This window comes from Bos javanicus, chromosome 13 (genome assembly GCF_032452875.1).
Source record: "Bos javanicus breed banteng chromosome 13, ARS-OSU_banteng_1.0, whole genome shotgun sequence".
NCBI lineage: Eukaryota > Metazoa > Chordata > Mammalia > Artiodactyla > Bovidae > Bos > Bos javanicus.
In genome coordinates this window covers 47,041,018-47,112,538 of record NC_083880.1, presented here as the reverse complement: position 1 = coordinate 47,112,538, position 71,521 = coordinate 47,041,018, and the positions used below count along the sequence as shown (strand labels likewise).

General features: G+C 42.2%; 1 protein-coding gene across 2 annotated transcripts; it reads right to left on the bottom strand.

The window, feature by feature from the left end:
* Window positions 1–16,816: 16,816 nt before the first annotated feature.
* On the bottom strand, window positions 16,817–37,262 carry PRNP (prion protein (Kanno blood group)). 2 transcript variants are annotated; one of them, XM_061436580.1, is made up of 3 exons: window positions 37,005–37,262; window positions 34,470–34,567; window positions 16,817–20,884 (listed from the first exon to the last, which is right to left on the bottom strand). In XM_061436580.1, exon 3 carries the CDS (start codon window positions 20,872–20,874, stop codon window positions 20,104–20,106), a length of 771 nt encoding a protein of 256 aa, XP_061292564.1. In that variant the 5' UTR covers window positions 20,875–20,884; window positions 34,470–34,567; window positions 37,005–37,262; the 3' UTR covers window positions 16,817–20,103. The 2 variants fall into 2 exon arrangements, with proteins under 2 accessions (XP_061292564.1, XP_061292565.1); XM_061436581.1 differs by lacking the exon at window positions 37,005–37,262 and adding an exon at window positions 36,890–36,977.
* Window positions 37,263–71,521: the final 34,259 nt, after the last annotated feature.

Here is a 71,521-nt window from a genome sequence, read left to right as displayed (position 1 = left end):
GTTAGAGCCCTGGCTTGCTGCAATTCATGGCGTCGCAAGGAGCCAGGCATAACTGAGTGACTGAACTGAACTGAACTGAACAAAGGCTGAAGAGGTTGGTTCCAGAGGCTGGGTCTGTGATGGCCTTCAGCCAGGAGAAAATTGAAGCACCATCAGGACAATTCATATTCGGTGGGAAAATTGGTGGTCAAGCTGCAGAGCCAAACAAATTAACCATGCAGGGAGAGGTCACTTGATGTCAGTGGCTTTATTGGGATGAGATTCACCAGTAGGTGGGAATGCTTTTCCAACATTGTAAACAAACGCTTTTATTGAAGCACAACATGCATATGGCAAAATGTACATTCCATAAGTGCAGGGTTCAATAAATCTTCACAAAGTAAAGAACCTTATGTAGCCTGCAGAATATTCTAAACCCTTACACCCACACCCACCCACCCATCCAACGGTATGCTGTCCTGACTTCTGATGCTCAAGCTAGTTTCACCTGCTTTTGTATTTTGCACAAATGGAATCATGCAATAAGTGCTCTTTTGTTGCTGGCTTTTTTGCTCATCATTATGTTTGTGAGATTCATCAGTGTTGTTGCCTAGAAGTGTTATTTTTCAGTTCTCATTCCTGCATGATATATGATTATATGAGTAAATCACAGTTTATCTCTTCACCTCTTGATGGATATTTGGGTTGATTCTCACTTGGACCTATTCTAAATGCAGGTGCTTTGAAAATTCTTATGTACATCTCTTGGTGAACATAGCTCTCATTCTTGTTGGGTAAAACCCTCAGGGGCAGAGAGGCTTGGTCATCAGATACGTGTCTTTCCAGCTTTAGTTTTTACTAAAACTGCAGCTAAGCAGTTTTCCAAAGTTGTTCAACAAATTTAGATACATCTGCATGAGAGGTCTCCAAGGTTCCTCATGCGTCTGCTGCATGCTGGCCCCACTGTACAGAAGACTTCTTTTAATTCTTCCCACCATTGTGGGAATGATGCTCAATGGAGAAGTTTTGCTGCATTGTTTAAATAAACAGTAACAACAGCTTGGTAAATTGTAGCAGAGTTAACAAAGTATAAAGGTTAGGGGAGATTAGGCCTAACTTTGTCCTGCTAGTTGCAGGGGTTCTTAAACTGGCAAGGGGCAGTCCATGGATAGAATTTGGAAGATACATGAACTTAGGAAAACCATCACATCTTTATTTCCACTAACTTCTACCTGAAGGTGAAGGCACCCCACTCCAGTACTCCTGCCTGGAAAATCCCATGGACGGAGGAGCCTGGTGGGCTGCAGTCCATGGGGTCACTGAGAGTCGGACACGACTGAGCAACTTCACTTTGACTTTTCACTTCCATGCATTGGAGAAGGAAAAGGCAACCCACTCCAGTGTTCTTGCCTGGAGAATCCCAGGGATGGGGGAGCCTGGTGGGCTGCCGTCTATGGGGTCACACAGAGTCGGACATGACTGAAGCGACTTAGCAGCAACAGCAGCAGCAGCTACCTGAAATGCAGATTTTCCTCCCTGAAAAATGCAGGTAGCAGACACAGTATCATTAGCTATACCTGTGACCATAACCGGCTAGAATCACAGATGTTTTCAGATCACATTACAGGAAGGGTGACCAACTGTCCTAGTTTGCTAGGGAGTGAGGAGGCTCCTGGGACATGGGATTTTTCAGTGCTGAAACGAGAAGTATGAGGCACACCAGAACAAGTTGATGACCCTGATTCCAGGTTTAGCAAATCTCAAAATATCGTCTCTACTTACACTTATCACTTGAGGTCATTAGGCCTGCTAGTAGATCTTATTTAGTGACTTTATAGATATTTACATTTAATCAGTGTAAAAATGTTTTGATAACTCTATTTCAGCATAATTGGTTTCCTGTGTAACCTCTATATTTTATGAATTTAAAAACATTATTCTGAGTAAGGTCCATAGGCTTCATCAGACTCACAAAGAGGTCTGGCAGGGAAAGACATTTCAGCTGGGTCTTGATGTATAAACAGGAGTTTGTCAGATGGAGAGGGGGCCAGGTGGAGGGAACAACATAAGAAAAGAAACAGAAGGCTTCCCTGGTGGCTCAGTGGTCAATCCCTGATCCGGAGGATCCTACATGCTGTGGAGCACTTAAGCCCATGTGCCACAACTACTGGGCCTGTGCTCTAAAGCCTCGGAGCTGCAACTACTGAGACCATGTGCCTCAACTACTGAAGCCTGCCAAGCCCTAGAACTTGTGCTCTGCAACAGGAGAAGCCACTGCAAGGAGAAGCCCATGCACTACAACTAGAGAGTCTCCTCCTGCTCTCCACAATTGTAGAGAAAAGCCTGTACAGTCAAACATAAATTACAATAAAAAATTTTAAAGGAAAAGGAAGGGAAGCATCTTAGGAGTGCCTCTAAGGTACAATAAGGTAAGAATTCATGATGTGTTTGAATACAGTTTTTAAAATTAGGCTTGGGGAAGTGACGGTAGTTGGTTGTGATTGGTAATATTTGTAATACACAAAACAGTCCCTTGGCTCAGTTTATATGATGCTAGGTACCAGGCAAGGGTTATGAGAGTGTAGAGGAAGTGGTGATCATTTTGGTGGAGGTCTGCAGAGATAACGGCTTAGAAGGAAAACAATGAGACTAGTTTTGGGAAGGAAGTGAGGATGGGCAACACAGTGTCTTATTTTAGGTGTGCTTATGACATCACCCTTATGGCAGAAAGTGAAGAGGAACTCAAAAGCCTCTTGATGAAAGTGAAAGAGGAGAGTGAAAAAGTTGGCTTAAAGCTCAACATCAGAAAACGAAGATCATGGCATCTGGTCCCATCACTTCATGGGAAATAGATGGGGAAACAGTGGAAACAGTGTCAGACTTTATTTTTCTGGGCTCCAAAATCACTGCAGATGGTGACTGCAGCCATGAAATTAAAAGACGCTTACTCCTTGGAAGGAAAGTTATGACCAAACTAGATAGCATATTGAAAAGCAGAGGCATTACTTTGCCAACCAAGGTCTGTCGAGTCAAGGCTACGGTTTTTCCAGTGGTCATGTATGGATGTGAGAGTTGGACTGTGAAGAATGCTGAGCGCCGAAGAATTGATGCTTTTGAACTGTGATGTTGGAGAAGACTCTTGAGAGTCCCTTGGACTGCATAGAGATCCAACCAGTCCGTTCTAAAGGAGAGCAGCCCTGGGTGTTCTTTGGAAGGAATGATGCTAAAGCTGAAACTCCAGTACTTTGGCCACCTCATGCGAAGAGTTGACTCATTGGAAAAGACTCATGCTGGGAGGGATTGGGGGCAGGAGGACAAGGGGATGACAGAGGATGAGATGGCTGGATGGCATCACCGACTCAGTGGACGTGAGTCTGAGTGAACTCCAGGAGTTGCTGATGGACAGGGAGGCCTGGCGTGCTGTGATTCATGGGGTCACAAAGAGTCGGGCACGACTGAGCGACTGAACTGAACTGAATGGCAGGCCAGATAGCCACTGAGAGGGCTGTAGGGAGGAAGGCACAGAGAGGGATAATTGACATCTTTAGTGTTCTGCTGGATTTCTTTCACAATTGTTTCTGTGCTACAAATTTTTCCATATGACTCAGTTTTGTGGTCTGTAGGAAAGGCTAACACTGAACAGTGCATTCTCCTTTCTAGCCCTGAATGGTGGTCATTGTAAGGGGAATGATTCATCCTGCAGATATGTCTCTACTAGCAGTTCACAGACCACAGCCACCTCTACCATAGATGTCCTTGATTTCAAGGGTTTTTCAAGGGTTGGAAAAGATCTTCTCAGTCATTCACTTTAGCTGCCATATGGAAACATTTAAAACTTTTCAACTACATGAACCAGTGCCCCTCTTCCATCTTTTCTGATCTCCTGACCTCAAGTGGTCAGGAGAATTGAAGAACCAAAGAACTGACGCTTTTGAACTGTGGTGTTGGAGAAGACTCTTGAGAGTCCCCTGAACTGCAAGGAGATCCAACCAGTCCATCCTAAAGGAAATCAGTCCTGAATATTCATTGGAAGGACTGATGCTGAAGCTGAAATTTCAATACCTTGGCCACCTGATGCAAAGAACTGACTCCTTGGAAAAGACCCTGGTGCTGGGAAAGATTGAAGGCAGAAGGAGAAGGGGACGACAGAGGATAAGATGGTTGGATGGCATCACCAACTCGATGGACATGAGTTTGAATAAGCTCCAGGAGTTGGTGATGGACAGGGAAGCCTGGCGAGCTGTAGTCCATGGGGTCGCAGAGAGTTGGACACGGTTGAGCGACTAACTGAACTGAACTGACCTCAAGTGGAAGTGACATGTAGATATGAAATGACACACAGGGAAGGAGAATCAGATATAAACTTGGGAGGAAAAACCAAATGAAATGAGCACCAATAGAGGAAAAGCCAAAATATCACATGCTTTACTCAGATGGGTTCTTAAATGGTATAGCAAGGCCCCTGAACAAGGAAAGCAGGTCAAAGTAAATAAAACATGGAGGTACAGAAGGGTGGGTCCTTAATCATCTGTGTAATTTCTCTACTAGGTGGAAAAGAAACAACAGGGCTACCTCTGCTGGGCAGATTGAGAAGTCCAGAGAAATGCCATCTTTGGGGAAAAGGGTAAAGTTTCCACCAGGTGGATGAAAGTTGTTGCAATAGTTTGCTGGAGGAGTGACTTGTAATCTAATAGAAAAGGCAGTCATCACAAAACTGGTGCATGAAACAACTTCCAGGTCCTCCAATCGTTTATCAAAGATCATAGTTTTTCTTGAGGAAATTTTAGTATTTAACATTGAGTAAAGGGGGTTGAGCTTTTGGCACATTATTTACCTGGTAACAGGTTTATTTTACCTGGTAACAATTCTGTCACTCTTGACACCAGCATGTCCTCTAATATAACATATTGCAGGAGAGGCAAGCAGGTTTTAAATTCAACCACTCTGTGGTTAAATATTGTGGTGCTCGCCTTTTTAGAGGGAGAGAATTTTGTATAACATTTTTCAACTTTCATTTAATAGGCTTTGATTCTATGGCTAGAAAAGGCTTTGGACTCAAGGCTTTTAGGAGAAAAACAAGTGGGCTGAAATATTCTTATAACAGATTAAATTTCAAACAAATGCTCAAATATCCCTCTACCCATTCATCACTTCTATTCTTAGGTAGGTAATTCTATGTTTAAATTTTTTTTCATTTAAATATAATTCAAATACCATGAAATTCCCCGTTTCACACTGTACAATTCAGTGATATGTAGTCTACTCACAAAGTTGTTCACTATCTCTTATTCCAGAATATTTGTGTCATACCAGAAGAAAAGCTCACATTCATTCAAAGTCACTTCTCATTACCCCTTCTTTCCAATTGCTGGCAATGAATAATCTACTTTCTGTCTCTATGGATTTGACTCCTCTGGATATTTCATATGAATGGAATCATGCAATATTTACCCTTTCGTGTCTGACTTTTTTTCACTTTAGCATCACGTTTTCAAAGTCCGTTTATATTATAGCACAGATCAGAACTTCATTCAGTTTTCTGTGGTTTACACTTGTCACTGTGGAGGGCATAAATGCTCCTCAATCCGATGTTATGGTTTGATAATTGCAAACTAGGAGACACTGAATAAGATAATGTCTCTGTTGTTCAAGTACCCTTCAGGTAATTTTGTCAAAAGCAAGGTTGTAGCTTTCACAGGGCATTTTCCATAACTTGGCAGGACAGAGCCAAACAACCCAACCTGGTTTATTTATTAAGCTCATCTTCTGGCAGGTTCTGAGGAATGTGGCTGCCCTAGCTGTGGGAGTCAGATGTGCAGCAGAGCCAGAGTGGGCCTCCTCCATTGGTGGCAGTGAAAAATCATTCTCCTAAAGTTCTCAAAGCTGAGAATTCTGGTACATTAACCCGGGAGGGATCTGGGCTTGTCTGAGTATATCCTCATTCATCAAAGGTCCAGAGATGTTTCTTGAGGAAACATTAGCCCTGCCTGATGGTTTTAATTGGAGGTGGGAAACCTTTCCTTTGGACTTTCCTGATGGCTCAGCAATAAAGAATCTGCCTGCCAATGCCGGAGACACAGTTTTGATCCATAGATCAGGAAGATCCCCTGGAGAAAGAAATGGCAGGCACTCCAGTATTCTTGCCTGGAAAATCCCATGGACAGAGTACCCTGGCACTATAGTCTATGGGGCTGCAAGGAGACACAGCTTAGCAACTAAATGATAACAGCAACAACCCTCTTAGGCTAGTCTGGTCCACAACATTAGCCTCAGTGTTTGCCTGATGCCATGGAAATAGCAAATGCACGATATTTTGTCACCTCCTGGAAGGCAGTATGGAGAAGGCAATGGCAACCCACTCCAGTACTCTTGCCTGGAAAATCCCATGGATGGAGGAGCCTGGTGGGCTGCAGTCCATGGGGTCACGAAGAGTCGGACACGACTGAGCGACTTCCCTTTCACTTTTCACTTTCATGCATTGGAGAAGGAAATGGCAACCCACTCCAGTGTTCTTGCCTGGAGAATCCCAGGGACAGGGGAGCCTGGTGGGCTGCCGTCTATGGGGTCGCACAGAGTCGGACATGACTGAAGCGACTTAGTGGCAGTAGCAGGAAGGCAGTATAGAGAAAAGATTCTTCAGATTGGTTGGAGAGAAAAGACATGGTTGGAGAGAAAAGGCCCCCTTGGAGGGTTGGAATAAAAGGATATTCAGAGACATGCAGGGGATGGGGGAAACATGGTTGGACAAAGAAGAGAGTGTCTCCTTTCTTACTGAGTTCCTAGTCTAGACAATGGGAAGACCACCTGGGTGAGCCTGGAATCTGTGGGGTTCTCCCTGCACATTGAATCTGGGGCCTTGGGAAGATGAGCTGGGCCTAAATAAAACCTGAGTGGGAGCATTCCATATGTGGGCAGATACCATAAGCATGGTGGCGGGCGAGCATAGCATTCAGAATTTGGCAGCATGAGGGAATAGAATCTTGCCAACTTTCTATAGTATCCCTTCAGTTCAGTTCAGTTCAGTTCAGTCGCTCAGTCGTGTCCGACTCTTTACGACCCCATGAATCACAGCAGCCAGGCCTCCCTGTCCATCACCAACTCCTGGAGTTCACTCAGACTCACGTCCATCGAGTCAGTGATGCCATCCAGCCATCTCATCCTCTCTCGTCCCCTTCTCCTCCTGCCCCCAATCCCTCCCAGCATCAGAGTCTTTTCCAATGAGTCGACTCTTCGCATGAGGTGGCCAAAGTACTGGAGTTTCAGCCTTAGCATCATTCCTTCCAAAGAAATCCCAGGGCTGATCTCCTTCAGAATGGACTGGTTGGATCTCCTTGCAGTCCAAGGGACTCTCAAGAGTCTTCTCCAACACCACAGTTCAAAGGCATCAATTCTTCGGTGCTCAGCTTTCTTTACAGTCCAACTCTCACATCCATACATGATCACTGGAAAAACCATAGCCTTGACTAGACGAACCTTGGTTGGCAAAGTAATGTCTCTGCTTTTCAATATGCTATCTAGGTTGGTCATAACTTTTCTTCCAAGGAGTAAGCATCTTTTAATTTCATGGCTGCAGTCACCATCTGCAGTGATTTTTGAGCCCAGAAAAATAAAGTCTGACACTTTCCACTGTTTCCCCATCTATTTCCCATGAAGTGATGGGACTGGATGCCATGATCTTCATTTTCTGAATGTTGAGCTTTAAGCCAACTTGTTCACTCTCCTCTTTCACTTTCATCAAGAGGCTTTTTAGTTCCTCTTCACTTTCTGCCATAAGAGTGGTGTCATCTGCATATCTGAGTCTATTGATGTTTCTCCCGGCAATCTTGATTCCAGCTTGTGCTTCTTCCAGCCCAGCGTTTCTCATGATGTACTCTGCATTGAAGTTAAATAAGCAGGGTGACAATATACAGCCTTGATGAACTCCTTTTCCTATTTGGAACCAGTCTGTTGTTCCATGTCCAGTTCTAACTGTTGCTTCCTGACCTGCATACAGATTTCTCAAGAGGCAGGTCAGGTGGTCTGGTATTCCCATCTCTTTCAGAATTTTCCACAGTTTATTGTGATCCACACAGTCAAAGGCTTTGGCATAGTCAATAAAGCAGAAATAGATGTTTTTCTGGAACTCTCTTGCTTTTTCCATGATCCAGCGGATGTTGGTAATTTGATCTCTGGTTCCTCTGCCTTTTCTAAAAACAGCGAGAACATCAGGAAGTTCACGGTTCAGGTATTGCTGAAGCCTGGCTTGGAGAATTTTGAGCATTACTTTACTAGCGCATGAGATGAGTGCAATTGTGTGGTAGTTTGAGCATTCTTTGGCATTGCCTTTCTTTGGGATTGGAATGAAAACTGACCTTTTCCAGTCCTGTGGCCACTGCTGAGTTTTCCAAATTTGCTGGCATATTGAGTGCAGCACTTTCACAGCATCATCTTTCAGGATTTGGAATAGTTCAACCGGAATTCCATCACCTCCACTAGCTTTGTTGGTAGTGATGCTTCCTAAGGCCCACTTGACTTCACATTCCAGGATGTCTGGCTCTAGGTCAGTGATCACATCATCGTGATTATCTGGGTCATGAAGATCTTTTTTGTACAGTTCTTCTGTGTATTCTTGCCACCTCTTCTTAATATCTCCTGCTTCTGTTAGGTCCATACCATTTCTGTCCTTTATCAAGCCCATCTTTGCGTGAAATGCAAAAAAGCAAAATGGCTGTCTGGGGAGGCCTTACAAATAGCTGTGAAAAGAAGAGAAGCGAAAAGCAAAGGAGAAAAGGAAAGATATAAGCATCTGAATGCAGAGTTCCAAAGAATAGCAAGAAGAGGTAAGAAAGCCTTTCCCAGTGACCAATGCAAAGAAATAGAGGAAAACAACAGAATGGGAAAGACGAGAGATCTCTTCAAGAAAATTAGAGATAGTACCCCTTAAATTATAGCTAACACTCAGTTTTATATCAATTAACTCATAATCAGTGTAACTCTAAGCCAGGTGTGTTTGCAGTGTATTTGTGTGTGGATACAAACCAAAGGGCAAATTTGTTTGGTTATGAAGCTCTTTGTGTGAGCCATGGGGGCATGGTGGCTGGGTTTCAGGGTCTGTATCCAGAATGGAAGCATTTCTGTTTGCTCTGCAATGGGCACTATGAGATAGGTACCCTTGGCAATTCTAAGTGGATTGGTGGGCAGTGGCTCAGTCTATTGAAGGAATAGTGTGATCCTGATAAGGGAATAGAATGTGACTGTGAGGCTGCCATTAAGGTTGTCTTAGTCCTGGGACTGCCTTTGAGCGCTCTTGAGACTGACACTAACATACTGCTATGACATTTCTTGATAGGTGTTGGAGTCATAGTCCTTAATACCTCAAAATGACTGTATTTGGAGTTAGGGCCTTTAAAGAGTTAAAGTTAGGTTAAAATGAAGCCATTAGGGTGAGCCCTAATTCAATTTGAGGAGTGGTGTCCTTACCTCAAATCCAATTTGAGGAGTGGTGACTTCACTTTCACTTTTCACTTTCATGCAGTGGAGAAGGAAATGGCAACCCACTCCAGTGTTCTTGCCTGGAGAATCCCAGGGACAGGGGAGCCTGATGGGCTGCCGTCTATGGGGTCGCACAGAGTTGGACACGACTAAAGCGACTTAGCAGCAGCAGTAGCAGTCCTCACCTCAAATACAATTTGAGGAGTGGGTTACCATTCCCTTCTCCAGGGGATCTTCCTGACCCAGGGATCAAACCCTGGTCTCCTGCATTGCACGTGTATTCTTTACCGGCCGAGCCACAAGGGAAGCCCAGTCCTTATACGAGGGCTTCCCCAGTGGCTCAGAGGTAAAGAATCCATCTGCAATGCAGGAGATACAGGACACGTGGGCTTGATCCCTGGGTCAGAAAGATTGCCTAGAGGAGGAAATAGCAACCCACAGTATTCTTGCCTAGAAAACCCCATGGACAGAGGAGCCTAGAGGGCTATAGTCCATAGGGTCTCATGATAGAGCATGAACTGGTCCTTATAAAAAGAGATTAGGACACAGAGACACAAAGAGGGACGACTGTGGGAAGACATAGGAAGGCCATCTACAAGTCAGAGAAGAAACCAACCCTGATGATACTTTAATCTCAGACTTCCAGTCTCCAGAAGAGTAAGAAAGTAAATATCTGTTGTTTAAGCCATTCAATCTGTGGCACTTTTTTTTTTTTTTTTAATGGCACCCCCAGAAAACTAATCAAGATGGTATATTCAACAAGAAAGGCAATGAAACAAGGGCCTGTAAGGTTTTCTTAAATGATTAGGTTGAGTAAGGGTGCTAAAGAATAGAGTTACTGAAAACTTTTATTTTTACTCGATATAAAGATTAAGATAATGATCTTGCTTTTGTTTGTTTACTGTTTGTTTTTAGAGAAGGAGGAAAGGGGCAGATTTGCCAGGACAGTTAGGGAGAAAGAAGCCCCCAGTCCCAATCACCCTGGTGGCCTCCAGCCTAGGGGCTCTGGCACGAGGTGACATGTATGTGTTCTAGGGCTTAGGGAACTATGGTTTGATTAGAGAGGGCTACTAATCTATGGGCCCTGGATACAGGTCACTTCTAAAATAATATGAGAGAAGTGTGTATAGGACAGTGAGTGATGGAGGAATCAAATAGGGTAGGAGGTATTTTAGGCTGAATTTGCTTTTAGGATTTCTGACCCTTCCTTCAGGTTCCCCTTGGATTCAACTGAGTCCCCTCAAGCTGGAGCCCTGCAGAAGACTAGGAGGCACCCTTGACAGAGGCCATGAGTTGTGCACAGTGCCTGAGGTGTCGGATCTTTGAGCCAAACCCTTATATATAAACACAAACCAAGGCAAAGAGTTTCCACAATGTGCTTCGGTGAACATACTATTTGTGTGGGCTTCCCTGGTGGCTCAGACAGTAAAGAATCTGCCTGCAACAGAGAGTGGGTTTGATCCCTGGGTCCAGAAGATCCCCTGGAGGAGGGTATGGCAACCCACTCCAGTATTCTTGCCTGGAGAATTCCATGGACAGAGGATCCTGGCAGCTATAGTCCATAAGTTTGCAAAGAGTCAGACATGACTGAGCAACTAACATTTTCACTCACTATTTGTATGACCTTGAAAAACTGACAGAGTGTCTCTGGATTTGATATTTCCCATGGGCAGCTAACTAATTCAGCTTGTTTCAGAGATAATACACAAGCTGACTTCACTGCTGCCGGCAGGAGGTTGATAGGTAAGAGGAATGTGCTCTCAAAGCACGAGAGGCAAAACTTAGGGCTAAATCAAGAGAAGGTAAAGACTCTCTATTGGTTACTCCCCACCTCCCCCCAGCTCCTGAGACTTCAATGCTTATTTAAAGTCTTGGCCATGGTTAGAAGAGATGACTTAGGCTTCTAGGTCCTTGTTTCTTGGTGTGATCCTGGGACCACTGGGACCACACATCACCTGGGAGCTTATAGAAATGACAAATCTCCAAGCTTACATCAAACATATGGCCTCAGAACTGCATTTTGACAGGGTTCTTGGGTGATTTGTGTGCACATATGAATTTGAGAAGTGCTGCATTTGTGGCCTGGCTACTATTCCAAGTTTAGCTGAATCTCTCACTAGTGGTGGGCCTCAGGACTCACCAGTGCTTCCAGTTTTTCAGGCAGCAGGTATTAACTACTTCCTTACATCTCCTTTGCTTTTCATCCCGAGAGCTCTCAGCTCTCTCCTCCTCAGGGAGCATTCCAATTAGATTTTTAGTCTCCTAACTGCTCTATTTTTCAGGGCCAGGTTGCCTTCTATTCCATGTACATCTTCCTGTAGGGCAGTGGAGCTCCATTTGCAATCTCCACATCAACAGCAGCATTGCCAGGGAGTGTGTTAGAAATGTAAATTCTCTGGTCCTACCCTGCACTCTGGAATCAGAAACTCTGGGGTGGGATGCAGCAACTTGTGTTGAACTTCAGGTGGTGCTGGTAGAGGCTCCAGTGTGAAATCCTGAGGGAGTTGTTCCAGTGAAGTTTCACAGAACCAGCATGGCATCATCTGGGAACCTGTGAGAAATGCAGAATCTTGGGCCCCTGTCAGGTGCACATTCAAGTTTGAGGCACACTACTCCAAGGAAAGAACAGAACACCAGCTCTCTAGGAAAGGAAAATTGTAGCAAGGCAGAGTTGAAGCTCATAGGCTGAATGTGTGTAGCAGAAGGTGTGGCTTCTTGGAGAACAGGGGTAGGCCTCACAGGAGTGGGGCAAAGGATGGGTTTAGTTCCTCCAATTAATGCAGGAGAAGCTAAATCCTCCAAGAGTTTCAAAGAGCCAGAGAGGAACTGACCATTCTCAAGTGGAAATGAACTATGTAGGTCAGTTGCTTAGACCAATGGAAGGTCAGGGCCTGAGCCTGGGGAAGCTCAGGTTCTGGCCATATTAAGGTTCCCACTAGAGTGAGAAGCAATACAGACCCAAAATTTCTTCCAAGGCAGAGGACACTTCTTTGGCTTTAATTCCAGAGAGAGAGGAAGGGAAAGAAAGTTTGACACCTGACACTTCTCCAGAAAAACCTTCTGTAAGAGTTAGACTCAGTTATTTAAAATTGATATTTTAATTTTTTAGTAAAAATCCTTTAACACAAGGATCCAGATTGGAAAAGAAGTAGTAAAACTCTGTTTGCAGATCATGTGATCCTCTATATAGGAAACTCTAAAGAGGCCACACAAAAATTACTAGAGCTAATCAATGAATACAATAAAGTCACAGGATATAAAATTAATACACAGAAATCCCTTGCATTCCTATAAACTAACAATGAAAAATCAGAAAGAGAAATTATGGAAACAATCCCATTCACCATTGCAACAACAACAACAAAAATACCTAGGAATAAATTTACCAAAAGAGACAAAACAAAAACAAAAACAAAAACAAAAAACCCGCATGCAGAAAACTATAAGACACTTGAGAAAGAAATCAAAGACAACACAAACAGATGCAGAGATATACCATGTTCTTGGATCGGAAGAATCAATATAGTGAAAATGAGTATATTATCCAAAGCAATCTATAGATTCAATGCAATTCCTATCAAACTAATAATGGTATTTGTCACAGAACTAGAACAAATACTTTCACAATTTGTATGGAAACACAAAAGACCCCAAATAGCCAAAGCAATCTTGAGAAAGAATGACACTGGAGGAATCAACCTTCCTGACTTCAGACTATACTACAAAGCTACAGTCATCAAGACAGTATGGTACTGTCACAGAAATGGAAATATAGACCAATGGAACAATATAGAAAGCCTGGAGATAAATCCATGCACCAAAGCCTCTTGATGAAAGTGAAAGTGGAGAGTGAAAAAGTTGGCTTAAAGCTCAACATTTAGAAAACAAAGATCATGGCATCCGGTCCCATTACTTTATGGGAAATAGATGGGGAAACAGTGGAAAGTGTCAGACTTTATTTTTCTGGGCTCCAAAATCACTGCAGATGGTGACTGCAGCCATGAAATTAAAAGATGCTTACTCCTTGGAAGGAAAGTTATGACCAACCTAGATAGCATATTCAAAAGCAGACATTACTTTGCCAACCAAGGTCCATCTAGTCAAGGCTATGGTTTTTCCTGGGGTCATGTATGGATGTGAGAGTTGGACTGTGAAGAAGGCTGAGCACTGAAGAATTGATGCTTTTGAACTGTGGTGTTGGAGAAGACTCTTGAGAGTCCGACTGCAAGGAGATCCAACCAGTCCATTCTGAAGGACATCAGCCCTGGGATTTCTTTGGAAGGAATGATGCTAAAGCTGAAACTCCAATATTTTGGCCACCTCATGCGAAGAGTTGACTCATTGGAAAAGACTCTGATGCTGGGAGGGATTGGGGGCAGGAGGAGAAGGGGACGACAGAGGATGAGATGGCTGGATGGCATCAGTGACTCGATGGACGTGAGTCCGAGTGAACTCCGGGAGTTGGTGTTGGACAGGGAGGCCTGGCATGCTGCGATTCATGGGGTCGCAAAGAGTCAGACATGACTGAGCGACTGATCTGATATGATCTGATCTGATGGGGACCTTATCTTTGACAAAAGAGGCAAAAATATACAATGGAGAAAAGACAGCCTCTTCAATAACTGGTACTGGGAAAACTGGTCAGCTACATGTAAAAGAATGAAATTAGAACACTTCCTAACACCATACACAAAGATAAACTCAAAATGGATCAAAGACCTAAATGTAAGATCAGAAACTATAAGACTCTTAGAGGAAAACATAGGCAGAATAGTAAGATCCTCTTTGACCCCCTTCCTAGAATAATGGAAATACAAACAAAAATAAATAAGTGGGACCTAATTAAACTTAAAAGTTTTTTCACAATGAAGGAAACCATAAGCAAGGTGAAAAGACAACTCACAGAATGGGAGAAATTAATAGCAAATGAAACAACTGAAAGGAATTAATCTCCAAAATACATAAGCAGTTCAGTAACAAAAAACAACCAAATTTAAAAAATGGGCAGAAGACTCAAACAGACATTTCTCCAAAGATGACAGATGACTAATAATTACGTGAAAAGATACTCAACATCACTCATTTTAGAGAAATGCAAACAAAACTACAATGAGATGTCATCTCATATTGGTCAGAATGGCCATCATCAGAAAGTTTACAAAAAATAAATGCTGGAGAGGATGTGGAGAAAAGGGAACTCTCTGACACTGTTGGTCATAATGCAAACTGATACAGCCACCATGGAGAACCGTATGGAGTTTCCTTAAAAGACTAGAAATAAAGTTACCATAGGTGAGTGAAAGTTGCTCAGTCGTGTGCAACTCTTTGCAACTCCATGGACTATACAGTCCATGGAATTCTCCAGGCCAGAATACTGGGGTGGGTAGCCATTCCCTTCTCCAGGGGGTCTTCCCAGCCCAGGACCAAACCCAGGTCTCCCACATTGCAGGTGGATTCTTTACCAGCAAAGCCACAAGGGAAGCCCAAAGTTACCATATGACCCAGCAATCTCACTACTGGGCATATACCCTGAGGAAACCAGAACTGAAAAAGATGTATACACCTCAATGTTTATTGCAGCACAATTTACAATACCTAGGACATGGAAACAACCTAGATGTCCAACCATAGACAGATGAATGGAAAATGAAGTTGTGGTACATATACACAATGGAATATTACTCAGCCATAAAAAGGAACATATTTGAGTCTGTTCTAATGAGGTGGATGAACCTAGAGCCTATTATACAGAGTGAAATGTTAGAAAGAGAAAGACAAATATCATACATTAACACATATATATGGAATCTAGAAAGATAGTCCTACTTGCAGGGCAGCAAAGGAAACACAGACATTTTGGACACAGTAAGGGAAGGAGAGTGTGAGATGATATGAGAGAATAGCACTGAAACATATACCATATGTAAAACAGCCAGCCAGTGAGAGTTCAATGTATGATGCAGGGAAACCAAAGCTAGTACTCTGCGACAACCTAGAGGGATGGGTGGGGAGGGAGGTGGTAGAGGGGGTTCAAGAGGGAAGGGGCCATATGTATGCATGCATGCTAAGTCACATCAGTTGTGTCCGACTCTTTGCAACCTTATGGACTGTGGCCCACTGGGCTGCTCTGCCCATGGAGATTCTCGAGGCAAGAATACTGGAGTGGGTTGCCATGCCCTCTTCCAGGGGATCTTCCTGACTCAGGGATTGAACCCACATCTCTTATGTCTCCTGCACTGGCAGGTGAGTTCTTTACCGCTAGTGCCACTTGGGAAGCCCTATGCTGACTCATGCTGATGTATGGCAGAAACCATCACAATATTGTAAAGTAATTATCCTCTATTTAAAAATACATATAAAATATAAAAAAATTTCTTTAGCACAACTCAAAGGAATTGGAAGTAACAGGAAGAAAACATGGTAGCCTGAGAAAAATACAGATGTGTATCATTCACTTCGGCCCTGTAAATACCTTGCTTTGTATAACTGACATCTTTTCAGTGGGGTATTCTTGGGAGATTATGATTGGCAGATAATGAATAGTCTATTTTTAAATAATCTTACATATGGCCAAAAGGACAGCATGAAAATAGTCCTAGCACTTCTTATGTTAAAGATTAACTTTGAGTAATGCTTTTGAGGATTTTATGTCATTTTTAAATTATTTTGTGAATTATGGGATATCAAGATGTTGATTTTTAATCTTTTCATTTTTAATGCAAAGTTGATCCTCTGTTCAGATACTGAAGGACACTGGCATTTATTAAAGTATTAATAAATGTTATGATTTCAACCACTATCATTTATTATTTCTTCCGGCTGTTAGTGAACTACAGTTGCAGAAGAAAACCTTTGTGAAGGAAAACTGGGAGCTGGCACCTCATACTTGGGAAGGAGGAAACATATGAAGAACCATTTGAAAGCCTGTAACAAAGCAAAGTAGCCATATTGACCGTACAGTGTTGAATTTCAATTCAATGGGTGTTGTCACCAGGCCTCACAATGACCTGAAATGGTGTCAAGGTGGGTACAGGCATAAGGTAGATACTTTGTTAAGTCTCATCTTAATCACGAAAATCCTCTATTTCAAAATCCTGGTCAGAAAAAATCTTCCAGAATGCAAGGACTGTTTTCCTCCGCTATAGTAGTAACTTTGACGGGTATTCATGGAAAAATATGAAAAGGTAGCAGAGAACAGCTGGCATGTGACTGGGAGTAAGGCTGAGGCAGGATCAGGAGAAGCCCTCCTGCCGCAACTGGCAGTGTGAGGACTGAATGTGCCACTTTTCTCATATTAACCCCCCAAATGAAGCTGCCAACATGGTGTGCACACTGGTGAAAACAGCCAGACACTCCGTGGAAGATACTCCTTTTAGCTCCTGTTTAATTTTAGTCAGATATTAAATATTTATAAACTTTTAACACAAAACAAGTACATGCAAAGTTACAAATATAGAAAATATAAGCACATGCGTATTTCAAATATCACTCTGGATTCTTATACAAAACTATTCAGTGCACGCTGTAAGGCTAAGGACAACACGGAAGAGTTTCCTTTAAGTATTCAGTATTGGGTTGGCCAAAACGTGCCTTTAGTGTTTAAATAAAAATAAAAGACACATTTGCACCAAGAACTTTACTGAACAACATAGTCACTACCTTCTGCCGTTTTTCAGGCAACTTCATAATTCTGTGTTCACAAAACTTTTTATCTTTTTGAGCAAAGAAGTTTTCCAGATGCACTTTACAATCTTCCAGGGAATGGAAATTTTTTTCATGATGATAATTCTGTAGACTGAAATAAATGGAAATCCAAAGATGCAATGTCTGAATACAGCAGGTGAATCAGAACCTCTCAGCCATGCTGGGTCATCAAAGAAATGTAGTCTTGTGTTATCCTGATGGAAGATTATATGCTTTCTATTGACTAATTCTGGATGCTTTTCATTGAATGCTGCTTTCAGTTGGTCTAATTAGGAGCAGTACTTGTTGGAATTGATTTTTTGGTTTTCCAGAAGAATCCCATAATAGAGGATTACTTTCCAATCCCACCATACACACATCTTCTTTGGATGAAGCCTGGCCTTTGGTGGTGCTGGTTCATTTTGCTCACCCCACAGTCTTTTCCATTCTACGTTATTGTATAGTATCCACTGTTCATCAAAATCTGTTTTTAAAAACAAAAGTGTTTTCATTCATTTCAGTAGAGAACTGCATATGCAAATATGGTCAAGGTTGTGTGTTTTTGTTTTTGTTTTTTTTTTTGCTTAATTTATGTGGAACTCAAACATCAAAGTTATTAACATAACTGAGATGGTGCAAATGGTTTTCAAGGTTCTATTTGGATATTTTGAGTATGTCAGCTATCTCCCACGTGGTATAACATTGATTGTTCTCAATATCTCAATTTGATCACTATCAACTTCAACTGGTATACCCGACTGTGGAGCATTGTCCAGTAAGAAATCTCCAGCACAAAACTTCACAAACTACTTTGACAAGCTTGATCAGTTGCAGCACCTTCTCCATACACTGCACAAATACATTTTCGCATTTTGGTTGTGTTATCTTTCTTGAAATAATACAGCATGATATGCTGAAAATTTTGCTTCTTTTCTTCCATCTTCAATAGTAAAATGGCTATACAAAAATTCACCAATTTTGGTAAGTTGTTTTCTTTTTCAAATGCATGCTGATACAAGAGCTGTCACATACAATCTAACAAAATTGTTTCGAATGAAGTTAAAGACAGCCATCTTACACAAAAAAAACCTAATGAACCTTTTAGCCAACCCAGCATTTATTGTTGTTATTGTTTAGTAGCTCAAGTCTTGTCTGACTCTTTGCAACCCTATGCATGGACTGCACCCTGCCAGGCTCCTCTGCCCATGGGATTCTCCTGGCAAGAATACTGGAGTGGGTTGCTATTTCCTCCTCCAGGGGATTTACATGACCTAGGGATTAAACCCACGTCTCCTTAGTACCTTACAAAAAGTACCTTACAAAAACAGGTAATGCATTAGATAGTTCAGATGTTAATTGCTCTAACAGAAATTCTTAAGTCTGTCATATGCAATATATGTATTTTTACATAGGATACCACAAAGTGCAAGCCAGTAATAACAGTGCAGAACAATAGTGTCTATCTGCTAGGTGACAATATTTAACAACCCAGGAAATAATTTTACCTTCTTAAATAATCGTAATAGAATTTCTTTTTCCACTCTGAATGTATCAGATTTCTACTGTCTCTAATTTAAGATATTTCTTTAAATGCCTCCCTGTTGATTCAAAAGTTAATTTTACAGAAACCAAGGACCTAATTTTGTTTTTTGACAATTATGATAGCAATAAAGAAATGCACATATTTCTTTTCTTTGTACACTATTCTCTTCATCACATAACCTATATTTGTTGTTATAATCTTACCAGTCCAACACTAGCACTGGTTAAGGAAAAGATTCAATCAAATGAATATGGAGTTTTTATATCTGCATTCTCTATGTTAAAATCTGGGTTCACCTCAGTTCAGTCACTCAGTCGTGTCCAACTCTGCGACACCATGGACTGCAGGATGCCAGGACTCCGTCGATTGCCAACTCCTGGAGTTTACTCAAGCTCATGTCCATTGAATCCATGATGCCATCCAGCCATCTCATCCTCTGTCATCCCCTTCTCCTCCTGCCTTCAGTTCTTCCCATCAGGTGGCCAAAGTATTGGAGTTTCAGCTTCAGCATCAGTCCTTCCAATGAATATTCAGGACTGATCTCCTTTAGGATGGACTAATTTGATCTCCTTGCAGTCCAAGGGACTCTCAAGTTTTCTCCAACACTAGAGTTCAAAAGCATCAATTCTTCAGCACTCAGCTTTCTTTACAGTTCAACTCTCACATCTCTAAACAATGTCAAAATCATCCTGGGTTCCAGATAAACAACAGATTTGCTCTCAGTGTCTAGAAGGTAGTTTAATTAAATTAAGGTAACTTAATTATCTATACTTTGTTACTAAAGAAAGGAATACCACTTGAAGGTGCTTTAAACATACAAAATGGAAGGCTGCCACCAAGGGCACCTCTCCCATATGTTGGAATTTTTTAGTCTCAGAAGCCTTTTGTATTATGTTCATTCCTTGTGAAAATGTCCTCTACCCATAAGTCAAAGGTTGCATGAATATCCATTCTTGATGCAATAGCTGGCTGTGTTACCTGCAAATGTAACCTGCAAAATGCAGAATATCCTTTATAGTTCTCTGCAGACACAGGACACAAGCTCTCAACCAGGTGGACCCTGGGTCTATGAACTAAGGATTTCCGGTTTGTTTTTTTGAATGAATATTATGTGGCTTCCTTCCAGACTTGGCAGAAATGCTATTCCAAAAGGGAAATGTAGTCACGTGTTCTTGAAACAAATGAGAAAATTGCTACAAAATCACTGCTAAGATGGGGTATTAGCATACTGAGCTAACGGGACTTGAATAAACAGCATCTCATGTCTGCTCTTCATTTCCCAGTGCTATAAGCGCCAAGGGTATTAGCATACAGGTAAAAAAGAGAGAAGCAAGAAATGAGACACCACCACTACGGGGCTGCAGGTAGATACTCCCTCCCCCAACCTGGTAAAGATTAAGAAGATAATGAAAACAGGAAGGTTGCCCCTATCCTACTATGAGAAAAATGAGGAAAGAGATGAGGAGGATCACAGGAGGGGAAGAGAAGAGGATCACACTTGCCCCTCGTTGGTAATAAGCCTGGGATTCTCTCTGGTACTGGGTAATGCACATTTGCTCCACCACTCGCTCCATCATCTTGATGTCAGTTTCGGTGAAGTTCTCCCCCTTGGTGGTGGTGGTGACTGTGTGTTCCTTGACTGTGATGTTGACACAGTCATGCACAAAACTGTTCTGGTTACTATACTGATCCACTGGCCTGTAGTACACTTGGTTGGGGTAACGGTGCATGTTTTCACGATAGTAACGGTCCTCATAGTCACTGCCAAAATGTATAAGAGGCCTGCTCATGGCACTTCCCAGCATGTAGCCACCAAGGCCCCCTACCACTGCTCCAGCTGCAGCAGCTCCTGCCACATGCTTCATGTTGGTTTTTGGCTTACTGGGTTTGTTCCATTGACCGTGGGTACCACCTTGACCCCAGCCTCCACCACCATGTGGCTGTCCCCAGCCACCTCCATGGGGCTGGCCCCAGCCACCTCCATGAGGCTGGCCCCAGCCACCTCCATGGGGCTGACCCCAGCCACCCCCTCCCTGAGGTGGATAACGGTTGCCTCCAGGACTGCCCTGTCCTGGGTATCGGCTCCCCCCCGTGTTCCATCCTCCTCCAGGTTTTGGTCGCTTCTTGCAGAGGCCCACGTCACTCCACATGGCCACAAAGAGAACCAGGATCCAACTGCCTATGTGGCTTTTCACCATGATGACTTATCTGCAAAATAAAGAGGGTGTCAGCATCATATGCCCATGTAAAAATCACTTAAAGTCTGTAGCATAATGACTGCATAGCAGTGGCATCAGCTATAAACATTCTAGGTCATAAATATTCTTCACATTCCATACATCTCACGAAAGTAATTATAGGTAAAGTGTTAACACAACTCTTCCTTCTCTAAGGACAAAGTTGACCTTAAAATAATTCCTGGCTCTGTTTCCTAGTAACTTGATAAATGTAGAATGCCAGCAACATTGCTTATGATAAAAATAACCTCTGATTGGTACACTGTATCATAAATTGGAAGAAACTATAAACATCTGGTAGGTTTACCATAGCTTTGAACTTCTTTAAAGTAGTGATTCTTGCAACTGGGCTTGTTCTTGTGGGGACCCTAGAAGCTCTGCCTATTGGGTTGTTATAAGGGATATTAGTTCCTGGAACCTTCTGAACCCTGGCATGGGCCCTATGGAAGTGATTCTAATGTCCAGTTGGGAAGACCCCAAGGTAGGTGCTGAGATCATTAAATACTTTTCTGAATAGCTGGTTCATGTCCTCTTTCCTCATGTGGGAATGTAAGCAGGGAATGAGCCTCTTTTGTTTGCTGCTATCTTCTTAGCGGGCCAGGGCAGAGCCTGGCACAGAGAAGGTACACAATAGATATCTGTTAAATGAGGGAATTATCATCTTCTGAACATATAAATCCCAACAAGAATTTTCTCAAAGGAATTCTCAATACAATAACTTTTGGAAACAGGAAACGGGCAAGATTTTGCAAACACACCTATAAAGTAATTTTTCTTTCTATAGACAGACAATGGGGCTATTCAAAAAGGGGTAAGAAAGGCTGTGTTCATAGTATTTGCAGTTACTCACTCACTGAATGAGTCTTAGTTCAGCATTTAATGGTTCATAAGTGACTTATTTTCTCTTAATTTTTGGTACAAAAGACACATATCTTACATGTAAGGGCAAGCACAGTTTGGGAACAAAGTATCCTGCATGATAACCTATGAACCTTTGTGAATGTACATTCATCAAATTATAGATGAATGAATTGAAGATTCAGATCTTTCAGAATGAATATCTCACTTACCCTGGGTGGTTCCAAGGACAGAAATTAAAGATGCACAGTAGAATGATCATTAAACACTTTCTACTGTACCCCACATCAAACTACATGTTCCAAAATACCATTTGCCATAAAACCAAAAATGGCATATGTTGTAATGCTGACATTAGTCATCCCCAGCACTGGGACATCTTCAAATAAAAGTGGCACCAAATATTATAAAATTATTTTTCATGACCTTCAGAACTAAAGACTAACTTGGATAATATTCAGAGGAAGGATGACTAAACAATGAATTAACATCCCATTTATGTTTCTACTATCATTATTGAAATGCCTGGGTATAAATAAAAATATATTTGAAAGTTATAAGGCCAGTTAAACTGCTCAGACTATGTCTACTAGAATTTTTGGAGTCTGTTTTGGGTAAAGGCCAGAGGAACAGGGTCCTGGGATATGCCAAATGGCCTCATTCTTGCACCTGGTCTTTTGCAGGCCTGCTTCCCTGATCTCTCCATTTGCTCATGGGGCTCAGATCTTGGCTTCCATGCTGCTCACAATTCTGCTCAAACACCTCAGGGAATTGAACATGAGAACTTTCTGGAAGGCTTGGTGTTTGACATGGAAGATGAAAGACTAGAAGAATTGAGGTGGCACCCAGATTTCTGGATTGGACAATTCTGTGGACAGAAGACGGAAGGTGGAGCAAGACCATAGGAAGACAAATGAGGAGTGTCTCTTTGACAATGCCATTATCAAGCTACACGTGGGACAAGAGATACCAGTCAGTCTGGTAAGCTTGGTGAGTCTGGAGGTGAGGAATGACCATGGACTGGAGATACAGGCAATAGGACATAAGGCCACGGGCATATGTTGCTGATCATTACTTTAAAATTGAATATTAGAATAAAGTTGGATAATTGTAAACTATATTAAGACAAAATCATTTTAAAATCAGTTGAGAACACAAAAGCAACACTTAATTATGAAAATCATAAAAAATTTTTTTGAAGTAGAGAATCATTTCTAAAAATAAGAAGAACTCAAAACTTAATGAGACCTTGGAGAATTTTCTTTCTGTTTGTGATAAAATAAAGAAGATCTTGTATTATTTAATCCAAAATCTCTCACTGTACAAATTATGCTACAAAGATTAGCAAATTCAAGAAACATATCTGTGATTACAGTAAAAGTACTAGGAATGCACATTAGGTTTCTGAATGCCTGGCTGTGTTATAACACTTCATATAAGATGTTCTCAGAGAATAGTCAGGTTGCTGCCTAATCCTTTAGCACATCAAGATACTAAGTATTTGATAATAGTCAATACCTATCTTTATTTTTGGGGCTCCAATATCACTGCAGATGGTGATTGCAGCCATGAAATTAAAAGACGCTTACTCCTTGGAAGGAAAGTTATGACCAACCTAGATTTTGAACTGTTATGTTGGAGAAGACTCTTGAGAGTCCCTTGGACTGCAGGGAGATCCAACCAGTCCATCCTAAAGGAGATCAGTCCTGAATATTCATTGGAAGGACTGATGCTGAAGCTGAAACTCCAACACTTTGGCCACCTGATGTGAAGAACTCACTGGAAAAGACCCTGATGCTGGGAAAGATTGAGGGCAGGAGAAGGGGATGACAGAGGATGAGATGACTGGATGGCATCACTGACTCAATGGACATGAGTTTGAGTAAGCTCTGGGAGTTGGTGATGGACAGGGAAGCCTGGCATGCTGCAGTCCATGGAGGCCACAAAGAGTGGGACACAACAGACTGAACTGAACTGAATACCTATCACTAAGAAAAATACTCTTAGCAGACTAGGAATAGGAGGAAACCTGCTTAACTTAATAAAGATTATATAACAGAAATGGTAAACATAATTAATAGATAATTTTTGAATGCAGTCCCTTTATGATCAGAAACAAAACAAGGACGTCCCCTGTCACAGGACTGGAGATCCTTCCAGTGCCATTATTGTTATTTTAGTTGCTAGGTTGTGTCCGACTCTTTTGTGACCCCATGGACTGTAGTTCTCCAGGCTCCTCTGTCCATTAGATTCCCCAGGCAAGAACAATGGAGTGGGTGGCCATTTCCTTCTCAAAGGGATCTTCCTGACCCAGGAATCAAACCTGGATCTCCTCATTGATAGGTGGATTCTTTAGCATTGAGCCACTTGGGAAGCCCTCTTCCAATGCCATATGCAAGGACAAAGACTGGTGCAATAACTGTAAGAAAAGAGCTCCAGCTGTCATTATTTGGAATTAATGTGATCATATACATAGAAAATTCCACACACTTGGCAGAGGTAACAGGAAACTCAACTAGAGTTCAGCAAGGCTATGGATTGGTTTTAAAAAATCAACAGCATTTCTCTATATCAGCAATAATTGACTAGAAAAAAATTAATAAATAAGATAGTAATAATTTCAACTCATACTGTAAAGTGGGCTTCCCTGATAGCTCAGTTGGTAAAGAAACCACCTACAATGCAGGAGACCCCAGTTTGATTCCTGGGTCAGGAAGATCCACTGGAGAAGGGATAAGCTACCCACTCCAGTATTCTTGGGCTTCCCTTGTGGCTCACCTCGTAAAGAATCTGCCTGCAATGTGGGAGACCTGGGTTTGATCCCTGGGTTGGGAAGATGCCCTGGAGCAAGGAAAGGCTACCCACTCCAGTATTCTGGCCTAGAGAATTCCATGGACTGTATAGTCCATGGGGTCACAAAGAGTCAGATACAACTTTCACTTTCACTTTCATACTGTAAAGTATCTTGGATTGACTTAATTCAAGAGAAAGTAAGACTAGGGGAAAAAGAAATTGAACACTACTAAAGAACAAAGAAGATGATCTGTAAAAATGGAAAAGTCTCAGTGGAACCACCTAGTATTATACAGATGTCAATTTCCTACAAATGAACTTATAATATGAATAATAATGACAATCAAAATTGTAGCTGGATTTTTTGAGGAATTCAATAAAGGATGAAGAAATGTCCACAAATAACAAACTCAAGCTTAGAAAGGAAATGAGGTGAGAACCTACTGTTATCAAACATTAAATCCTAGTATAAAGTCATAGTAATAAATATGGTAACAACCTAGAAATGAACATATAGATCAAAGGAAGCAGAATAACAAGTTCAGAGATAAAGCCACATACACTGACTTTAGTCCAAACTGGATAAATGATAAATTGACAAAACAAATCAATGAGAAAGGAAAGTTTATTTAGCAGAGACTTCTGGGAAATTGAAGGAAAATAAAAATTGGAGCTTAATGCTACATGCAAAAGCACGCTCTAAATGGATTAGAGACCTAACTGTGAAAGTTAAAAGTTTTATGAATTAAAAAACTGTGTGGGGATTCCTAGAGATGTTTTGCAAGACTGATGGCCCAAGACTCATTGCCTCTCCCTCTCTATTCTGCCTTTTTCCTTTATTTCCTCACTTCCCCTCATTTCTGTTCTATAAAGAACCTGGCATCCAGAACCCAAGAAGATGGTTATTTTGAGATGTTAGTCTGCCATCTTCTTGGTCAGCCAGCTTACTGAATAAAATCACATTCTTTCCCTCAACATCTCATCTCTGATTCACTGGCCTGTTGTTCACTCAGTAGAGCAAGCCTGGATTCGGTAACAAATTTGACTTGCTGCTTGTGTTTAGCCAGCTCCGTTAGGGAATATTAGGGCAAGGCTCCAGCAGCTGCTGGGACCATTTGTGCTAAGGATCTCTCCTTCAAGATTCCCTGAAGTGGTATCAGTGGCCCTAGGGCCTGGCAGTTGAAGCAAAGAATCAACAAACTTCTACAAGTTGACAGACCCAATTTCATAGCATTAGTTTTCTTCATTCGATAGCTGGCTCATTTGTTTGCGGTTTTGTGTGCCCTTTTCTATTACGAGTTGACAAACTTGATTTTGTAGGGTAAGTTGCTCTGGTGTGCACACTGAGAACATATTCCCCTCTAAATTTGGGCTTTTCCTTTACAGGACTAGTCAATTTGGTTGGGGTACCCTGTTGGAGGTGGGAATTGTTGTTGGATTCTACCTGAGTTGGAACCAGTTTATTGGGGAACTAGTTCTTGTGTGCTTGTTTTGTGCTATGTCATTTCAGTCGTGTCCTACTCTTCGTGACCTCGTGAACTGTAGCCTGTCAGTCTCCTCTGACCATGGGATTCTCCAGGCAAGAATAATGAGTATACTGGAGTAAAAGAATACTGGAGTCTATCCAAGGGCATGGCAGTATTCTTGCCTGGAGAATGCCATGGACAGAGGAGCATGGTGGGACACAGTCCAAACAGCTGCAAAGAGTCAGACACAACTGAAGCGGCTTAGCAAGCATGCGTCCAGAGGGAGGGCACAGAACAAGCACACAGTTGGGATTAGTTCATTTGTTTTGTAGGGTAAATTTATTTACCTGAGCTGGAAACTGGTTCATCTATGTATTGGTACTGGAATTTGTGTCATTTATGTTGGAATTTGCCTATTTTTGTGTGTGTTTTGGTGCTATGAAACTTATAAAAATGGGAAATATTTCATCTATCCTGAAGAAAAGCTTTGGGGGACATATATTAGATATGTTAAGATCAGAAGAGCAATGGGCCTAAATGGCTCACAATTACACACTCTTGCAATTAGAAGTGTTTTGCAAAGGAGAGGAACACTCTGATATAAGTGAAGAGGCCTGGGGACTCCCTTGGACTTGAGGCATCTGATTCTAATTTCCCTACGGGAGCCCTGGGTAACTCTGACAGTGGAGAGCTTCAGCTTCAGCTTGGGAAGCACCCCTGTGAAGGAAAACTCCATTTATAAAGCATTTTGGACAAAGGTCACAGGTCTAATGAAACTGGGAAGTCATGTTAATGTGACTCTCTAGCTGGCTAGATTTTGGTTTATTCCGGATACTTTGGTAACATATAGACATCTGATACTAATTGCTTGAGCTAAAAGGAGAAGTACTTCCTTTAAGGTCTCCACTCTCCTCACACTCCCTCATCCCTTTCTCCTTAAACCCTCTGCAAACAGACTAATAGCTATGGAACTCTAGCTAGGGTTATTCTCTGGGGTGTTCTAAAGGCCTAATAGCCCACTGTGCCCCGGTAGCTGCCTCCCAACAGGTCAGGGCTCTCCTTACCTCCTTCTCCCTTAGGCTGAGTACCAGGCCAATTAATATTTTGAGGGCATGGGTCAGGCACTTAAAAGCCATTAAGGTGCCTGTCGCTTGAAGTCTCTTGTGAAAGGCTAAGTGGGTAACAGAATGGACCAGGCTATTAGAGCATCTGACTCTGAAGGAAGAAACAGACAGAACAGGCTCCATCTTGAAAGCAGGACTCCATGTTGGGCTGGACTGTGGACTTTGAGCTATATGCCCAGTATCTATGGAAATGACATACTAACTGGAAAACCAGACCCCCCCCCCCCAAGAGCCCCAGGGCTCATACCTAGACTCTCAGTAGCCTAAAAGAATACCCTAATTATCTGTGTAACTGAATAGAATCATAAATTCTATTATGCTTATTGGGGTATGACCACAGGCCTATTGATAACTGTCCACTGTTAACTACCTAGGCTTAAGGCATATGAATCACAGGTTAACTTTGATTGTATCTTTCTTTTCCTTTGTTCAGACTAGTTTCAGGGAATTCGGGGAGGTGGGTTTGGGCACATACACTTAGGATATATAAGGTTTTCACAAAAACTGGTCGGGGTCCTTGGCTAAGAGGAGACTCTGCCTTGGGCCCGCAGGTGTAATAAACTGCACTCCACTATCTGCATTGTCCTTCTGAGTGAGTTTGTTTGCCGGAACTTGTGGCTACAACAACTCCAGCAAGACAGCTTCTGTGCACTGTGAAGCACACATTGGTTCAAGCAAAACACTGACCCATTCGCCCTGGCCACTATCTTCCTGGTAGGACTATGAGGCGGATTCCTCAGCCTGTCTTTCTTATCTTCACCTCGTTCCCCCCTCAGTCCAGACTGATTTACAGGAGCCTAAATTGTTGCCTCTGTGTCTTCCCAAGAGCTAAGCTAAATGAGGAAAGATAAAACTTTCCAACATAGGTAAATGGGTATGTCAATCCTTCAGTATCACTCAAAAAAGAAAAACAAAACTGTGTTTTACAAATGTAGTCTTTACAGCACCACAAGTGTGGTTCCAAAAATAATCCAAATCCCATAAATCCTTTTACTACTCCCCAGACCTTCCCTGGTTATCTTAAGAGGCCTGTAAGTATTAAAGGAGAAACAAAGTCATTTTTGGAAAAACTTGCCTGTATCTCTGAGATGCAAATGTCTTTGAGATGCAAATGTCCTCTCAGGAACCCTCATTATGCTGTCTTTTTAAAATGCAAATTTTAGAGAAGGTAAAGTAATTTAGAAGTTGGGTTGGCCAAGATAATTAGAATTCCTAAGTGCTTTTTCTGCAAATATTTAGCTATCTAGCCAAGTGAGCTTGACTTATTCCATCTATGAGAAATCCAATTTTAATTCAACCTCGTATGTAAACTGATGGGTTTTACATTGCCTGACTCAGGACTGAAATCTTGAAATAAGAACTGAGGCCTCTCTGTGTGTTTGTATGTATCTTTGTCTTTGGATAATATTGCTGCAGTTGATTTGTAAAAGAGCTCTATTTAATTGGTTTAAATAAAAGTAAGTGCTTACAAACCAAACAATTCTAAATACAATTAAGCTAAATGAGCTCCAGGTTCACGTGAACTGGGAAATATTTAATATTAAATTATATTTGGTATTTATGGTTGTTCGTTGATACAATTTGTCAGCAAGGAAAGGGACTTGATGTGAATAAACTGTTAAGCAAAGAAAATGCAAATGAAGATAAGAGCTTAGAGTGAACTTTTAGAAATAATTATATTTTAGGATATCTCCAGATATTCAACAACTTGAAAGTTAAAATTGTGCTAAAATAAATTAAGTGATGGAAAATTCGTGAAACATGGACCCTGAAAAAGTGTTTTGTACATGATCAGGACTAAGTTTAAAAAATTTTAATTGACTAAATGAATCTTGAAAGTAACCTGGTACAAAACAAATTTGGCTTTCCTCTCCTTTGATAACAGATTATTTCTACCTTTTAAATAATCTGTTCTATATTTGCTTTTGAAATCTTTTATTGTCATTTTGGCTAAGTAAATAACTATTGTTTCACAGTGACCTATGATCCTGTTGTGTTTTAAAACATTTTTTCTTAATGCTCTTTTGACAAGACTTCCCAAATCAAGTTACAATAAAGTTCCTTTGATCTTTAGCTAACTTTGGGGTGCTTCAAAGGGCCCCTGAGACACACCAAAGGGAGATATTAAACTAATTAGATTCACTTGGTATGTTAAACTACATGGCAAGTGTTGTCCAATGAATAATATATCTTAAATTATATGATAAATGATACTGATATACTAGAGATTATATGGAGTTCCTAAAAATGTGATATGTCCTGGTAGAATATTATCAGTCATGATTCTACTTCTACTACCTGAAACTGTTGTATGTCACAGCAGTAACCAGGTTACTTTATCAATTGCATCATAATCAGATTTAAAGTGCCTTAAGTCTTTGGTCATTATGGACAGTTATGGTTTCACTCTGTTGCCTCTGTAAAAATGTCTCCTCTTTAAGAAGATTTATAAAAAGGACTTTCAGATAAATCCAAGTTTCTGACTTTTAGACCATAATGCTGAACTAGTAACACATTGAAGAATTCTAATGGGAAACCTGATGGCTTCATAAAGCTGTTAACAAAAAGGATTAGTTACATAGGACTGAGTGAACTGAACTTGTTATAATTTTTATGGTTTCTATCTAAAAATAACTGGTTTAAATCTGTTTTTCAGGTGTAAGGAAAACTTCCTTAACCTCTGACTTACAGTAACTTGGTAAATTATATCCTTTGTAAGCAAAAGTAAAACTTAAATCTTCTATCTGGTTGATCCTGCCAGTAGCATATGCTTGTCTCAAAGATTAAGCTATGGCATGGCTGGTACAATGAAACTGAAGATAGATCATTAAATCAGTTATGGCTCCTTTGGTCACTAGATTATTGCAACTGGACTACAACTAGTTATACTAATCATTGCTTTACTTTATTCTTTGTTTTTAGATTGTGCTTTGTACACCCCTGTTGCACTATGTCATTATCAGTGTTACTAGCTGCATTACTTATATCCTGACTAATTTATAAGATAGTTGTCTCTTGCAGTAACCAATGTGTAATCAGGCCTCCAACAAAACTTCTATGGATAAACATCTTGAGAAAATAGATCACATTTATAACATAAAATAATTATAATAGTGTGATTCTACGTATGGGAAGAAGCAACAATGGAAAATGTCTCCTGGATGACAATTAGAATCCAGAGAATCTTTAATTATTCATGGGGGTCTAATCCAAAATTTAGCACCTAGATGGTACATCAAGAAGTTTTGCCTGATCTGGGATGAACCTCACAGCACCGTGAAGCAAAGTTTGACCATGAAGTGTCTCCCAAATATTGGTCAAATTCCTGACCAAGGGAAGACCTGAGAAATGGAATTAACAATTGACGCCCTCTAATGTGAGCTGGTGAACCCCAAGTCAACTCAGGAAGGAGAAAACTCAGGAAGGAGAATACCTGCCATCCAGCAGTCATCAGATTGCACCCACTCCCTATGGTGAACCTTGAGGAAAGTCTTGAGAATACAGGATCACAGGCCCCAGACAGCTGAATTACACATCAAGGAAATAATTTTAATGAACCCTGACGCTTGCATCTTCCCATACACAGAAAAGTGCAAAATTTCTTAACTTGAGAAACCCTCCTGGGTTTGAAGTCCAATATTTCTAAGTTGACAAGTATAAAGTAGACACTTTCCAAGGAGGAACAAAAAGAAAACAAATCTCAATATTTGGAACACTGGCATCAAAGGCAGACACTCCCAGAAAGATTCATCTGACAAACAGAAAGATCACTGTCCCCTTTTCCTACAAGATTGTCAAATGGACCTTGACAGTGGGGAACTATTGCTGAGAACAACCAATTCTGACTCCATATTGGAACTGTTTCTTTGACTTGCTTTTTGTTGCTGTTGTTGTTACAATCATATATAATAGCCTGCCTCAGAAAACCCAGTCCCTCTCTCTAACTGTTGGACTGAAGTGCCTTTGTTCAGCTCACAGGGAGATAATTTGACACTTCCCACCTGTGAATGGTTGCAGGCAAGAAGAGATTAACACATCCCTTCCACAGGCTGGCCTTTCTGGAGATGTCTTGCAGGACGTGGCCTTTTTTACTTTACTTCCACCCCACTTCTCCCTCTCTATTCTGCCTTTATTTCCTCATCTTCCTGCCATCTCTGTTCTATAAAAGAACCTGGCATCTAGACACTGATATTTGTTTTAAGACATTAGTCTGCCATTTTCTCTGGCAGCCAGCTTTCTAAGTAGTCATATTCCTTGCCTCATAAAAAAAAAAAAAAAAAGAAAGAAAGAAAAATCTGTGTGGGAGGGATTACTTTTCTATTCAATTATAAAAACTGATATTGAATTCATTCAATTAAATAAATATTTAAATTAAATAAATATTTATGGAACAGCTAGTATGTACCAGTTTTTAAATAGAAAACTTGACCATATATCATAAAAGAAATGGAGAACAAAGTTACTGTACAATAACTATTGATTACTTAACAAATATTTATTACATGTCCTCTAATATTACTGTTCTGTGGCTGAGGACACAGTGGTAAGATATTTAGTTTGTGGGTTTGAGGACTACAGGGAGATACGTGTCTGGAGCCTGAAACAGTGCAAAGCCATTAAAGTGGCTTAGGAGAATCACATCACAGATTTTTTTTTTTAAAGTTCACCCTTACTGCTGTGTTAAAGAGAAAAATTTGAGGGATAAGAAAGGAAATGGTGAGACCACTTAGAAAATGATTAAAGGAAGATGGTGGTGTAACCTGGAACTGTGACAAAGCAGCACGGAGCTGTGAAAAATGGGAAGTATTTTGTAGAAAAAAACGATTACGCTGATAGAGTGGATGGGAGAGTGAGAGTTGAGCAGGTTTGTGGCTTTTGGAACTAGGTAGATGGTGGTGATGCCACCTAATGAAAACAAGAAAACTGATGGAGGGCCAGGCTTGTGAGAAAAAATAAAGCTATAGTTTGGATATATTAACTTTGCTGTATCTATGAGCCATTCAAGTGAGAGTATCAATTTAGGCAATTGTTATAAGAATCTCGAACTCTTACTCAGTAGAGATAAACATTTGGGCAGTTCACCTGAGATGTAGTATTAAGAGCCACAGGGAGTGAAGGGCTCACACTCTTAGCTACCCAACCTTTAGCAATATGGGTGCCAAAATCCAAAAGAAAATACCACCAAGTTGATTTTGATATTTTAGTGAAAGAATACACTGTGACAATAAGGATTATTTTAGGAATACAAGAATGGCTCAAAATCATGAAATCAATTAACCTATTAGTAGGCTAAGGAGAAAAAAAAAAGATTCTCTGACGTTGCAAAGTTTTCAATTAAAATCAAAGTTCTCACTTAAACTCAGGAATCAGTGCTTTCCTGACTTTTTAAGTTTAAGATGTTGAAAAAATTTCTATAGAACTAGAAGTAATACACATTCCACACCCTATCTTAACAGAAAGAGGAAAAGCATTCTCATGAATGAGATTAACAAGACAAGAATGTAAGTGATTGCTGCATTTTAGACCGCTATGGAGAAAGCCAGGTATGATTTTTCTATCTGGAAAATCCAGGACAATCATTCAAAAATGCCCTCAAATAAATCAATGAGCTTATTTATTAGGGTGGCAGTTTTTGAACTCAACATATAGAAAAGAGTGAATACTCCAATTAGTTGTAATTATTAGAAGATTTAGTGTGAAAAAAAAATTCCACTCATTAATGGCAACAAAAAATTCAAACTAAGATTTAACCTAATAATAAATAGTAGAACTTAGATGAAAAAAGCTGGAAGACTGGAAAGAAAAGAAAGACAGGCAAGGTTTATGGTTGGGAAAATCAAGATCGAAGATTTTGAAAGATACCAATTCAACTCCAATTAATCATTAAGTCAATACAATTTCAGTCCTAATTCAAAGAGGATTTTAAAGAATATAATGATACTCAAAATTAAGAAGACTGAAGAAATTACTGAACAGGAAGAACATCTAAGGTACACTGGGCCTGCCAAGTATCAGAATGGATTGGAAAACTATAATGAATACGATCTCGTGGCATTAGTGCATAAGCACAAAGGCAGAGCGGTGGAACGAGACAGAAGGAACAACAACAACAAAATCCATATATTGTCCCATTCATCTTATTCCCTTTTATACATGGGGATTGAGAATCAGAGCTGGTAGGAACTTATGTCCAGTGGTCATGTGCCAGGGGCCACACTTTTGATACTCAAAATATGTTATACCCTTGAGACTTATTTAAATTGGAAACTGGCACCAAACAGTCCCTCTACCCATCCTTGCCCTGGGGAAATTTCCAATTTTTCATAAGCTAAGTGGAACTCATTTGTCATATTTTCATCTTTTGAGGTCACTGTCCCTTAACAAGAGTCTAATGCAAACTATACAAAAATTTACAAACCATTTTGAGGTGGAGGTTTTTCTACTGACACTGAGGCCTAGCCCTGGACTGAAATGGGCAAACGGTCCCCAGTCTAGTCCATCCTCAGAGTGATGTGAAGAGCTTTAAGAAAAGCAACATAGCTAGAGTCTGCATCAGGCCAACAGCCTGGGAGTATCTAGTGATGAGATTTAGGAACCTATAATAAGGCTTCCCACGGAACTGCACTCCTAGACAATCTTCGGAGCTTGGTCTCGGGAAGAAAACATTTAACATAATGTTTTGCATAAAAGGGAACACCTCCCTTGACATGATCACACAATATTAGAACAGCAATAAGCAGAACACGGTTAGGAGAAAAAGGATGAACAAACGGAGAAAAAATTCTCCCAACTGTAAGAACTGCTAAACATACTATTCACTCAAAGATGATTGTGCTGTAGCCATCACAGCTTTAGACACAGTCAGGTGTTGAATGCTTCATATGCAGCAGTTCACAGTTGATAAACTGGCTGCCTTGGAAAAGGAAATAAGATCTAAAAAGGGAGAATGGAATAGGTAAATTAAAACTAAAGCTTAGAAAAACTGTTACCTCATAAACCTTTTGTCTGTTGATAGTCACCTTCAGTGTTGATTTGGTGCAGAAATGTTAGGTAATTGCTTTTATTATACTATTTTTTAAATGGCTGCTTCTTACATAACTCAGAATGATTCCAGAGAAAGCTATGTCCCTTTCCCTGCAAAATCAAGATGCTTTTGCAAGAAAGAGTGATATAATAGGTGTGGGTTACATATATAGATTCCAGTGGCCTCCAGAGCAAGGATTTGTGATCCCAGCCTTTCAGTCCCTTATCTTCTGTGAAACAGTTGGGCACTTTCAACCATCACAAGACCAAAGAGATTCTGCAGGGTACCTACATCTGCTGTGATTCAGCTCAAGTTGGATTTGTGTCTCTGGGAAGACAGATGCTTCGGCTTGGTTGAAACTGTTCAGTTTTCAAATATATTCAGAAGTCCTTAAAAAAAAAAGAAAAAACTATAATTGATAAATCTAAGAACGGATTATTTAACAGAATAACAGTATATAAATTATTAAACCATTAATGAATCTACTCAAGGAAAAAATATGATAGTATTTTTAAAAAAGAGATGATGCTAACTTAAAAAAAGCAGCAAACGTGACACTGAACTCTCCTCCCATACACAGAAAACTGTGGATTCATTTTTCATTCAGATTTTCCACAAACGCATCCATGTCTGAGTAATCTTACTTTGACCTGTCAGTTTTTTCCTGTATATCACAGAGAGGCTCTAAAATTATGACTCGTGATGGTTACACAATGTTCCTTTCAGTTAAAGTGCTATGATTTTCTTAGCTGCTGCCCTGCTATTTTATTAATACATTTAGGTTGTCTCTGGACTGGATCTAATTTTAGATCATTCTGAGTTCTGTGGGTGAATGCAGCTTTTCTTCTTCTTTCCTGGTTTCTTCCATTACAGGTAAGTTCCCAGGAGTGGGGTTTTAGGGTCATGGCTTAAAGGATCACCTGACTGTTTTTCACAAATTTCATACAGATTCACAATGTCCCCCAGTGCAGTGTGACTAGGAAAAGAATAAAAGTATACACACTAAAGGTCAGTTTTACACAGTTAATCTTGGCAAACTCCTGAAGTAGGTATAATTTCCTCTACTTTATGAATGTCCAAAAGGGGGATGAGGAAATTAGGTCCCAAATTGTAAAATTAGTTGCAGAGCCATATTTCTAACTCCAAAGCCTTGCCACCTCACATACTGAATATGCAAATTTCTAGGTAACTTTCCAGAAGTGGTTGCTGTTACTGTTGTTTTTACTAGTAGTTGTAAATCCAGACTTGCTTTGATTTGTATTTTATTTCATAAATGATTGTTCATTTCACCATTTATCTTTTTATAATCTTGATATTTTTCTTTCACAAGTATGAAAAATTTGCATCAGATACAAATCATATACAAATCACATCCTAACTCTGTTTTTTTCCTTTTCTGATTCTTTTTCATTGTTAGAGCACCTCAATGTTTCCGTAGGAAAACTGTTCCTTTTCATAGGTTAATTTTCAAATCTGAGAGAGCTGTTCATTTTCCAGAGGTCTGACATTTTTATACAATTTTCTGTTCCTATTTTTCTCTGACAACTTGTGAAAATTTTTAATCCTATTCTATGTGGTATCTTTTGTAAGGAAAGGTAACACTTCAAAGGTTCAGCATTCGGGGAACTGCTTAATAAAACGTGATTGCTCTTAAGTACAAGAAAATAACCCGGCCATGAGATAAGGATAACCATGATCAGGGAGGTGAAACTGCTTTGTTGTTAAGAATCTGGAGACGAGGAAACTGAAAAAAAGATGGTGAGGGTGGTGGGCTTATGATTTTAAAAAATCTATCTGCTACATATGGTACCAAAAGAAAAGGGGAAAAAAAAAAAAAAACAACGAAAAAGGACAGCAAGTTTAATAATCAAACGTGTGAGGGGGGAAAAAAAAAAAAAATCAAGCGTGAAGGTGCCACCCTTACTGGCAGATGAGGGTGGTTCTCTGAGAGGCGCCTGATCCCCTCCCCTCAGTCTCCTGACGGCCGAGTTCCCTCCTTCTGGAGGATCAGTCGAGACAGGGAAAATTTCGCTTTGCTTTTGGGTCCACCTCATCAGAGCTCCCAGGAAACATTGCTCCCGGTACCTGGATTTCTCTGGCCCGGAGAGAGCGCCAGGTCGCCCATGACTCCCCGCGCCGAGGCTGAAGGCCAGGCCACGCACGCCCGCCAGAGCCGATCCCCGGGGGGCTGCCAGAGACCCACCCGCTGCGGCTACCCAGGTACCTCCCAGCCGCGTGATGGCAGGCAGGGCCGCCTCTCGGGAGGAGTTCGGCAGCAGCGGCTGGGGGCCCACGGACGCTCCGGCACTCCTCACCGCCGAGGTCGGGCCCCGTTGGGCGCCCGTTTCTTCCCCACCACCCCCACCCCCAATTCCGCGACTCCTCTGGGCTTCGGGAGGGCCCAAATCCCGGGGCCTCGCCCTTGTTCATCTGAGCTCCCCAGCGGTTCCTCGGACCTGCGGCCCCTCTACCGGTGCGATTCGCCCATCCCACTCCCGCAGTGGACGAGCGTGGGAGGGGGCTAGATTCCTACACACCACCCACATACCTCGGGAGGGGGACCAGCCAGCCGCGGCCCCCGCCCACATTCCGAGTAAATGGAGCTCTCCTAACCAGAGGGTAAAACCGAGCGGCGGCTGGCAAAAACCAACGAGCACGCTCAACAGGCCCGACGTTCCCCGCGCCCGCCGCAAGCCCCCAGCCCTACTCACGGTCAAGGTCTGCCTCCCACCAATCCGATTCGGCTGGGTGCCCTGGGGCCTCGTCCGCAAGACCCAGGGTTGGGCGTCCTCCGCTGGGAGTTTAAAGGACTACGCGGCTATTTACCTGCTTCTGCGAGAGAGAAGACGCTCTCAGCTCTGCGGCTGTCAGCGACTGGCAACTAGGGCGGGTGAGTCGCCGGGCGGAGGAGGAGGGGCAGGGGCGGGGAGGCGACGGCGCGCGCGCGCACGCTCAGGCGCACCAGCTGCCGGCGCCCGGGGTTTACTGGCAGACCCAGGAATCTAAGTCCCTGGGAAAAACGAGTTGAGACTAGCTTAAACGCTAGCATCAGCTAATACCGCTTCCCCGGCTCATCACTCCCTGAAATTGCTTGTTGACGATAAAAATCATCTTTAAAGGGAAAATCGGCCAAAGCCCCAGCTTCTCGTTACGTAATGGAGAAAATGAAAGATTAGGGAATGAGAAAGCAATTTCTGGAACTTTGGTAACCAGAAATTTCTAAAAGGGACAAAAATTCTATTGCCCTGGATTGAGCCCAATGTTTGTGAATTTTCAGATTAAAATTTGAGGCCTAGAAAGTATATTAGCCATCACCTGCCGTCATTTACTCAGTTCCTGCTCATTATCTACAAAATAAATGATTTAGATTATGATATTCATAAGTGAGGGAAATGCACTCCATTTAACAAGTCCATTCTGCACATTACCTGAGGTTTCTTGTATAAAACATGGTGTGTACTTGATCATTATTACTGCCAAAATTTTATGTAGGTGTTTGTCTCATGTGAAGGATGGCAAGTGATAGAAGACATGTGTTAGGGTTAGAGGGATCATATATATCATTACCCAAATTTGGGCACTTTTGAGAGTACCAATATTAATTATGCCAGGGCAATGGGTATAAACCTGGGAAAAATGAAATATCTAGTCCCCTTGTTATGGGCAAGAGGCTCCACTAAGCTTGCAAGGAAAGAGGTTTAAAAATATTGAGACACCCATTAGGGTAAATATCTCAGGGTGGATCTCTCAAATAGGATGGGGACAAGTGAGGGAGGGGAGAGGCCAGGAGAATTGTGTAGAATGAGGTGATGAATACATGAATGTGGATGGGGGCCTGAAAGTTCTGCTGGGAAGGAGAAATGAGAGGTCTATAAAACATGACGATGGGATGATGATTCAGTAGCAGAAATGGATTGTGGCCAGCTAGAAATGAGTATTAGGCAGCAATGCCAGGGCTGTTTTCTATCCAGTCAGTCTTACATAATGATTAAGTTGACACTACTTTTAGAGCCTTACCTTCTTTCCTCAGAGATTGTTTATTGTGAGGCACATTGGGGGCAGTGAAGCATCTCTTTGAGTCTTGAGCTGGGTGGAGCTGGGAGTGAGTGACCAGATCAGGCTGGGCAAGGGACTGCCTTTCCCCGGCTAGGAGGGGCAATGTACAGCTCATTTAGAAGATGCCAAAACTCAGCCTTTTTTCCTCAAAAGAATCCAATGTCAACTGGCTGAATGATTTCCTTCCCTCCCCCAACCAAGAAAATGCTCAAAAGGCAATATAGTTCGTGAGGGTTTGAGGGAACCAAATGACATTACCTTTTGTCCTATTCTGGCTATTGTTGCCATGTAGCAACTACTCCAAAACTTAATGGTTTAAAGAAACCACCATTTTATTATGCCCATGAATTGTGTAGGCCAAAGAGCTGGACAGGCACAATGGGGACTTGACTCTGTCCCATGACGTCTGAGGCTGCTGTTGGGAAGACATCTGAGGTTGACGTGATAGCTAGGAGTTGGAATTAGTTCAGTCACTTACATGGCTGGCACCTGGGCTGGGAGGACTTGAAAATGAGGTGTACTGATTGAAGTGCCTTCACATGACTTCCCCACGTGGCCTGGCTTCCTCCCACAATAGAAGTCTCAAGTTTGATGAGCTTCTTACCTGGCTTAAGAAGTCCCAAGAGGACCCAAGTGTGAGACTGTCAGTAAACAACATGGAAGCTGCGTTGCCACTTCTCACATAGTCTCAAAAGTCACATAATATCACATAACATCACTTTCACTATATGCTATTGACCAAAGTAGCCATATGCCCATGCAGATTCAAGGGCAGGAATCATGGACCCCATCTCTCAATGGGAAGAGTATCAAAGAATTTCTGGCCATTTTTGAAAACTGCCATTATGGGGTTGTAGATTCTTAGGGGCTTTCACTGGCCTCATGAACAATATCACGTTGGTCAGCCCACAGGAGAAACCTTTTGCAAATGGCCCTACATCATTCCTCATCTTAGTCTCTACCATCACCACAACTACTATATCCCATTATATATAAGAAGGCTACTTTCTGAACTGAATGACAAGCATGTTTGAGGGTTTGTCCTCTGGGGCCTGGCTGTGCTGAGGTTATGGCACCATGAAGACATTCTTTGAAAGTCTCCCTTCGCATCTCCCGTGTCCTGGCTCAATTGAAGTTACCTGTCAACATCACATAGATCCTCCTCAGCAAATGTGGAGAAGCTAAAGAAGTAAACTCTATGTTTCTCTTATTTTCAAAAGAAGAAATATTTTGTTCAGCAAATAATTTATAGAGAACCTAGTGTGAATTAGATAGTTATAGTTTCTGACATTAGACAACAAAGGGAATACAGGAAGCCACATAGAAAGTGACCAGGTCATGTAGGGCCTAACAGCCAATGACCAGGTCTTTAGATTTTAATTAAATGTGATAGGAAGCCCTTGAAGATTTAAGCAGGGTGGTGACCTGACCTGATTTCAAAGACCATTCTGATTGTTGTGTGGGGCCTGAGGGGCAATGATGGGGCTTGGTGGTAGAGGATGTATTCGGAAATGGTGAGAAATGGAGGAAGACCAAGTTTTAGACGCAACCATTTTTAGAGAAGTTTCTTCCATTTGGGGTATGTTGAATTTTAATGTAATCTCCAGATTGGGAGGGTTGGTGCTGAAGATGTGCATTTAGAAATTGTCAGTAAGAATCTGCCTGCATTACAGTAGACCCGGGTTTGATCCCTTGGTCGGGAAGATCCCCTGGAAAAGGAAATGGCAACCAGTATTCTTGCCTGGGAAATCCCATGGACAGAGGGGTCTGGGGTTGCAAAGAGTTGGACTGAGGTGACTAAACCACCGCCAGTATTTAGATGATTTTCAAAGTTGTGGGCTTGGATGATAACATCAAGAAAGAAAGTGTAGCCAGAGGAAAGAAGAGGAATCAGGACTGAATGGTAAGAAACAGACAGTTTTAGATCATGGTGCTTAGCTTTCAGTGTGCATCACCTGGGGTCTGGATAAAACACAGATTCCTGGGCTCACCCTCAGGTCAATTCAGTTCAGTCGCTCAGTCGTGTCCGACTCTGCGACCCCATGGACTGCAGCACCCCAGGCCTCCCTGTCCATCACCAACTCCTGGAGTTTACCCATTGAGTCGGTGATGCCATCCAACCATCTTATCCTCAGTCGTCCCCTTCTCCTCCTGCCCTCAATCTTTCCCAGCATCAGGGTCTTTTCCAATGAGTCAGCTCTTCACGTCAGGTGGCCAAAGTATTGGAGTTTCAGCTTCAACATCAGTCCTTCCAATGAACACCCAGGACTGATCTCCTTTAGGATGGACTGGTTGGGCCCACCTTAGAGATTCTGATTTAGTAATTCTGAGATGAAGTCCAAGAATCTGCATTTCTCCTGAGTTCCTAGATGTTGCTGATCTGCTGAGTCACACTTTGAATTAGAGAAAGAGAAGATAGCAAGACAGACTGAAAAGTGACAGCCAGTGAAGTAGGAGGATATCAAGAGTGTGAGAGAGGAGGTGCCTTTCAAGAAGGCAGGAGTCAGCTATCGAGAGACCAAATAGAATGGAGGTGGGAAAGAACTCACTGGATTTGGTGACGTGGAGGTCGTTACTGGGGCCTTGATGGGATTAGTTTCAAGAGAGTGATAAGAACAGACAGAGTAAATTGATGAAGAAATGGAAGGTGAGGGAGTAGAGACAATTCTTCTGAGAAGTTTTGTCCTGGGAGGAACAAAGAAATAGGTATTAGCTGGAGGAGAGCATGGGTGTAATGGAGAGTATTTTAAACTTTCTCTAATAATGAGGGTCCTCTTTAGGATGGGCCCATTCATTGAGGGTATTCATGTCCTCAAAGACCTCATTCCTCCCCCTTTCTCCCCTCTGACTTTCTCAGTTCAGCAATTTAAGGTATTGCATCAGAAATTACATTTTTTCTAAGGATGAATGATTGTGAATTTAAAGAGAAACCATCATGGTGCAGATGTATTACAGGCGGCTATATCTCTCCATTCTTTAAACGCATAAAATGATTCCTTAGTGGCTAGACTCCAGAGTCTGGGGTTCAGATTGTGTGAAAAAGCCCAGACCATGTTTCTGACAACCTCTCTCCCTGAATCCCCACTGGGCTTCAGTCCTGCGAGGCCAGTTGCTCCTTCTTTAATTGCCTTGGCTGAAGCTCTGCTCAAGCAGTTTCCTCACCCCGAATTCCTTCACACCCCTCTCTTCTGTGAAGCTGTCCATATTTCCCCAACAAAACTCAACTGTCTTCCTCCTGCTCCAGCAGCAACTGGCTGGTATCATCCAGCACCATTTTAAGCTGTTCTGTCCGTATTTAACTAGGTTATAAATTGCTTGGGAGGAGAGCCTCAGGACCTTGCAAATGAGAGTCTACCAGAAGAATCAGTTAAACAATGTCCTGAGTGTGGTTACCTATCCCATGTCCTCATCTTGCTCTGCCTATTTCCCCCTTGGTTCCCACAGAATTTGTCCTTTTCTCTTTCTGTCTAGCCATGTGTGAAGTTCCCAGCTATGCAAAACAAAGTTTAGTGTCACCCTGAACCTTTGCCACACTTGGGCTCTTCACTTAATTTCTTCCTGGTCCCAGATTTTCGAAACAAACTGTCTGATTTTTGTCATCATTTCTTTGTTTCTCAACCCAGGTTTGGCTTCTGATTTGCTCTGTTTTGGACTCAGGAGACTTTGTGTTTCCACTGGCAGTTCCTGCACCATTGGTAATCTTTCTTATCACTGGTTAAAATGATTCTAACACTCAAACCCAATGTGTGTGTGTGTGTGTGTGTGTGTCTAGGAGTGGTGGTGGTTTCCCTGCCACGAGCAATTTTCCAACATTATTGCAAGTCCTACAATTCAACTCAATTCTGACACTATCTACCCAGAGATAGTATCAGATCCTACAGGTTAAGGATTTAGTCTCATAAGATAGCCCCTCTTCCTGACTCAGATGCCAGTTGTAAGTTCAGGCTGTCATCTGTGCTTCTGACTGATCTGCTATAGACTGGAGGTTCCAATGACTCCTTCCTTTCCTGTGATTAACTTGCTAGAGTGGCTCATCAGTTCAGTTCAGTTCAGTTCAGTCACTCAGTCATGTCTGACTCTTTGCAACCCCATGAACTGCAGCATGCCAGGCCTCCCTGTCCATCACCAACTCCTGGAGTCCACCCAAACCTATGTCCATTGAGTCGGTGATACCATCCAACTATCTCATCCTCTGTCGTCCCCTTTTCCTCTTGCCCACAGTCTTTCCCAGCATCAGGGTCTTTTCCAGTGAGTCAGCTCTCCGCATCAGGTGGCCAAAGTATTGGAGTTTCAGCTTTAACATCAGTCCTTCCAACGAACACCCAGGACTGATCTCACTGGAAAAACCATAGCCTTGACTAGACGGACCTTTGTTGACAAAGTGATGTCTCTGCTTTTTAATATGCTGCCTATAGAACTCATAAAAACACATTTTTGTGAGTTCTATAGCTCACTAGATCACTGTTTCGTTATAAAAAGTTGTAATTCAGAAACAGTCAGATGAAGAGATGCATGGAGCAAGGGATGAGGGACCGTGTGGAGTGTCCATGTGACTGAGTCTCTATGCTCACAACTGGGATGCTCCAAAGCCATCCTTTGGGGGTTTTATGGAGGATTCATTACATAAAGTTGATTGATTAAATTATTGGTGGTTGGTAATTGATTCAACTTCTAGTATCTCACCCCTCCCCAAAAGTCATGGGCTGGAACTTAAGTTCCATCTGTCAATTCTGCCAGGTTGTCCCCCCTGGCAACTGGCAATTAGCCACCCATCCTTAGGTGCTTTCCAGAAGTCATTGTGGTGATTGTGGTTCAGTCGCTAAATAGTGTCCACCTCTTTGTGACCCCTATGGACTGTAGCCTGCCAGGCTTCTCTGTCTATGGGATTTCCCAGGCAAGAATACTGGAGTGGGTTTCCATTTCCTTCTCCAGGGGATATGACCTGGGGAACAAACCCAGGACTCCTGCATTACAGGTGGTCTCCTGCATTGCAAGCAGATTGTTTGCCAACTGAGTCACCAGGGAAGCTGAAAAGTGATTACACTAACATAAATTCAGTAGTTGTGGAAAGGGACTTACATTAATAACAAGACACCTTTGTGGCTCTGAAGTGATTTTAGGAACTGAGGGAAGAGACCCAGTATTATAACAAAAGATACTCACATTGTTCTTGCTCTTATTGCTCAGGAAATCCCGCAGATTTTGGGAGCTGTGAATCAAGAGCAGTGGATGACTAAATATATATGAGAAATGTATTGTGATCTTCTGGATGACTGTTGTAAAGCACAGTGTCACATTGGTGAACAGTAAGCTGCTACCCTACTTGGTGGATATACCTGCTTTCTTTTTACATAGCTCCACAATTAATCAGAGTAATTCAAGTTGTTACAACTGGAGGAAGGGGTGCTACATGGGAAGAGGTTTGTTTCCTCATGCTCTAGGAAACCCACATAAATACTAATACATGAAGTGGGTAAAAGCTTTATCATATGCCTCAGTACTTGATGGGACTAATATCAACCACTATCCTCTCTTTGCTTTAGAATCTCTCTAATATTCTTAGTTTTTCTGTCCAGGTTAATTATATAATTCTGTTGAATTCCAAGAAACCTGTAGTTGGAGTTTTTATTGGAATGGCATTGTATTTAGAAATAAATATGTGCAAGATTGACATCTTTATGTACTGTGGACTGAATGTTTGTGTCCCTCCCAAATTTACTCATTGAACCCTTATCCCCAGTATGAAGATGGGACCTTTGGGAATGATTAAATCGTGAGGGTAGAACCCTCATGGATGGGCTTAGTGTTGATTTCAGATGCTAGCATCAGTAAGCAACCCCTTGCAGCAAGCAGCAGAGAGCAGTAGCAGGGAGCAAGATCTTAGTTCCCAGATCAGGAGTCCTAACCATTAGACCACAAAGGCCAGTTGGCTAGAGCCTGGGTCGATAGTCCATGCCTGTCTCGTCAAGAAAGAATTCAGGTGAGGAGGCAGAAGGTAATGAGAAAAGTAAAAATTTTATTGGAAAAATACATGTGAAAAGATGCACAGGGAAGCTCAGAGAAGAGTCATGCCTTTGGGAAGTTTAAATCCTTTATAAGGGGGGAGTTTTCCAGGTCTTTTTCTTCCTTCAGGCTAATCATCTTGTTTTGTCCCCCCAGCTAATTTGTCTCAGGACCCTCCCCTTACGTGTGCATGCACCCCTCAGCCAAAATGAACTGACTTGAAAGCATTTGGGAGGGGAAACTCATTATGGCCTGGCATTTCCTCTGACTTTTGTCTCCCAAGTAGCCTTTCTGGGCATGTGTAGTGTCTCCCTTGTCCCAAGAAGGAGGGGAGCAGAGAGCCTTTAATCCTTTACTCAAATAGGATTTTACCCCTCTTTGTTCTTGCCACGACTGTTGTTTTAAGATATTGACAAGAGACAAAATCTGGCTATTTACTCTGTTTCTATTGTTACTTCCATTTTGGAGAGCAAACAGAAGGCTGGTTGTAAGTGCCTTACCCAGAGCCCACCTATCCTTGTCCAGGAAATCCAAAGAGAAGGCTAGTTGTAAGTGTCCAGCCTGAAGCCCACTTTTTTCTGCCCCATAAAATGCAAACAGGAGGCCAGTTATAAATGTCTAAACTGGAGCCCATCTATCTCCTGTATCAGTGTCATTATGAGAAGAGACATGAGAGATGATTGCTGTCTCAGGCAAATGAGAACATAGCAAGAAGGCAGCTGTCTGCAAACCAGGAAGAGAGTCCTCACCAGGAACTGGATTGACAATACCAAGATCTTATTTTTCCCAGCCTCCAGAAAAGCAAAGTGAGGAAGTAGGAAACATGAGACAAGGAAGGGAGCAAAGTCAGGAAAAGTGGGCCGATTGCCATGGTAGGTGAGTGGAGCTTGATGCCACAGGGACCATCTGTGAAATAATGGGAATACACCTCAGATCATCCAGCTGCAAGAAGGGGAAGCTGAGGCATCGATCCACCAACTCACATCTCCCATTGTCTCATCCTTTGGTACATCCAAACGAAGACACAGTTAATGTACCTATTAAAAAGATAAGCACTGCATTCCCCTCAAACATTGCACAAATAGAATTCAAAGCATGATAAATACTGAGAAATGTTTGTGTTCTTTAAGCCACTCAGTCTGTGGTACTTTGTCATAGCAGCCTGAGCTAAGACATTGTTTGCATATCCAGGAAAATAACATGAATCAGCTTACTCAGATTGTTTTGTGTACCTCTCAATAGACTTGGAACAGATGCTGTTGAGACCTCGTCTTGCATTTTCTTGGCCCACTTGAGTTCACCTGTTGCAGGCTTCCAGAACACTGACACCTTCCCACCTCAAGGCCTGCATCTCTTGTCTCTGCCTCAGGTCTTTCTCTAGCTATGTCTCAACTTGCCCTGTCTCTGACAGGAGCACCCACAAAGCGTGGAGAGTCACGGCTCCTGGGGCAGTTCTCCATAATGGTCTTCATAGAACCGTTCAACATCAGCTTCTTCAGCATTACTGGTTGGGGCATAGACTTGGATTACTGTGATAATGTTTACCTTGGAAACAAAGAGAGGTCATTCTGTTGTTTTTGAGATTGTACCCCAAAACTGCATTTTGGACTCTTTTGTTGACTATTAGGGCTACTCCATTTCTTCTAAGGGATTCTTGCCCACAGTAAGTAGATACAATGGTCAACTGAGTTAAATTCACCCATTACAGTCCATTTTAGTTCACTGACCCCTAAAATAATTGATGTTCATTCTTGCCATCTTCTTTTTCACCATTTCCAATTTACTTTGATTCATGGACCTAAAATTCCAGGTTCCTAGGCAACATTGTTCTTTACAGCATCGGACTTTACTTCCATCACCAGTCACATCAACACCTGAGTGTTGTTTTAGCTTTGGTTATGGGCCTTAGAAAGCATCACTATGAACAAAGCTAGTGGAGGTGATGGAATTCCAGTTGAGCTAATCCAAATCCTGAAAGATGATGCTGTGAAAGTGCTGCACTCAATATGCCAGCACATTTGGAAAACTCAGCAGTGGCCACAGGACTGGAAAAGGTCAGTTTTCATTCCAATCCCAAAGAAAGGCAATGCCAAAAATGGACTGATGATCTAAATAAACATTCCTCAAAAGAAGATACACAGATGGCCACTAAAGATATGTAAAGATACTGAATATAACTAATTAATCAGTTCAGTTCAGTCGCTCAGTCATGGTCAACTCTTTGCAACCCCATGGACAGCAGCAAGCCAGGCTTCCCTGTCCATAACCAGCTCTTGGAGCTTGCACAACCTCATGTCTGTTGAGTCGGTGATGCCATATCCTCTTTCACTTTCATCAAGAGGCTCTTTAGTTCCTCTTCACTTTCTGCCATAAGAGTGGTGTCATCTGCATATCTGAGGTGATATTTCTCCCGGCAATCTTGATTCCAGCTTGTGCTTCCTCCAGCCCAGCATTTCTCATGATGTACTCTGCATATAAGTTAAATAAGCAGGGTGACAATATACAGCCTTGACGTACTCCTTTTCCTATTTGGAACCAGTCTGTTGTTCCATGTCCAGTTCTAACTGTTGCTTCCTGACCTGCATACAGATTTCTCAAGAGGCAGATCAGGTGGTCTGGTATTCCCATCTCTTTCAGAATTTTCCACAGTTTATTGTGATCCACACAGTCAAAGGCTTTGGCATAGTCAATAAAGCAGAAATAGATGTTTTTCTGGAACTCTTTTGCTTTTTCCATGATCCAGCGGATGTTGGTAATTTGATCTCTGGTTCCTCTGCCTTTTCTAAAACCAGCTTGAACATCAGGAAGTTCACAGTTCACATATTGCTGAAGCCTGGCTTGGAGAATTTTGAGCATTACTTTACTAGCGTGTGAGATGAGTGCAATTGTGCGGTAGTTTGAGCATTCTTTGGCATTTCCTTTCTTTGGGATTGGAATGAAAACTGACCTTTTCCAGTCCTGTGGCCACTGCTGAGTTTTCCCAATTTGCTGGCATATTGAGTGCAGCACTTTCACAGCATCATCTTTTAGAATTTGAAATAGCTCCACTGGAATTCCGTCACCTCCACTAGCTTTGTTGGTAGTGATGCTTCCTAAGGCCCACTTGACTTCACATTCCAGGATGTCTGGCTCTAGGTGGGTGATCACACCACCGTGATTATCTGGGTCATGAAGATCTTTTTTGTACAGTTCTTCTATGTATTGTTACCACCTCTTCTTAATATCTTCTGCTTCTGTTAGGCCCATACCATTTCTGTCCTTTATTGAGCCCATCTTTGCCTGAAATGTTCCCTTGGTATCTCTAATTTTCTTGAAGAGATCTCTAGTCTTTCCCATTCCATTGTTTTCCTGTGTTTCTTTGCATTGATCACTGAGGAAGGCTTTATTTCTCCTTGCTATTCTTCACTGGGCTGGAAGAAGCACAAGCTAGAATCAAGATTGCTGGGAGAAAAATCAGTAACCTCATATATGCAGATGATACCACCCTTATGGCAGAAAATGAAGAAGAACTAAAGAGCCTCTTGATGAAAGTGAAAGAGGAAAGTGAAAAGTTTGGCTTAAAGTTCAACATTCAGAAAACTTAGATCATGGCATCCGGTCCTATCACTTCATGGCAAATAGATGGGGAAACAATGAAAACAGTGAGAGACTTTATTTCTTTGGGCTCCAAAATCACTGCAGATGTGACTGCAGCCATGAAATTAAAAGACTCTTACTTCTTGGAAGGAAAGTTATGACCAACCTAGGCAGCATATTAAAAAGCAGAGACATCACTTTGTCAACAAAGGTCCGTCTAGTCAAGGCTATGGTTTTTCCAGTAGTCATGTATGGATGTGAGAGTTGGACTATAAAGAAAGCTGAGCACCAAAGAATTGATGCTTTTGCACTGTGGTGTTGGAGAAGACTCTTGAGAGTCCCTTGGACTACAAGCAGATCCAACCAGTCCATCCTGAAGGAAATCAGTTCTGGGTGTTCATTGGAAGGACTGATGTTGAAGCTGAAACTCCAATACTTTGGCTACCTTATGCGGAAGGGCTGACTCATTTGAAAAGACCCTGATGCTGGGAAAGATTGAGGGCAGGAGGAGAAGGGGACAACAGAGGATGAGATGGTTGGATGGCATCACTGACTCAGTGGACATGAGTTTGGGTAAACTCCGGGAGTTGGTGATGGACAGGGAAGTCTGGTGTGCTGTGGTTCATGGGGTTGCAGAGTCAGACATGACTGAGCGACTGAACTGAACTGAACTGAATAGTCCGTTTTTGATTGTGTTGTTTTGTTTTCTGTTGAGCTACATGTGCCCTTTGTATATGTTGGAAATTAATCTCTTATCAATCATTTGATTTACAAATATTTTCTAACATTCTCTGGTTTGTCTTTTCACTTTGTTTATGGCTTCCTTTGCTTTGCAAATGATTTTAAGTTTCATTTGGTCCCGTTTGCCTGTTTTTCTTATTTTTATTTCTCCAGGATACATATCTAAATATAGATATTGCTGCAATTTATGTTCTACCTGTGTTTTACTCTAAGATTTTTCAAGTATCTAGCCTTATACTTAGGTATTTGACCCATTTTGACTTTATTTTTATACATGATGTTAGAGAATATTCTAATTTTTTCTTTTGCATATAGTTGTCAATTTGTTCCAGCACAACTTATTGCAAATAGTGTCTTTTCTTCATTGTATATTCTTGCCTTCTTTGTCATAGGTTAATTGGCCGTAAGAATGTGGGTTTATTTATGGGGTCTCATCCTGTGTCATTGATCTATATGTCTGTTTTTGTGCCAGTATCATATAGTTTTGATGACTCTTCTTTTGTAGCATAATTTGACGTCAGGAAGCTTGATTCCTTCAGCTCCTTTTTTTCTCTCACAAGATTGGTGTGGCTCTTTGGGTTCTTTTGTGTTTCAATACAAAGTGTAAAAAATATTTTGTTCTAATTGTGGGATAAATGTCACTGGTGATTTGACAGGGATGGCATTGAATCTGTAGATTGCTTTGGGTAGTACAGTCATTTTAACAGCATTGATTCTTCCAACTCAAAAACTTGTTATATTTCTCCATCTGTATCATCTTTGATTTCTTTTATCAGTATCTTATCATTTTCTGAGTATAGGTCTTTTGCCTCATTAGGTAAGTTTATTCCTAGGTGTTTTGTTCTTTTTGATATGATGGTAAGTGGAATTGTTACCTTAATTTTTTATGGATCTTTTACTTTTCATGTATCAGAATACAAGAGAAATCTGTGTATTAATTCCATATCCTGAAACCTCACTGAATTCATTGATTAGCTGTTTTAGTTTTCTGGAATTGTCTTTAGTATTTTGTATGTATAGTATTTGTCTTCCCAGGTGGCGCTAGTGGTAAAGAACCTGCCTGCCAATGCAGGAGATGTAAGAGAGGCGAGTTCAGTCCCTAGGTCATGACCATCCCTTGCAGAAGGTTTCAGCAGCCCACTCCAGTGTTCTTGCTTGGAGAATCCCATGAACAGGGGAGACTGTTGGGATACAGTCCATAGGATCAAAAAGAGTCAAACATAACTGAAGTGACCTAGTACACACACATGTATAGTATCATGTCATCTACAAACAGTGATTGTTTTACTTACTCTTTTTTTTAATTTTTTTATCTTTAAACTTTACAAATTGTATTAGTTTTGCCAAATATCAAAATGAATCTGCCACAGGTATACATGTGTTCCCCATCCTGAACCCTCCTCCCTCCTCCCTCCCCATACCATCCCTCTGGGTCGTCCCAGTGCACTAGCCCCAAGCATCCAGTATCGTGCATCGAACCTGGACTGGCAACTCGTTTCATACATGATATTATACATGTTTCAATGCCATTCTCCCAAATCTTCCCACCCTCTCCCTCTGCAACAGAGTCCATACTTACTCTTTTTTAATTTGCATTCTTTTTGTTAATTTTTTTCTCTGATTCCCATGACTAGAATTTCCCAAACTATGCTAAATAAAAATGGTGAGAATGAACATCATTGTCTTTTTCCTGATCTCAGAGGAAATGCCTTTTAATTTTCAGCATTGAGAATGATTTTTGCTGTGAGTTTGTTGTATATGATCCTTGTCATATTTAGGTAGGTTCCCCATATGTCCTTTTATTGGTTTTTTTTTTTTAATCATAAGTGAGGATTGAATTTTTTAAAACCTTTTTTTCTATCTCACCTATTGAGATAATCAGGTTGCTTTCATTTTTCAAATTTGCTAATGATTGATTTGTAGATATTAAAAAATCCTTGCATCCCTAAGATAAATCCCACTTCACCATGGTGTCTGGTGTTTTTAATGTATTGTTGGATTTGGTTTGCAAGTATTTTGTGGTGGTTTCTGTGTATATGTTCATCAGTGTTGCTGCTGCTAAGTCACTTCAGTCGTGTCCGACTTGTGCGACCCCACAGACAGCAGCCCACCAGGGTCCCCCGTCCCTGGGATTCTCCAGGCAAAAACACTGGAGTGGGTTGCCGTTTCCTTCTCCAATGCAGGAAAGTGAAAAATGAAAGTGAAGTCGCTCAGTCGTGTCTGACTCTTAGCGACCCCATGGACTACAGCCTACCAGGCTCCTCCATCCACGGGATTTTCCAGGCAAGAGTACTGGAGTGGGGTGCCATTGCCTTCTCTGTCATCAGTGTTACTGGACTGTAATTTTATTTGTTTTTGTGGCATATTTCTGATTTTAATATCAAGGTGATGGTGGCATTTAGATTGTGTTTGGAAGTGTTTCTCTCACTGTAATTTTTTGGAATAGTTTCAGAAATATAGGTGCTAACTGTTTGTTAAATTGATAGAATTCACCTGTGAAGCCATCTTGTCCTGGACTTTTATTTTTGGGGGAGTGTTAAAATTACTGATTAATTTCATTACTGGTAATTGGTCTGTTCATATTTTCTATTTCTGACTGGTTTAGTCTTTGGAGATTGTGTATTTCTAAGAATTTGTCCATTTCTTCTAGGGTTTTCATTTGATTGGGGTATAGTCCACTGGTTTCTGTCATATCTGTTGTACCTTCTCCTTTTTCAATTCTGATTTTATTCATTTGGTTCTTTTCCATCTCTTTTTTTTTTCTTGATGAGTCTGGCTTAAAGTTTATCAATTTTGTTTACCCTTTGAAAGAACTGGCTTATAGCCTTTAATTTCAAGGGCTTTAAGAAAAATAAGTTTAGTGCTTTAGTGCACAGAAGGTATTTTTTAATTGTGAGATAACATTTGCTAGATGATTTTAATGTTTATATCTTTCTTCTCATTGTAGCCCTTTGTTCTCCATTTTTATATGTTAAACTTATAGAAATTGACATCTGTATTTGACAATACACAATCCTCTATAAACTTCATCAGATTTACCATTTCCTTTATATCGATATTTTCCCTAACTATTCCTTTAATGTATATCAACAATATTTAGCATGTCCCTCTGTGATGCACGTATGTTGCTTCCCATCATGCCTACTGCAGTATCAGGCACCTAGTAAGTGCTTTGATGACTGAACAGTTTGTGCATTTGGCTGGATTCACATATTATTGACTTATACACAAGGAAGAAATATAATAGGAAATGCTGAGGTAAAGTTTTGAACTTTTCTGTGGTTACCATAGATACAAAGTTGAGGTGATCATAAGAAAATAATTGATGGACATTTCTTTGAATTAAAAGTAGTCTACAAAAAAAAAGATCAGTCTCTCAGTCAAGTCCGACTCTTTGTGACCCCATGAATCACAGCACGCCAGGCCTCCCTGTCCATCACCAACTCCCGGAGTTCACTCAGACTCACATCCATCGAGTCAGTGATGCCATCCAGCCATCTCATCCTCTGTCGTCCCCTTCTCCTCCTGCCCCCAATCCCTCCCAGCATCAGAGTCTTTTCCAATGAGTCAACTCTTCACATGAGGTGGCCAAAGTACTGGAGTTTCAGCTTTAGCATCATTCCTTCCAAAGAAATCCCAGGGCTGATGTCCTTCAGAATGGACTGGTTGGATCTCCTTGTAGTCCAAGGGACTCTCAAGAGTCTTCTCCAACACCACAGTTCAAAAGCATCAATTCTTCAGCGCTCAGCCTTCTTCACAGTCCAACTCTCAAATCCATACATGACCACAGGAAAACCATAGCCTTGACTAGACGAACCTTTGTTGGCAAAGTAATGTCTCTGCTTTTCAGTATGCTATCTAGGTTGGTCATAACTTTCCATCCAAGGAGCAAGCGTCTTTTAACTTCATGGCTGCAGTCACCATCTGTAGTGATTTTTGAGCCCAGAAAAATAAAGTCTGACACTGTTTCCACTGTTTCCCCATCTATTTCCCATGAAGTGGTGGGACCGGATGCCATGATCTTCGTTTTCTGAATGTTGAGCTTTAAGCCAACTTGTTTACTCTCCACTTTCACTTTCCTCAAGAGGCTTTTTAGTTCCTCTTCACTTTCTGCCATAAGGGTGGTGTCATCTGCATATCTGAGGTTATTGATATTTCTCCTGGCAATCTTGATTCCAGCTTGTGTTTCTTCCAGTCCAGCGTTTCTCATGATGTACTCTGCATATAAGTTAAATAAGCAGGGTGACAATATACAGCCTTGATTAACTCCTTTTCCTATTTGGAACCAGTCTGTTGTTCCATGTCCAGTTCTAACTGTTGCTTCCTGACCTGCATATAAATTTCTCAAGAGGCAGATCAGGTGGTCTGGTATTCCCATCTCTTTCAGAATTTTCCACAGTTTATTGTGATCCACACAGTCAAAGGCCTTGGCATAGTCAATAAAGTAGAAATAGATGCTTTTCTGGAACTCTTTTGCTTTTTCCATGATCCAGCAGATGTTGGCAATTTGATCTCTGGTTCCTCTGCCTTTTCTAAAACCAGCTTGAACATCAGGAAGTTCACGGTTCACATATTGCTGAACCTGGCTTGGAGAATTTTGAGCATTACTTACTAGCGTGTGAGATGAGTGCAATTGTGTGGTAGTTTGAGCATTCTTTGGCATTGCCTTTCTTTGAGATTGGAATGAAAACTGACCTTTTCCAGTCCTGTGGGACTGCTGAGTTTTCCCAATTTGCTGGCATATTGAGTGCAGCACTTTCACAGCATCATCTTTCAGGATTTGGAATAGCTCAACTGGAATTCCATCACCTCAACTAGCTTTGTTCATAGTGATGCTTTCTAAGGCCCACTTGACTTCACATTCCAGGATGTCTGGCTCTAGGTGAGTGATCACACCATCATGATTATCTGGGTCGTGAAGATCTTTTTTGTACAGTTCTTCTGTGTATTCTTGCCATCTCAAAAAAAAAAAAAAGTAGTCTACAGTAAAAAGTTATGACCAACCTAGATACCATATTGAAAAGTAGAGACATTACTTTGCCGACAAAGATCCGTCTAGTCAAGGCTATGGTTTTTCCAGTGGTCATGTATGGATGTGAGAGTTGGACTGTGAAGAAAGCTGAACTCCGAAGAATTGATGCTTTTGAACTGTGGTGTTGGAGAAGACTCTTGAGAGTCCCTTGGACTACAAGGAGATCCAACCAGTCCATTCTGAAGGACATCAGCCCTGGGATTTCTTTGGAAGGAATGATGCTAAAGCTGAAACTCCAATACTTTGGCCACCTCATGAGAAGAGTTGACTGATTGGAAAAGACTCTGATGCTGGGAGGGATTGGGGGCAGGAGGAGAAGGGGATGATAAAGAATGAGATGGCTGGATGGCATCACTGACTCAATGGACGTGAGTCTGGGTGAACTCCGGCAGTTGGTGATAGACAGGGAGGCCTGGCGTGCTGCGATTCATGGGGTCGCAAAGAGTCGGACACGACTGAGCGACTGAACTGAACTGAACTGAACAGTAAAATTATTATGTCAGTTTGTGAAAATTATTACAAAATCATGAATATCCTTTATATATAAAGAAATATTTTGAATCTTTTAGAAACAAAAGGAACTCTTCTACATCTGTTAAATGTATCAATGAATAAACAGACAAATTACACTTAGAATCTAGCTGAGGGGAATAAATAGAATGCATTAAAAAGAAAGTAATTCTAAGAGCTTCCTGTCCCTTCATGGATCACAGCACTGTCGTGGCCATGGGTCTCGCATAACTCAATTAAGCTATTAGCCATGCCATGCAGGGCCACCAAAAATGGACAGGTCATTTGAAGTATTCTGGCAAAACATGGTCCACTGAAGGAGGAAATGGGAATTTCCTCCAGTATTCTTGCTGCCAAAACCCCATAAATGTTATGAAAAGGCAAAAATAGATGACACTGGAAGATGAGCCCCTCAGGTCAGAAAGTGTCGAATAAGCTACTGATAAAGAGCAGAGGGTAATTACTAATAGCTTCAGAAAGAATGCAACAGCTGGACCAAAGCATAACAACATTAAAAATGCAGTCATTAAATTTAAAAAAAAGATGTTCCTTGGGAAGAAAGCTATGACAAACCTAGACAGCATATTAAAAAGCAAAGACATCACTTTGCCAACAAAGGTCTGTATAGTCAAAACTATAGTTTTTCTTGGAGAAATATCAGTATCCTCCTATTGAAAGGTTGTTGCTGAGCAATGAAAGACACCAGAGTTCTTGGCCTCCAGAGGAAAAGAAAAGGGGGCAGGAAGAGTGCCCCCCTGCTAGTCTTCAGCAGTAAGTTATATACATATCAGCAGGCTACTAATTAGAGAAAGGAAATGTATCAAAATTCAGAGAGTGGCTGCAGACCACTCAGCCACAACATGCATTTTGAGATAACATTGGCACAAGGTGAATCTTCCTGGGCCATAAGACGATTGGCATGAAGAAAGGCAGGTTTCCAATCAAATACACAGTCTCATTAACATAGATTAAGAGAACAACTGTATGAGTAAAACATACTGGTTTGTTGAGTCATTATCGGTTCTGAGTCTTAGGTGAAACTGACTTGAAGAAACATGGAGTCTAGGGGTTAAATACATAGTTCATTAACATAGCTTAAGAAAAACATTTCCATAAGAAAAATGCATTGGTTGGCTCAAGATTTGAGAAAAGTTAAGTTCAGGTGGAACCAGGTGTCATGGCAACACAGAATTTTAAAAGAAAGCATCTTTTAATTTTGTATAGAGAAGGGAAAAGAAATCTGACACTTGTAGTTTGTTTCCTCCTGCCACTTGAGAGAGAGATGAAAAATGTCTGACATTTGCAGCCTATGACTCTTGAGAGTCCTGTGGACTGCAAGGAGATCCAACCAGTCCATTCTAAAGGAGATCGGTCCTGGGTGTTCATTGGAAGGACTGATGCTGAAGCTGAAACTCCAATACTTTGGCCACCTCACGTGAAGGGTTGACTCATTGGAAAAGACTCTAATGCTGGGAGGGATTGGGGGCAGGAGGAGAAGGGGACGACAGAGGATGAGATGGCTGGATGGCATCACCGACTCAAAGAACATGAGTTTGAGTGAACTCCGGGAGTTGGTGGTGGACAGGGAGGCCTGGCATGCTGCAATTCATGGGGTCGCAAAGAGTCAGACACGACTGAGTGACTGAACTGAACTGAACTGAGCCTTCCTGCCTGTTACCGTCTTATTTCTCCCTTTTCTTTTAGGAGAATTATGTTTCCTAGGGAAAGGGGCATTGTTCTCATTCTGTAACTGCTTCCAAGCTGATAAGGGGCATCGTCCCTAAATTGGTGAGGCAACATACTCTCCTAACCCTCATATTGAGGGTCTCTGATCCAGGGGCCCCAAGTAGGTAGTTGGAGGAAGCTGCCACAGTGGCAGGAGTTTGAGCAACCATTTGTCACTTAAAATCCTTCATGCAGCTAGAAACAAATCCAGCCACACTCTTACAGATGCAGGGAGCAAACAGCAAAAACAGAACAATCAGCAAAGTTAAAAGTCTCATAGTGCCCATAGTTAAGGTACAAAGTGTTGCACCAGTCCATCTTAGGATTGTTAGATGTTATCATATTAAGAAGAGGCATCACATATTATTGTCTTTGTAGAAAGATTTGCAGACTTGGAGAAAGTCCTTTCCTTCAAGTGGAGATGCCCACCACGGAAGCCTTCCACTGATGAAGAAGGGAGTGCTCCACAGACCCAGTAATTAGACTGAATGTGAAATGCAGCATAGGAGTGATCCCAGGACAGGAGAGCATTGTCTTGAGGGTCAAACGGCAGACACTGGATTTTTGGAGTCAGCAGAAGCAAGCTCACATAGATTATCAGGCTGATCTGAAAAGTACAAAGTAAGAGTGTAGAGAATAAAGACATAAAGTGACATCATTTAGTTCTGATCAGGATGCCAACTCTTAAGTGTGGTGTAAAATGATCAATATCCGGCACTTTGACAGCTATGGGAAAAGATAGAATAACCTGGTAAAGGCCTTCCCAGAGGGGCTCCAGGGATTGCCCCCGAAATCCCAATATTTTTATCAGGACCTCAGTTCCTGGCTCAGACAGTGTCTTTCTTGACTTAGAGTCTGGGTCATGAGTCACATCAGAGTTCCTTTAATGCCTGTTGAAAAGCTGAGTGCTGAGTTACATAGTTAGATAATTCCAAGGCTTCAAGGTCTATAACAATGTCTGTGGGTAAGAAGGGTCTTCCATAAATGCACTCAAAGGGGGACAGTCCCTCATTTTGGGGGGCAATTTGAGCCCTCATTAAAGCTATGTGTAGAACTTTACACCAATTGTCATGCCTCTCTTGAGTTAATTTGCACAGATGTCTCTTAATAATGTCATTAGCTTTTTCAACCTTTCCTGAGGATCGGGGTCTCCAGGAGCCGTGTAAGTGGTAGTCTATTCCTAGAGCTTTTGACCTCCCCTGAGTCACAGTGGCTTTAAAGGCAAAGCCATTGTCACTCTGAAGGCTCCATGGCAGCCCAAGCCTGGGAGTAATTTCATGGATTAAAATTCTTATAACCTGCTTAGGCTGTTCACTATGACAGGGAAAAGCCTCAATCTGTCCAGTAAATTTATCCACCCAAACTTGTAATCAAGAATATCCATTTGCCTTTGGCATATGAGTAAAATCAATTTGCCAGTCCTCTCCAGGATATTTTCCACTTCATTGTAACCCAGATTTTGCTAACTTTTCAGTCTTTGGGTTATTTTTCTGACAAATCTCACAGTTTTTTATAATGTTCTCTAAAGTTTCCATTACATTTTTCCTTCAAAGAAATGAGAAGCCATCTGGTAAGTGCTCTCAACACCTAAATGAAAACTCTGGTGTAAACTCTTAAGAATTTTCCATTGAGAATTTTCAGTAATTATTCATCATCCATCCTTGGACTATAAGCATCCTTTATCGATAATGTTTGCTCCTACTTTCTCATATCTTTCTAATTCTTCCTCATTGTAATGTTTTTCCTATTCCACAGGACCTGTCTAGTTCAAAGGCATCTGCAATGAAGGGGTTTCTTAAACGGCCGGTTTTCTGGCTTGACAGTCAGCCAGCTGATTACCCTCAGCTACTTATTCCCATCCCTACTGTGTCCTTTGCAGTGCACAACAGCTACTTCTGTAGGACAATTTATAGCAGTTAAAAGTCCCTCAATCTTTTGAAATGCTTAATAGGTTCTCCTGTTGCCGTTTTAAACTGTCTTTCTTTCCGTATCACAGCATGACCATGTAAAGTCAAATAAGCATACTTAGAATCACTGTAGATATTGACTTGCTGCCCTTTGATTAACTCTAGAGCTCAGGTCAGAGTCACAAGCTCCACTACCTGAGCACTCATTCCCTGGGGGAGAGACTTTGCTTTTAAAATCTGTCCAGTCGCATTATAGTGTAACCTGCTTTAAGTTTCCCATCCCGAACAAAAGAACTGCCATCTGTAAATATTTCCATATCAGGATTGTCTAATGGGGTATCCATCAGGTCTTCCCGAGCTGAATAGTTTAAAGTTAGAAATTGGGAACAATTGCTATCAGGTGTTTCATTTTCCTTGTCAGGAAGGAAAGTGGCAGGATTTAAGTTTTTCAGGTATCCTATATATAGCTGGTGAGGCCCTCGGGGTTGTGTCAAAACTCCCAAGACCATACCTTTTCTTTCAGTGACAAACAAATTAAATTCTGACCCTGTGGCCAAGCTCAAAGCAGGAGCTGGCAGGAGAGCAATCTGAAGAGCTTTAAAAGCCTTTTGAGTATCTAGAGACTGAACCAGTTTGTCAGTTTGGGCTTGTTGAGTTTCAGTTGTAAGTTCATATACAGGCCAGGCAAGTTCCCCATAACCCAGAATCCAAATGAGGCAGTAGCCTATGATTCCCCCAAATCCTCTCAATTGTCTGAAAGTCATAGGTAGGGGATGACATAGTATAGGTTTAACTCTAGAAAGCATGCTGAAAAATATTTCTCTTGTTCAGTAATTTTATACAATAGAGTATAGGATTAGGCACCATGGGGTGTAAAGGATGTACAGCCTCATTTATTATTTGTAAATCTTGAACTAGTCTCCACTTATAATTTGACTTCTTTATACCCCAAATAGGAGTGTTGCATGGACTGTTATAGGGAATTAATAGCCCCTGCTCCTTTAAAATCTCGATGATGGGTTTTAACCCTTTTTTAACCTCGGGTTTCAGTGGATACTGCTTTTGATGGGGAAGTATGAGTGGGTTTTTGAGCTTCACAACTACAGGAATAGCATTTTGTGTTCGACCCACAGATTTTCCATCAGCTCACACTTTAGGATTTACATTTTGTTCAATTAAAGGGAGAGAAAGGAGGGGCTCCATATTCATGAAACAGAGGCATGGACCTTGCTCAGTATATCCCTCCCCAAAAGGGGTGAGGGAGACTCTGGCACAATCTGGCACTCTGTAAAAACAGAGTCCCAGTTGCAGCTTAGAGGATGACCAAAATATTAATGTTTGGCTTGTCCAGACAGTCCCATTATAGAAGCGGATTGGGGAGAAAGTGGACCAGGGGCTTCAGTAAGCACAGAGTAACTTGCCCTGGTGTCCACAAGGAAATTGACAGATTGGCCACCCACAGTTACTAATACCTGGGGTTCCTCAGCTGTAATTAGGGTGGGAGTTTGTGTGGGGACCCCTGGGCACATTCAGTCCTGGTTGTCTTGAGAATCCCACCACTGGGACCTACGCCTCTGGGGGCAGTCTCTCCTCCAGTGTGGCCCCTTACAGACAAACATGGAGCTGGGGACCCCTTAGATGCCTGAGGGCAATCCTGCTTGAGGCGCTCCTCCTTTCCACAGAAATAGCAAGCCCATCCCTTCACCGGGTCTCTCCTGGAATTTTTCTCAGGCTGTTTAAGAACAGTCCTGACAGCCATTACAAGGGCTTCAGCCAGTACCTTGGTTTTTCTCTGCCTTTCTTTCTTCCCTCATACTCCCTGCCATAATAGACTGACTGAGCCAGTTGCAACAGATTATCTAAAGACTGATTTGGTCCATACATGTGTTTTAGTGGATATCTGGAGCTGACTAGGATCAATCTCAGTGAATCTGCAAAGGGCTTCCCTCAGTCTATCTAGGAATTTACCAGAAGCTTCCTTCTCTTCCTGTTCTATGTTTGCCAAATTAGCATCATTTAAAGTCTTAGCATGAGCTTGTCTGAGTCCTTCAAGAACACATCTGACAAAATGACTCTTATCCCATCATCCTTTAGCCTTTTAGTCCCGATCTGGTTCTATAGTTGGGACTGCCTGATCCCCAGTGGGGAGGGCAGCTATCTCATCCTCCCTCTTCCCTAATGATTCCTTGCCAAGCCATTCATCTCCATAGGCAACAGCTTTCCAAACTCAAGTTGTTGATGCAGGAGTTAGCGCCTGTCCCAGGATATACATCACATCCTCCCAAATAAGGTCATATAGCAGAATAGGGAGCTGAAAATTTCATACCCTAATATATACCCTTAGGACATAAATCTGACATGTCTCACAGAGAGAAAAAGGGCAACACATATGCTACTTCTACCCATTTCCTTGTTATCTACAGAACCAGTTTAATTGTAAAACAATATTATAATTAAGAGACCCTCCAACCAGCCACCATTCGCTATCCTCCAATGGATACTGTGGCCATGTAGTATCACATAGGAAGATCAGGCATGTCTTCATTAGGCTCTGGGGATCAAATCTATCCCAGTTTTTCAGAGGAGTGAGGCTGGAATGGTTAGCTCCCATCTCTAAGAGCAAAACACTGACCAGCACTGTCTTTCTACTGGAGGCGTCCCTCCCTGCTCTAGATGGGGGTGGAGACAGGTCTTCCACCTAAGCTTCCTTCCCTGGCTGGAGTTAACCTGTCTCTTACCACAGGTATTCCACTACTGCCCCTCCCCATTCTACCACTGGGGTGGGGTGGAGATGCATCAGGGGTAGATCTGATGGCATCCCAGACTAATACCCAGTTCCTCACCATTAAAACTTTTGCTTGCCTCTGATGCCACCCGAGGTGCAATCAGAGTAACCTTCCAGAATGCCTCCCAAGCTAAGACCACTAAGGGAAATATTTGTCTCCTGAGTGCCTATGCACAACCCTGAGTACATTCCTGACCACAATAAGACCAGCAAATCATAAAGGGCCAAACATAAAACCAAGATGTTCCTTCTGAGTCTTACCACACCAATATAAGTGATAGCAAAAGAGATGGTGAAGGGCTGGCCACTGAGGAAAAAGTGATTTTTGTCCTCAAGTTATTATGGCCAGTCCTTCCAGTTCATTCCCACAGATTCCACAGGAAGAATATCTAAGGAGTTGAGACAGAAGCAACTGGAGATCCTCCTCTGGTCCACTAAGAGCTAGTGTTACCAAAGGAAGAAGACTGCTGTATTTCCTGAGTAATCTTTAACCTGAGAGATGTTCTTGGAATTAGAACTCCATCTAGCTTCCAAACTATTGACTCCTAGTGAGGCTAGGCAATTTGTGAATACAAAAAAAAACACAAAGTTTGGAACCTAAGTGACAATACACAGTAACAGCATAGATAACAAGTCCCTTGAAAGTCTATGATCCCACTGATTAGGTTAGTAGTTCTAATTCCCAGGAAGTTATGAAATGGTCAAAGAGACCAGAAAGTTTGGCCAAAAAAGGAGAGTTCCACCCACACATTTTATCCACCTTGGTCTGTTTCCCTGGAGGAGACATTGGGTGCCTCTTGACATTAGCAGGTCAGTATAATCCCCCAACAGGGTTCCTGCCATAAGTGGTATGAGGTCACCACAGAACCAAAGATTTGGACCCAGATCTTGCTTCACACATGTGTGCATCTTTCAATCACACACACAAGCACACCATAGAGTTAGTAAAGTACAGCAGAAAATGTGTTTGCCAGGAGAACAAAGAACTAGAGCTCCAAGTGTCCTTACCTTGTCCTGAAGAATCCCAGATGAGCTCCCAAGGTGAAAGGTTGTTGCTGAGCCATGAAAGATGATGGGATTCTTGGCCTTTGGAGGAGAAGAATTCAATCTGGGGCCAGTGATGAGACTTGATCACTCCAAGCTTTTGTGTAATAAAGTTTTATTAAAGTATAAAAGAGAGAGATTAAGCTTCTGACATAGACATTAGAAGGGGCAGAAAGAGTGCCCCCCCTGCTAGACTTTAATGGTAACTTATACACCTATCAGAAGGGTACTAATTAAAGAAAGGAAATGTCTCAAAACTCAGAGAGTGGCACCAGGGCCCCTCACCCACAACATGCATTTTGAGGTAACATTGGAACAAGGTGAGTCATCCCAGGCCATAAAATGATTGACATGAATTTTGAAGAAGGCAGGTTTCCAAGCAAATACATAGTCTCATTAACATAGATTAGGAGAACAATTGTATGAGAAAAACATACTGGTTTGTTGAGCCATTATCAGTTCTGAGTCTTAGGCAGAACCTAAGTGAAGAAACACAGAGTCTAGGCTAAATACATAGTTCATTAACATAGCTTAAGAGAAACATTTCTAAATGGAAGGGGGCTTCCGTGCGGGGATGGCTCTGCACTGTCTCTTTGTTTGTCTCAGGCTCCTCTGAGAAGGAGACACCCCTTCATGCAGGTAATGAACAAAATGACGTCAGATGGCCTCTGCTGGGCAGCTGCCACAGAAAGCGGGGACAGATCAAAGCAGAAGAGGACCAACATCTGCTGCAACCAAGGCATGGAAGAGTTTCCACTGGGTCAGAGATCTCCACTGTGTTCTTGTGCACTGGCTTTTGGAATTCAAGTAAAGTCCCTTTCATTTCGAGTGAAATTCCTCTTGGTAGTTTGGACCTAGGCTGGTCTTTGGAGAGAAATCAATCCCTAAGCGTTTGGAGTGGGAGCACTAACTCCAAGACCCTAGACAACCAGAGAACTAATCCTAGAGAGTATCAAATAGTGTGAACTCACACAAAGGAAACCACTTGAATACAAGCCCTGGCATCACCAGACCACCAGTAGCACCCTGTGCAGGACTCCTCATCTAAACAACAAACAAAACAAAAATACAAACCCAATCACTCAGCCTTGCCCATCAGAGGGAAAACAAACAAAAACTCAGCATAAGTCTCAGCCTATACAAAGCTTACACAAACCACTGGATGAACATTAGCTTTCTAAGGACAGGGACGTTTGTTTATGTTTACTTAGGATTCTGAGCCTAATGGCAGAAGCAGCACTTGTCGTCACTGCAGGGTGGTTGCAATCTTAAGCCTGAAAGAAATGCACATGGGTTCATTTGCCTCTTCCTTAGGACCACAGTTCTGCTTAAGTATCTGTGTTTTCTGAAGGCAAGGTGCTTGCTTACTAATGTTAACAAGTCACCAGACAGTGTAATTCTGCCCACTCAGGGTAAAAAAAGGGTGTGGCAGAAGCACTCACAGAACACACTTCCCTGAACTCTTCTAAGGAAATGATACAGTGTGTCTGTCCTAGGAGTGTCTTTGCACAGCTCTGAAGCTGTGGGGAAACAACTCTCTGAACCTAGAACTTGTGGGCTGAAATGAAAGCAGCATTTGCACCTAGCGAACCTGAAATACTTGCAATCTCCAGCCTGATAGAAAAGCACACGGGGACATTTTTTGCTTCATCAGGACCACAAGGCTCCTCAAGTACTTGTGTTTTCTAAAGAAACATGCTGCTTACCACTTCTTGATGGGAAGTCCTCTGACAGTACAGTTTTAGCTGATCAGTGCAAAAACAGATATGAAAGTCAACATTCAAGGATAGCACATTGTGTCCTAGGATGCATTTACACAACTTTGAAACTGCAGGGAGACATCTTTTTGTGCACCTGGAGTTGGGGTCTGATGTCCCAAAGAAGTAATTTCCCCATGGGAAACCTGCGTAGTTGCAGCATCCCACCTGCCCAAAAAGGACAACAGGCTCAGTCTATCTTCCATTCCAGAAATCTTTGGCTAAGTAGTTGAATTTTCAATGAATCTGGCTGGCTTCCCTGATGGCTCAGAGGAAAAAGCATCTGCCTGCAACCTGGGAGACCCAGGTTTGATCCCCGAGTCGGGAAGATCCCCTGGAGTAGGAAATGGAAAGCCACTTCAGTACTCTTGCCAGGAAAATTCCGTGGATGGAGGAGCCGGTAAGCTACAGTCCATGGGATTGCAAAGAGTTGCACACGACTGAGCAACGTTAATTCTCATGAAGCAGGCTGCTTGCCACTTCTGGCTGTGAAGTCACCTGACAGGACTTTTCACCTCATCATGGTAAAGACAGGCCTAACCATCCACATTCACAGAGCACTCTCCACTGCTGTCTTTGCTCCACAAATGGTAGAGTGTGTACACTAGGAGTGTCTTTACACAGCTGTAAATGTGCAGGGAAATGTGTTATCTTGAAGCCGCAAATCCAGATAATACGGCAAAATCAGTATATTCCTCCTGTGAAAGCTGGATAATTGCAGCTTCCAACCAGACAGGAAGAAACGCACTGGCTCATTTGTCTGGGCATTAAAACAACAGCATTGGTTCATTACTTAATTCTTCCAAAAGGAACATGCAACTTGCCACTTCTTACTGGGAAGCCATCACCCAGTCCAGTTTCACCAAATTAGGCTGCTGACAACAGGTATGGCAGTCAACACTCCCAGAACATTCCCTTCTGAACTCTTTACTCATGAAATGATGCAGTCTGTCCTTGAGTTCTCTTACACAGCTTTCTAATGACAGGGACATTTGTTTATGTTCACATGGGGTTTGGAGCCTAATGGCAGAAGTAGCACTTCCGTGACTGCAGGGTGGGTGCAGTCTTAAGCCTGAAGGAAAACCACATGGGTTCATTTGCCTTTTCCTTACAATGGCAACTTTGCTAAAGTGTCTGCGTTTTCTGAAAACACAGGCACTTGCTTATTAATGCCTCAAATCACCCGACAGTGTAATTCTGCCCACTCAGGGTAACAACAGGTATGGCAGAAGCACTCACAGAACACTCTTCCCTGGTCTCTTTTCTAAGAGAATGATACAGTGTGTTCTAGGGGTATCTTTGCCCAGCTCTGAAGCTGTGGGGAAATGTTTCTCTGAACCTAGAACTCAGGGTCTGAAATGAAAGCAGCATTTGCGCCTAATGAACCTGGAATACTTGCAATCTCCAGCCTGATGGAAAAACACACAGGAGCAGTTTTCCCTGCTCTAGGACCGCAAGTCTCATCAAGTACTTGTGTTTTCTGAGAGATACACACTGCTTGCCACTTCTTGATGGGAAGTCCTCTGATAGTACAGTTTTAGCTGATCAGTGCAAAAACATATAAAAGTCACCATTCACGGAGAGCACACTGTGTCCTAGGAATGCATTTACACAGCCTTGAAACTGCAGGGAGACATCTTCTTGTGCACCTGGAATTGGGGTCTGATGCCCCAGAGCAGTCGTTTCCCCATGGGAACCCTGTGCAGTTGCAGCATCCCTCCTGATGTAATTTCGAGAGTCACAGCCAGTTTATTTCCCTGCCCTTTCTGAGCCTTGTGAACACATGCCTAGGTCATACTGTGACATCCCTGAGGAAACAGTCTGTGCGAGAGTATCTGAGAGTGCTGGGTGCCATACCACTGTTACCTAGATTAGCTGATATCCCAAAGGAAAGGACCTTGACGCAAGGAGTTGCAAGCCCCCTGCTTGCTTCAGAAATCCCAATTTTTGACCAAAGCTATTGGTGTCAAAAGTAGGGGAAAAAACTTATGGATTTTCAGGCAGTTGCTAGGCTGCACCATTTCAGGGCCATAAGAGAGAAAACGCTAATTTTGCCAGCAAGGTTCAGTATCCAGGTTCACACACAGTGTGTGTCCCTGCAGTATCCAAGAATATTCCAGACAGACCTAGGATCACTGGATCTTTTCTACAGAGGGAATGTAAGGAACTTGAGTTTTTTTGCTTGTTTGTTTTTCCCTGTAAGTAGGCAGTCCTCCCCTACTGTGACACACATGATGGGTAATTGTTAGTTAAAATGACCTCCAAGCACAGATTTGCAAGTAGTGTTGTTATTCTCAGCAAACAGAATGTTGGGAAACCTATGTTTCTTTGATGAATGAAAGGCAAAAAAAGGGAGTGTTTTCCAGGCACCTACCTGTTAGCAACTGTCTAGATTCTATGATATGAAAAGACCAGGTTTGCACAAAGGCCCTAATTTGGACAGTCACAGCTGGTATGTTTCTCTGCACTTTCTGAGCCTGGTGAATACATTCCTAGGTCATCCTGGGACTGCCCATGAGGAAACAGTTTGAGCGAGAGTGACTGAGAGTGCTGAGTGCCATACTGTTGTTACCTAGATTCGTTGACATTCCGGTGGAAAGGACCTTGACACAAGAAGTTATAAGCTGCCTACTTGCTTCAGAAATCCCAATGTTTTTAACCAAAGCTATTGCTGTCAAAGTATGAAAACAACATTGGATAGATTTTCAGGCAGTTGCTAAACCCCAGCCTTCTAGAGTCAACCAAGAGACAATGCTAATTTTGTCATCAAGGTGCAATATCCAGGTTCACACTCAGTAGGTATCCCTGCAGTATCCAAGAATTTTCAAGACAGACCTAGGATCACTGGATCCTTCCTACAGAGAAAAGTTGTTGGAACTTGGGGTTTTTGTCTTGTTTTTCCCTGTGATTATGCTTTGGAGAAGAAGTGGCAACCCACTCCAATATTCTTGCCTGGAGAATCCCAGGGACAGAGGAGCCTGGTGGGCTGCCGTCTATGGGGTTGCACAGAGTCAGACATGACTGAAGCGACTTAGGGGCCGCAGCAGCGATTATGCTTTCCTTCTGTACTGTGAAACAGGTGAGGGGAAATTGTTACCTCCAAGCAAGGATTCACAAGTAGTGGGTTACTCTCAGCAAACAGAATGCTGGGAAATGTACATTGCTTTGATGCATGAAAGGCGAAAAAAGAGTGATTTTCAGGCATCTCTCTCTCAGCAGCTGTCTAGATTTTATGATGTGAGAACACCACATTTGCACACAGGCCCTAATTTTGAGAGTCACAGCCAGTATGTTTCCCTCCACTTTCTGAGACTAGTGAACAGATTCCTTGGTCATACTGGGACTGCCCATGAGGAAAATCTGTGGGAGAGTATTTGAGAGTGCTGAGTGCCATAGTGTTGTTACCTAGATGAGTTGACATTCCAGTGGAAAGGACCTTGACGCAAGGAGTTGCAAGCCACCTGCAGTCACACAAAGAAATGCTGCTTCTGCCATTAGGCTCCAAATCCCATGTTAACACTCCTAGTATACAGACACTGTACCACGTGCTGAGCAAGGATATAAGTGGAGAGGGCTCTGTGAATGTGGATGGCCAAGGCTGTTTTACTCTGATTAGGTGAAATGTACTGTCAGATGAGCTCACAGCAAGAAGTGGCAAGCAGCCTGATTCATGAGATATTAAGCTGCTAAGTTGTGTTCGACTCTTTGCCATCCCATGGACTGTAGCTTCCAGGCAAGAGTACTGGAATGGGTTGCCATTTCCTTCTCCGGTGGGTGGAACTTCCCAACCCAGGGATCAAACCCAGGTATCCCGCATTGCAGGCAGATGTTCTACCCCCTGAGCCACCGGGAAGCCCGCCTGATTCACTAAAAACTCAGCTCCTTAACCAACGCTGTTCTAGGATTGAAGAATAGAATGAGCCTGTGCGTTTGCTGGCAGGTTGGTTGCTGCAACGATACAGGTTTCACAGAGGATGACTGCTGTTTGATGCCCTAAGCCAATCCCAGTCGTAAAACACACGTCTCCCTGCAGTTTCAAAGCTGAGTGAGTTCATTCCTAGGACACAATGTACTATCCGTGAATGTTGACTTCTCTGCCTATTTTTATCCCGAACAGTTAAAACTGTACTGTCAGAGGACTTTCCCACAAAAAAAGGCAAGAAGCGTGATTCTTCCAGAAAACACAAATACTTGATGACACTTGCTGTCATGAAGAAGGGAGAAATGCACCAGTGTGGTGTTCCGTCAGGTTGGAGACTGCAAGTATTCAAGTTTTGTTAGGGGAAAAGGTTGCTTTCTCTTCAGGCTCCGAGTTCTAGGTTCAGTAAGATGTTTTTCCCACAGCTTCAGAGCCAGGGAAAGACACTCCCAGAACACACTGTACCATTCCCTTAGAAAAGAGTTCAGGGAAGAGTGTTCTGTGAGCCCTTCTGCCATACCTCTTGCTACCCTGAGTGGGCCAAAGGACCCTGTCCAATGACTTTGTAGCATTAATATGCAAGTGCCTATGTTTTCAGAAAACACAGATACTTTAGCAAAGTCCGGTCTTCAGGAAGAGAAAAATGAACTCATGTGTGTTTCTTTTAGGCTAAGGACCGCAAGCACCCTGCAGTCACACGAAGAAATGCTGCTTCTGCCATTAGACTCCAAATCCCGTTGTAAGAAGACAAATGTCCCTGTAGTTAGAGAGCTGTGTCACAGAGCCCAGGGACAGATTGCACCATTCCAAGAGTTAAGAGTTGAGTGGGGAGGGTTCTGAGAGTTCAGTGGGGAGGGTTCTGTGCCTGCTGACTGCCATACCTGTGGTTAGCCTATTTCTTTGAGAGTGGACTGGGTGATAACTCCCAGTAAGCAGTGGCAAGTAGCATGTTCCTCTCAGCAAACTCATATAATTGACCAAAGCTGTTGTCATAATGAGCAATGGAATGCCCTGGGGTGTTTTCGTGGCTGGCTGGAGGCTACAACTCTCCTGCTTTCCCAGGAGGAACATATTGATTTTTCCCTATTTGCAGGGACATTTGGTTCACATGGGATTTGGAGCCTAGGGAGAAGCAGCATTTTTTTGTGTGACTGCAGGGTGGTTGCAATCTTAAGCCTGAAAGAAACGCACATGGGTTCATTTGCCTCTTCCTTACAAAGGCAACTTTGCTAAAGTGTCTGCATTTTCTGAAATACAGGCGCTTGCTTATTAATGTCACAAAGTCACGTGACAGTGTAATTCTGCCCACTCAGGATAACAACTGGTATGGCAGAAGCACTCACAGAACACTCTTCCCTGGTCTGTTTTCTAAGGGAATGGTACAGTGTGTTCTAAGAGTGTCTTTGCACAGATCTGAAGCTGTGGGGAAACGTTTCTCTGAACCTAGAACTCGGGGCCTGAAATGAAAGCAGCGTTTGTGCCCATCAAACCTGAAATATTTGGAATCACCATCAGGATGGAAAAGCACTTGGGGACATTTTTCCCTGCTGTAGGACCACAAGTCTCATCAAGTACTTATGTTTTCTGAGAGAAACACGCTACTTGCCACTTCTTGATGGGAAGTCCTCCGATAGTACAGTTTTAGCTGATCAGTGAAAAAGCAGATAAAAAAGTCAGCATTCACGGAGAGCACATTGTGTCCTAGGATGCATTTGCACAGCTTTGAAACTGCAGGGAAATGTCTTGTGCACCTGGAATTGGGATCTGATGTTCCAAAGCAGTCATTTCCCCTTGGGAAACCTGTGTAGTTGCAGCATCCCACCTGCCAGAAAAAGACAACAGGCTCATTCTACTCTTCCATTCCAGAATAGCTTTGGTTAAGTAGCTGAATTTTCAATGGACCCATGGCTCAGAGGGTAAAGTGTCTGTCTGCATTGAGGGAGACCCGGGTTCGATCCCTGGGTCAGGAAGATCCCCTGGAGAAGGAAATGGCAAGCCACTCTAGTCTACTTGGAAAATTTCATGTACAGAGGAGCCTGGTTAGCTACAATCCATGGGATTGCAAAGAGTTGCACACGACTGAGAAACTTCACTTCTCATGAAACAGGCGGCTTGCCACTTCTGACTGTGAGGTCATCAGATAGTACTTTTCACCTCATCATGGTAAAAACAGGTTGGCCATCCACCTTAATAGAGCACTGTCCACTACTGTCTTTGCTCCACATCAGTACAGAGTTTGTACATTAGGAGTGTCTTTACACAGCACTAAATGTGCAGGGGAATGTGTTATCTTGAAGGTGCAAATCCAGATAAAATGGAAAAATCAGTATATTTGTCCTGCGAAAGCTGAATAGTTGCAGCCTCCAACCAGCCAGGAATAAATGCACAGGCTCATTTGTCTGGGCGTTATGACAACAGCTTTCGGCCATTCTTTGAGTCTTCCGAAAGGAACGTGCAGCTTGCCACTTCTTACTGGGAAGTCATCACCCAGTCCAATTTTATGAAATTAGGCTGCTGACAACAGGTATAGCAGTTAACAGTCCCAGAACACTCCCCACTCAACTCTGAGAACATATCCCACTGAACTCTTTTTCCATGGAATGGTGCAGTGTGTCCCTGGGGTCTCTTACACAGCCTTCTCACAACAGGGACAATTTTTAATGCTCCCATGGGGTTCAGAGTCTAATGGCAGAAGCAGCACTTCTTCATGTGACTGCAGGGTGTTTGCAGCCTTAAGCCTGAAAGAAATGCACATGGGTTCATTTGCTTCTTCCTTAGGATCACAGCTTTGCTAAAATGCAGATTGTGTCTGCATTTTCTGAAAGCACAGCGGCTTGCCTATTGTTGCTACAAAGTCACGTGACAGTGTAATTCTGCCCACTCAAGGAAACAACTGGTATGGCAGAAGCACTCACAGAACACTCCTCCCTGGTCTCTTGTTTAAATGAATGATACTGTTTGTTCTAGGAGTGTCTTTGCAGATCTTTGAAGCTGTGGGGAAATGTTTCTCTGAACTTAGAACTCGGGGCCTGAAATGAAAGCAGCATTTGCGCCTAACAAACATGGAGTACTTGTTTCTCCAGCCTAACAGAAAAGCTCACAGGGGCACATTTCCTTTCTTTAGGACCAGAAGTTGGCTTACCCCTTCATGATGGAAAGTTTCTAACAGTACAGTTTTAGCTTATCAGTGCAAAAAGAGATACAAAAGTCAACATTCATGGAGAGTACATTGTGTCCTAGGAATGCATTTACACAGCTTTGAAACTGCAGGGAGATATCTTCTGGTGCAACTGGAACTGGGGTCTCAAGTCCCAAAGTAGTCATTTTCCCTTGGGAAACCTGTGTGGTTGCAGCATCCCACCTGCCAGAAAAACACAACAGGCTCATTCTGCTCTTCCATTCCAGAACATCTTTGGTTAAGTAGTTGAATTTTCACTGAATCTGGCACACTTCCCTAGTGGCTCAGAGGGTAAAGTGTCTACCTGCCACATGGAGGACTTGGGTTCTATCCCTGGGTCAGGAAGATCCTCTGGAGAAGGAAATGGCAAGCCATTCTAGTACTCTTGCTTGGAGAATTCCATGGATGGAGGAGCCTGGTAAGGTACAGTCCATGGGATTGCAGAAAGCCACATGACTGAGCAACTTCACTTCTCATGAAGCAGGCAGCTTGCCACTTCTGGCTGCAAGGTCACCCGACAGTACTTTCCACCTCATCAGGGTAAAAACAGGCCTGGCCATCCACATGCACAGAGCACTCTCCACTACCGTCTTTGCTCCACAAACGGTACAGAGTTTGTATACTGGGGTGTCTTACACAGCTCTAAATGCTGGGAAACGTATTATCTTGAAGCTGCACATCCAGGTAATATGCCAAAATCAGTACATACCTCCTGTGAAACCTGGATTGTAGCCTCTAACCAGCAAGGAAGAAATGCACTGTCTCATTTGTCTGAGCATTATGACAGATTTGTACCATTATTTGAGTCTTCTGAAAGGAACATGCAGCTTGCCACTTCCTACTGGGAAGTCATCATCCAGTCCAGTTTCACTGAATTAGGCTGCTGACAACAGGTATGGCAGTCAACAGTCCCAGAACACTCCCCACTAAACTCTTTACACATGGAATGGTGCAATCTGTCCTTGGGCTCAGTTGCATAGCTTTCTAATGACAGGGACTTTTGTTTGGTTCACCAGGGATTTTTAGCCTAATGGCAGAAGCAGCACTTCTTTGTGTCACCTTAACCCTGAAAGAAACATCCATGGGTTCATTGCCTCTTCTTTACGACTG

What these genes read in the sequence shown, in the direction of transcription:
- PRNP (XM_061436580.1), bottom strand. Translation starts at nt 20,874, where the DNA reads ATGGTGAAAAGCCACATAGGCAGTTGGATCCTGGTTCTCTTTGTGGCC.